At 60.6% G+C, this 63647-nt stretch overlaps 2 protein-coding genes across 2 annotated transcripts in view; both read left to right on the forward strand.

The window, feature by feature from the left end:
* Nucleotides 1-5628, forward strand: part of PTPN11 (protein tyrosine phosphatase non-receptor type 11) — a 24384-nt gene extending 18756 nt beyond the window's left edge. Inside the window, exon 16 of the mRNA XM_044440680.1 lies at nucleotides 1-5628. This exon is cut by the window's left edge and continues 120 nt beyond it. The gene's annotated coding sequence lies outside the window, so the exon portion shown is untranslated.
* A 24291-nt stretch (nucleotides 5629-29919) lies between these two features.
* RPH3A (rabphilin 3A) lies at nucleotides 29920-57660 on the forward strand. Its single transcript, XM_044440717.1, has 18 exons — nucleotides 29920-29996; nucleotides 37827-37973; nucleotides 41834-41963; nucleotides 42204-42290; nucleotides 43293-43506; nucleotides 46897-47046; nucleotides 49167-49259; nucleotides 49668-49727; nucleotides 50204-50431; nucleotides 51492-51571; nucleotides 51992-52066; nucleotides 53638-53747; nucleotides 54914-55040; nucleotides 55683-55739; nucleotides 55890-56041; nucleotides 56287-56368; nucleotides 56835-56931; nucleotides 57530-57660. Exons 1-18 carry the CDS (start codon nucleotides 29920-29922, stop codon nucleotides 57658-57660), a joined length of 2097 nt encoding a protein of 698 aa, XP_044296652.1.
* Nucleotides 57661-63647: the final 5987 nt, after the last annotated feature.

Consider the following 63647-nt stretch of genomic DNA (forward strand, 5'->3'; position numbering starts at 1 on the left):
CTTCAGTAATAAGCAGAACTTTAAAGACCATCTTTCACAGAAACCCTTCACGCCTTTCCTTCAAAGTCTCTGATTTCTATCATGGCTGATTTGATTTTAGTTTTGTTTCCATGCTTGAACACAGAAGGTTCTTTTGCCACCAGCACAGACCAATACTCTGTTGTACTTGAAAATCCACTCTCCTCTGGATTTTAGAAGTTTTTAAGCTGGATCAATTTGAAACAAAAACACTGCTTGCCCTTTAAGACAAAAGCGAGGTCAGGTCAGAAAGCGAAGAAATCAGCTAAGCTCGTCAGGAGCTTGGTCCCCAGGGCCTGTTGATCAGCCCACTTGATCAACCATCCCATCCTTCTTGTGTTCCGTGTTTGTTCTGGAAACGAAGATGCTTTTCTACAACTTCCCGTGATACTTTTTTCTCCAGGTTCAGCTGGTTTGTTCCCTTGGGCAGCTGCTGGGTGCTGTTGTCCGAAGGTATGTGCAGGTGATGGGGAGGAGGGGGAGTTCCGTGGACTCGGCGGTGGCGTGGCTTGGACACTCGTGTCGGTGGCGTCTCGGGCCCTCGCCCAGCTCTCTCTGCCTGTTTGCCCTCGTGGTCTACAGAGCGTCTTCTCTGTTCATGGCCTTCTTGTGAGCATCCGCTCGGGCGTCCAGCTGGCTGCTGTGGAGGTGAAGCCTGCCCTCCATTTAAATGGGAAAATCGGGTGCGGCATGCTCTTCTGGCGGGCCTCACCCTCCACCCTCTGACCAGCCTCCTTAAAAACGGGTGGGCGGTTGGGTTTTGTGGCCGCATTGCATGGCAGGAGCATTCCGAGGCGTCACAAGCTCTTCTTGTCCGCGCGTTCCGTTAGCTGTGACATTCTGTAATGCTCTGCCTTCTTCCTCCAAGTGCCTTGTCCCCCGTCCACCGGCAGACTCGATGTCATCCTCGCCGGGTTGCTTGTCTTCCCTCCCTCCCTGAGCTGCTCCCACTGCGAAAGGCGGCGCTAAACTGCTCTGGCCAGACCCCGTCTCTGGGTGGGAAGCGTTGGCCGTGCTTCCGGGCCTGCAGGAGCGTGCAGACCTGCCTTGGCTTGCCAGCTGCACGTGAGCCATGTCGCAACGGGTTCCTGCCGCCTTCCTGCCCATGGTGGGTGGTGGTGAGGACGGGTTCTGAAGGGCTGCCGCGTCCTCTGAGCCCGTGCGGGCGAGAGAGCCTGTCCGGGGGAAGCTTGGTGGGGGAGCTGTCGGGCTGGGTTAGTGAGGTCTCTCCTGGGAGAGTCGGAAACCTAATGCTCAGGTGGTGCCGCGACATTTGGCCTTCGCGGGCCGGGCTGCTTGCATATCACGCCTGAATGACAGAAATGAAAGCTCTGCATGCGGAGAAGGTGCGTTCGGGGCTCTGAGTCGTGCGAACTGGCGCAGTCTCTCTTTCTTTGAATGGCTGTTTCTGCAGTTTTGCTCCCTTCCGTGGTTATTTCTGGCTCCGCGCATCCTTGGAAGGGCGAAGGGGCTGATGCCAGAGATCGTATCCATCCATCCCTCCCTGCCTGCTTTCAAGCCGTTTCACAGCCTTGTGATCTCAAAGCTTGTCCCTTTTGGGTTATTTTCGGAGAGTCGGTTTCTCGGGAAACTGAGTTCTGGCCCTACCCCGCATCGCTCCAAATGGCATCGCACGGGCAGCCCTGCTTGCCGCGGGTCCCAGAGCCAAGCGGACGAGGGTGTCCCGAGCCCCCTGCTGCTCCAGCTGGGTAGCCTTTTTCATCGTGCACCTTGCTTCCAGACTCGGGAACGCCCGTCCCGCACTTTGCCCGATGTCTTTCGCCTCGCCTCGAAGCGGCCTGCCCGCGGGCTGCGTGCCCCACACCGGCTTTTCCCGCTTGCCCTCGCGGCTGCCCTCCCTCATCCCCAGCACCGCAGGGGGTCCCCTGTCCGGCTCAGCGGTGGCAGCGGCCAAGAGGCCGGGCCCGGCCGAACGAGTGCCGATGGAACGGGGGGTGGGGTGGGAAAGCTCTGGGCGAGCCCCATCGGTTTGCCCTGCCCAGCGGAGTGAAGGCTGGCCGTGCTGTCCGTTTGCCCGCAGGGAGGTAGCGGGAGCGCTCGGAGAGACCCTCTGCCCCACGGCTGGCGGAAGTGCGACCACCGGCTTCCTCCGCCCGCAGCCCCTTTGCTGCAGTGGCCTTGCCCTGCAGTGCGGTTCCTGGAGCGCAGCCTGCCCTGGAAAACACTCCTGCGAGTACACGGTGGCCGCCAGAAATGCTCTCCCCCAGCCACGGGAGGGACAGACCCCAGGCCGAGGGCACTGCCCCACTGGAGCGCTTGCTGCTTCTGGCAGGAGCCGTGCGGGCAAGACTGCGGCCGCACCGAGGACGCTGTGCTCGGCGGCAGGTGGCTCAGTTCTGGGGGAGGGCGCCCCCCACGTGTCCTCGGATTTGCTGGCGTTGCGCTGGCGACCTGCGTTTGTAAAGTCCCATGTGGTGCCTTTCTGGGGGGCTGCTGGGAAGAGACAAGTGTGAAGCCCGGGGTCCTCACCTGGGCACTTCAGCCCCAGTTTGGAGAGGGTGCCCCCGGGGGAGGCGCAGAAACGCTGTTCTCTTTTACTGGTCGTGCCAGGACCTTCGGCGTGCGAGTCCCAGCGAGTCCCCAGAGCGGCCTCTCGCCACCCAGGTGTTCTGGCCGGCAACCCCTGCGGCCCCTGGCCATCGGGGACGGCTGCTCTGGAATGCCCGCGTCTCGTCCTGCGATGCCTTTTTCGGAAGAAAGCCGTCCTGAGCTAGGGAGAGCACAGGGGTGGTTGCCGGGTTGGGTCTCCCTCTTCTGGTGGCCCCTCCCGTTGGGTCACCCACAGAAGGAGTGCTCAGGCTGAAGGGCGCCCCACACCTGCCCCCTCGAGTTGATGAACCTGGTGCATTTTTTAAAACAAACCAGCCTCTACCAAAAACAAGCGTATTAGAGGCATGGAACTCCGCTGTGAGCAGGACTGAATACAGGGAAAGGGGATGCGGCCCTGTCCCCAGCAAACTGGCCGGTCTGAGTTTCAGTTCGTGGCTGTCCAGGATGCAGGGATGGGGCACTCGCTTCTCCCCCTGCCCCCGGCCGCCTCTCCACAACCCAGTTGTTGCTGCTGGAGCTGGAGCGAAAAGGCGCCAACGCAAAAAGGAGCGCCCACGGCCTTTGCTGGGTTGTGGTTTGGGGCAGGGGGAAATGTTTGCCCCGCGCGGAACTGGCAAAGCCTCTTCTCCTTGCCTTGCTTGTTTTCTGCAAGCTCCGTGAGGAATCTCCAAAATGGGATCCTCCACACATGGCCCCCAGCCCGTGTCTGGATGGTACAGCCCAGATCGGCCTTGTGGTGCAGTCCTTTCAAATGTTTGTTTCAAGTGGCCCCCTTTTCTGTAGGAACAATGGTTTTGGGAATGTGTGGAATGTTTGAAGGGCACGTGAATGTCTGTTTCTCAAACTTGAAGAACCGTCTTGAAGATTGTGCGAGGAAAAGAACTTGAATAAGAGCATTGGGCCTTGCTGAAAACCAAAAGGAAATGTATGTGGTGATGCGTCGTTGTCGTTGTTTAAAAAGCGGTCTCCTTAACATGCAGAATCCCAGAGGGAGTGCTTTCTGCATAAGCCGTGCTGCAACGAAGCGTTGCAGCATGCGATGTCCCCAGCCCCATGCGCCCCTGCCTGTGCTGAGAATCAACCGTGGTAGTTCTGTGTTCCATTTAGTGTCTTAAAGTTTTGAATGAGTTTTCTCTTCGTAAGATGGAATCGTGAACTTAAAATGGGAAAGGCAAGGGAACAGAATGAATCCTGCATTTATTTACCAGGTTCAGGTGACCCGTCCCCCACCCCAGAGTTGAAAAAGCAGGCTGGAGTGAAACCTGCTCCCCCACCCCCTGGTGGCCTCCTGGACTACAACTCCCATAATCCCCATCCAGTATAGCCATTGGCTGAAAGGGATCCTTTGCCTCCTTTTTCCATGCCAGAACCGCATTGGGAAGGTAGCCTTCTATTCTGGAACCGTGTTTTTATAGAAGTGTTTTAGCTTTGGGATTTCTTTTTCTTGTCAGCTTTTCTGCTCCAATGGAAAGTTGCAGGATCTGAAATGCAGAATTGGTTGGCTATGTTCTCCATTACCAGAAAATCACGTTTCCCTGCTGAGAGTGTGCATTCACAGAGCCCCTTCCTTCCGTTTTTGGGAGAGCGCTTCCTCTCCATGGCCAGTTTTCCTGATCTTGACTGTGTAGGGCTGAAATATCACGAGTCCCTACCAGGCGGCGATTCCCAGGTCCTGTGGGAACTGTGGGGGAGCAGCTAGCCCACCCCCCGGGGGCCGATGCCCTCCGTGTCCACAGTCTCCGGTCCGTGCGGCAGCAGAACTGCCAGCTCTAGGACGAGGCTGCCCGTCACATCTCTGCATGAGTCCAGGGGCTCCCATAGCAGTGACTCACACAGGGAGTCGCAGAAGCAGGGCTCCTCTGAAGGCAAGCGATGGCTTGCTTTTGCGCACACACGTAAGCTTTAGAGAGCGAGCATCTCAACAGCCGTTGAGAAGAAAGGAGTCAGCAGGTATTTGGGAAACCCAGACCAAGGGGGCATGACACCTACCACTGTGCCGCTGCATATTGAATGTTCAATAAAAACTTTGTTTTTTAAAACTGATTTTCTTTCTTTAAGCCTCCGATTAATTTCGACCAAATCTTATCTCTCCTCCCCCAAGTCGTGTGTTTAAAAAATGACCATTGATTATCTTCTAGTGATAAGCAATAGCTTCTGTTAAAAGGTATTTTCTGGGGAGAAAATATGAAAGAACTTATTGCTATTAGGGCTGGAAAACTTGATGACTAGGAACTTGATGCATGCAACGAGCAATTTGAAATGCTTCCCAGCCCCAGATGTTCAGATGGGGATGGTTGATATCATTTTGTCTTGTTTCTTTCGTTCTTTCTCTGAATTTTAATTCTTATTTCCATGTAATTTCAAGCCTGTTTTTCTTTTATTTATGAACACTCTTGAGACTTTAAAACAATAATGCTATAATGGGTCAATGAGAGAAGATCTTTGTTATATTCATCTAGGTTGAAATAGCTGCCTCTCCGCTCCATTCTTCCCTTTCCTAGCAACGTATGAAGAATTGTACCAGAGTATTAAATGAAATGTAATATTTTATTGAGAAAAAAGAAACTCAACCTTTTCCTTTAAAAGGAATACGTATAAAATGTCATTGCTTTTTACGTGAATAATGTCTGTGCCCCCAGTGTGCTCCCCCCCACATTTAGCAAGAGCCGGAGTCGGAGCCCCCCCGTGCCAGTAAATGCCTAGCAAAGCCGGAGGGCTCGCACACCGCAGAAGGGCTTCGTCGGACTGCCCACGGTGTTTCAAAGCAACTCATCTGCTGCCTTTTTTTACCCTCACATTCTGTAGGCCATTTTTGCCAGTGTCAACATGTGACATTCAAAGGGCAAACAATAGATCATGTATAGAAAAATTCGTGATTGTCTTTTCCCGCCTGTATTTATGGGTGTTGAGTCTGGCTGCATTGCTGGCTATGCTGTGTGTTGTTGTTTTTTTAATTGCTCCAAGGCTTATTATCAGAGTAAAAGCATTATTTGTAAAACATCTGAACTTAAAAAAGGAATAAAAAACCCATTTTCTTAATGCCCGTTTCCTGAATGCTTTCATAAAGCTGAGACAGCTGGAATGTAACAGAGTGGAACTGGTGTGAGTGTGTATGCGGGTTAGAATTCTTTGCGAAATGCCAAACTGGTACAGAGATACTGCAGTTGCTGTAAATTATGCAACACTGGTGCATTTGCATGAATTCTTAAGCAATCTTCTCTCGCAAATCGGCTTTGCAGAGTTTGGTATATTTGGACTGGGGACAGAGGAATGGGGGATGTAGTTGGACTTGAGGGAAGTTGTGTATAACAATGACATGATGGGTAAAGAACGGGACCTTCCAGCCTGTTGCCGAACCAGCTTTCCAGTCACGAGGACTAGAAATTTGAGGGGGACCCCCCTTGAAATAAGGCAATAACTGGTACTTGGCTTATGTGAATCTCCCTTTCCTTCTGTGGCGCTTTGGCCAAAGAAACTTAAGAGGTGGGCATCTTTCTGGCTTCTGGTCATTATTTATGGTATGTGGGTTGGGGTGGATTTTTAAAATTTAAATAATGCAAACATTTATTTGCTTCTGGTTATCCAGCAGATGGGAGTCGCTAAGCCAGAGCTGCATAACTTCTGTGCGTCAGGAGGAACGAGTGTACTAGGGAGGCTGTGTAGAATTTCCCACCACTGCAACAACAGAAGAAATTGGCCAAAGCATGTGAATAGGGGTAGATCCCAAACTCAGAATATGGCTTACTTCGACGATTTGTATTTTGTATGCGTTTACATCGTGCTTGCTGCTCTCACTGGTTTTATTATTTCCCAGAAATGAGAAAAGGCCCATTTGGCACAAGAAACCAATCTTTCCTCTAGCAATTGCATTGGAAACTTGGCAAACTTCTTTTTAATGGGGTGTACCAAAGGAGACAGATTTATCTCTCGTTCCTTGGTTAGATGCAGCAGCAAGAAAACGGTGGTAATCACATTGTCCGTGCAGTTTTAGAGGCTCGGGCCTCCTTTTTTCCTCCTGATTTGTGACAAGAACTAGGCCACAAGACACTGGTTGCTTCTGCCATTTGTTTGGAGTGCTGAAATGGCTTGCCAAGTCGCTTGGGCATTGCCTGGAAAGACAAATCCATTTTTTCTAAATTTCTGGCATCACTATTAGAAATTGCATGGAATGAAGCTGGGAGCTGGACCAATACTGTAATAGCTTTAGGGTTTATTTTACTTAAGAGCCTTCACTTTTACGATACTTCTCTAAGCTCGGCCATGAGGACGAGCAGCTTGCTTTTTCAAATAAGGCGGGAAGGTCTAGATCTAGGACACTGTCGTTTGTTGGATTTTTCATCTTAAAAAGGTTATTGTGGAGGCAGAAAAGAAGAGAAAAGGCCAACCAAAACAAGCAAGAGGCAAGGAACCTTGCCCTGAATACTAGCAGAAGCAGGTAGGAACAGAGAGAGAGGGAAATATATACATGCGATCTAGCGAGTCCCTTCATGTGGCTTTTGTGCCTGATGCAGCTGTTTGTTCTCCCTCCAAGCTCAGCAGTTTGAAACAAGCATCCCCCCATGTTGATTCCCTCATCCAACATTCATGAGTACCAATGGCAGATGTGGAGTCCGTCAGTTGCCATGGTGATTTTGATCTTTCTCTCCCCCTCCCGGCCCCCCCTCCATCCGCCGGTCTGATGCGGCCTCTGTAACCTGGAACTGACACTTCCATTTATTCAGAAGATGGGAAGGACATTTCAACGCCTGTCAACCGCACAGCAGGTCTCCTGGCATTTTTCAAGAGGTAGAGAGCCTGGGATGGGGCTGGCGGCTTTGTGGGGACGCAAGGAGGGGTGGGCGCGGGCGGGCGCGGGCCGTGTGTCTCAGGCACGCCGGCCTTGCTCCACCACGGTTTCCTTTGCGCTAAAGGTGTTTCTGTGGCAGCAGAGGGGCCGGGTTACCCCTCTGCAGCGCTTTCTCCAGGCCACAGGTGTTGATTGTGATTGCAAGCTCCTTGGGGCAGGGAATGGTCTCTCCTACTTTCGTAGATGCTTTCTGAACACGGGCTAGATGACTTGAATAAGAATAGTTAAGTGGCTTTGAACTGGACGATGCTGGTGGGGGTTTTGTGGCCGGAAGAGGCAGCAGGAGCAGCTGCAGAGATGCTTCTGGGGACCAGGAAAGCTTCTGCCCTCCCTTTCCCTGTACCACCACCCCCCCTCCACTGCACACGCCCCACGGGTGGGAATAGAGCCCTTGGGAAAAGGAATGAGTTCGCAATCCACCAAAGGACCAAAAAGCAGTGAGAGCCAGTCTGTGTGCGAGAGAGGAGGACCGCTGCTCCCTCCCGTCCCGGTTGCTGGACAGACTTCTCAACTGCTGCCTTGGCCAACCTGACGCCCTCCAGATGCGTTGACCTGTAGCTCCCGGACGGGCCAGTTGCGGGATGCCAGCAGCACCCTGGAGGGCTCCAGAGCTCGAGACGCAGGCTGGACATGATGGCCCTCCTCCGTGGAAGAGACACGCCTGCCGCACTCCCTGTGGCGTCCACGATCCTTCGTCAGCCCTGCTGCTGGTCGAGTGAGGTCTGGACGCATGCCAGGAAGCTGCTTCGGGGCTGCACGTGGCCTGCAGTCTGACTCGCTGACGCTTCGGCCAGCAGTGAGCTCCGCTCTCGCACCTGGAACACGGACCTGGCACTTGGGAACGGCATGCGTCATGCGCTTCTCTCCCCCGCTGCCCCCATCGTTCCTGACAGCTACAAATCCCCCTCCCCAGTGTCACCCTGGCCTATTTAAAAACCAGAGACCTGGAAAAATAATCCCCAGCCAGGCCACTGGAGAGGGCCCTTCAGGGACCCATGCGTGTGCCCATGGATGCCAGACCTGGGCGCCGGCAGCACTGGCATGGCCCACGGGCGATTCTACAGGGACCGCTCTTGTGGGAAGCCAGGGTGCGAGTGCAAAGGAGAGACGAGGGGCTTCGTTCGTGCCAGCGGTAAGTGCATGGTGCATCCTGGCCAGCATCTCTCGCCTCTGCCTGCAAGTCTCCGGGTGGAGCTGCCGCCGCCGCCACTGAAGCCGAAGCCGGTTTCCTTGTACATTATCTCCCGGCAGGCGGGCTGGAAGAGGCAATTAGAAAAGCCAATTAAATTGCTCGGCAATTTCCTGCAAGCGTGCAAGCCTGCAGCCAGCCCGCACTCTTCTCTCCACCTCTCAGCCCCTGGCCACGCTTCGCTGCGAGGCCGGGCCAGACCGAGGCGCTACGGCGGTGTTTTATTAGCACGGTTAGCGAGCAGAAAACCCAAACGGGCGCCTTGGGAGGAGGCACGACGCTCTCCTCCTGGGTCAGTGCAGCTCTTTTACGACGGCTTGAGAAGGCACGTGGGCGGGCAGGGTGGGGCGGGCCCGGAGTCCGTGCCGCTCCGGGGGTCCGGCTCTAACAGCTGTCGGCCAGAGGTCCCTGGTGAGCTGGCTGTCAGTTCCGGAAGGTGGTGGCGAGCATTTGACCGGCTGCCTGGTTCTCGGAGCGAGACTGCCTGCAAACCGAGCCGCTCTGCTGAGGTTGCGTAGCGCAGGGTGGCCGGTCAAAGCATCCACGCAGAATGGGCCCGATCCTTTTCGGAAGCATCTCAAGGGCTGGCTCACCCTGGCATCTTGGGGCAGTGAGCCCTGGAGGTATACAGTGATTAAAGGAATATCTTCTCTGCTCAGTCTTGAATGAGCCGCACGCTCCAGGAGGGCAATTCGGTTGGAGTGCAATTCCCGCCCATGCAGTATACGTCGGGGGTCGACCAGCTAGGGAAAGGGCTCCGTGTTCCTAGGGAGAGGCCCAATTCTGTATCCAATTCCAGCCAACTTTGCCATGAAAAAGGTCGGGCTTTAATTTCCGTGCAGATCGTCCCTTCTCGATCTGTATGTTGGTGCCCGACTGAGGCTGTGGAGAGCCCCTAAGTGGCGGCAGCCAGTGGCTGGGGGCGCATTTTTTGGGGCATCTAGAGTTAGAGGACTGGCCAAGTGACGTGCGCAAGGTTCTTGGGAAGCTGGGGTCTTCTGGGGTGCTGGCGGGACACCCCACATCATCGCATCCGTGGGGCTACCCCCAAGCTGCTGTGCAAGGGGCCACGCTTCGTATAACTCCCGTGTCCCATGCTGTTGGAAATGATGGGAGCCGGAGTCCAACTTCTTTGGGGAGGTCAGGTCGGGAAGGCTGCTTGACTCCTGGGCCCTTCTGTTGCCCCATTGCGGTGGAGGGAGGGAGGTGGGGGGGCAGGCCTCTGAGCTGTCGGCACACCTGGAAGGCAGCCTGACTGGCCGGCCGCAAGGCAGCCGCCCCACGGTGGTGTTTCCTGGCCCGGGCTGAAGGCAGCCGGAAGGCCGTGCAATCCAGAGAGCCTTCCTCCGGCTGGCTCTGCCTGGCCTGACGCGAGCAGTCGGGCTGCAGGGAGAGAGCGCCGTGGCCGCCCTCCTCATCCCCTCACGCGAGGCTTCTAATGGCAGCAAGCACAGCTTCCTCTCAATTGCAGCAGGCGGGATGCCCGGCTTTCTGGGTTAATCGCGATCGCTTTGCTTGACGTGTCTCGGCGGCCCCGAGGGAATCCTCGCCACCGCAGCGAGGACCGCCAGCCGGGGAAGTGTGAGCCATGGGACGCCGCAGGCCCCTGTGGCGGACGCCGGCCGCTTCCTCTCCCTCGCAGTCCTGTGGCCAGAGGCCAAGGGCGAGATGGTGCCCCTGTCCCCTTCCCGGAGCAGAACCTGCGCTCGGCACGGGCTGTGCCAAAGCCTCTCCCGTGGCCCAGAGCCGAAGCGTGGCGTTCCCTGGGCGGCCACCGCTGCGATGGCCCCGAACGTGGATGGGGCCTCTCCGTGCCGGAGAAGGGCACCTGTGGCTCCAGGCCACAATATCCCCCTCCTGCATCGGAGCCTGTGCCTGTGCAGGGGCTGTTGCGCTGGGGAACATGGGTGGAAGGGTGCTGGTGTGCCTGCTTCCTGCTGCGGGTTTCCACAGGCAGCGGGTCGGCCACCCTGGGAAGGGACGGCTGCGCTGGATGCCGCCGGCTTACCTGCGTCGTGTGCGCATTCTCCGAGGCGCTCGCCTGGGTCCCCCCCACGCTCCCGAATCTGGAGGCAGGCCGGGATCTGCAGCCGATGCGCCGTTGCGCTCCTCGTGGCATTGCTCGCTGCACATCAGGCCAGCTTTGGCAGGGATCTCCATGGCAACCATTTTAGGGCATGGTTTGGTGAACTGGAGCAGGCGGGAGAGAGGACTTCAGCCACCGGCTTTGCCGCTGGAAAAGGCTCCGCATTTCCGAGGGAAGCGAACGCCGCCTCTCCGGTGATGCACGCAGGCAGCACTTCCAGATGTGGCCGGCGCTCTTGCCCCATTCCTTTCTCCAAAGGGTCTCGTGGCAAAGCAGTTGTGGCTCTCGTGGCAAGCACCCTTTCCCTGGGGAGCCATCTCTACCGTCGGGGACGTGGGGAAAACACGGTGGGCAGCTGGTGGTTCCCTGAAATTTGGGCTGGGCATACTGGGAGCCGCAGGGCCCCCGGGGGCAGGCAGGAGCTTGGACGAGGCCAGCGAGGGTGAGGGGAGCCTCGGGTGCAGGTCTGCCAGCCAGACCTGGAGTGTCAGCCTCACCTGTCTGAGGCTGACCGACCAAACGGGTTTTAGCGCCCCCCCCCCGAACCAGGTGCGTGCGTCGTTGTGTGTGCATCCCTGCTGATCAGTCCAGGAAGCTTCGTCCTGCCTGCGTATCGACAGTCCCACACCGGGGGGGGGGGGGGAGCCATTGTGTGCAGGCTGCAAACGGCCCCTGGCACCTCCAGACAAAGCTCCTGACCCCCCCACGCCCACAGACCCTTTCCTCTTCTGCGCGCACCGCAGGTTCCCCTTCACAGCTCTGCTGGGCTCGTGCTTTCAGCAACTCTTCACCTTCTGGCCGCTCTGGCAGTTCTAAAATGCCCATGAGCATCGAATGCGTCTTTCTGTGCATGCACAGGAGCATCAGAAGAGCATCCCTGGAGCGGGGCCCATCCTAGCCCACCTTCTGGGGTGTGGCCAGCCAGGTCCACCGGGGGCACGACAGGCGTGGAACAGCACTCCCTGCCCATGCTCCCCAGCAACTGGGGTGCTTCGAGCTGGACGGCTTGAAGTGCTACAGATCAGAACGGCTCGGGAGCGACGGCTTCTTTTCTCGCTTAATGGATCATCAGCAGTGAGAGAGAGGCCAGAAGGAGCTGGGGGAGAAAGTGGGGGGGGCGGTCTGGACAGCGGAGGGCCCACCTGAGTGGAAAATCCATGTGAGGGGAGGGGCAGAGACCCCGCAGAGGCGCACCTGGACGCCGCTTCCCACGCTCGCTTCCCAGGATGGACACCCTGGAGCTGGGATGATGCGATTATAGCGCTGTTAAATTCTGAAAGGTGCCATGGGAATTTCACGGAAAGGTGAGGCATAAATCCCTCCAATATATCTAAGGAGATATATATCCATCCTGAGATTAAATTTCTAATGCAACCTTGAGGCTGTAACCTGGCGCTGAAGTCTTGAGAAATCACTGATGGCTTCACCCTTCATTTAATTCTGGTCTTTTTCTTCCTCAGACGTGGCAGGCCCGCGGATGAGGCTGAGAATGGGGGTGCCCACGCCTCGTTGTGCCACTTTTGAAATCACTCTCGTGAGGCTTGAGGGCGAGGAAAACGGGGTGTGCGCAGGGCAGATCGGCTGCCAGCCGTGCGCTCCCAAATCCACCTCCGCCAAGCAGTTTTTCAGCTAGGAGAAGAGTGTGGGGTGTCTTGATTGTGGTGTCTTTAAAAAAGTGAGAAATGGACAGTCCGTGGAATATACTGGCGAAGGGAGCTTTGCAGTCTCTTCGAAGAGGCAGGCATCGCGGGGAAGGCACCTGGCAGACGGCTGGATCAGGGCCGCATTTGTTTATATTTCTCCCGTCTCAAATGTTTTGCAAAGGCAGAGGGACACTCGGGTTAAACCAGGGGAGGAGAAGCAGCACCCCAAAACGGAGGGGGATGGCGGCCCCTCCTGTGTTCCTTCGCGAATGTGTGGCAGATGGAAGCAGATGCCATCCTATTTGTCTCCGGCTCTTCCTTCTAGCCGTCTGCAGGTGCATAAACTCCTGCCTTTAACTCCTGCGGTGGTTGGGATTCTGAAGGCAGACAAAGCAAATGATTCATTTATTATTTTTTCTGCAGAAAGGAGAATCAAAACCAGCCTTTCCCAGCCTGGTGCCTTGAAGATGTGCTGGACTGCCACTCCCATGATCCCCAGCTGCACTTGCTGGGACAAGGGGAGCTGCACTCCTGTGTGGCCGCCAGGACGGGGACCAGCAATTTAGACGTCAGTGAAGATCAGGCCTGGGGAGGCTGCAGGTGGCACGTCTCGTGGTTTTGCCGATGGCCCAACACGAGCGTGCATTCGGCGAGCCCCGCGGCTCCTCCGCAGCTCTGGCCCCGAGGGGAGGGGTGCCTGAGCCCCCGGCAAGCGGCCCTCGGCTGGCTCCTCCGCTTTGCTCGGGCAGCCTGTGGGTCCCTCGGGCCCAGGGCTGGCGGAAGGCAGTGCGGGGAGGGCAGGCCCAGCCTCGCCTCCCTCGGTTCCTCGCTGGTGGAGGATGGGAAAGAGGGTGGGAGTGAGGGCAGCGGAAGCAGTGGCGGGGGCTGGGAGCCCCGCGGGGCCGGTGGACGCAGAGCCGTAGCCGGAGATGGTGGGGCAGTGGGCAGAGCCCACCGGTCACCGCAATCCAGCCCTGCTGACCGCCGCCTTCCCTCCGCCCGGACGCCAGCTGGATTCAGCCCAGCTCAGGCAGCCTTCACCCTTTCCTCATTTCGTTAAAATCTTGGCCTCCGTCTTCCTTTTGCCTGCTTCCTCACAGTGACTGGCTTCCAACCGTTAAGTGCCTGTTGGTTTATGGCTCTCCATCCCCCCCTCCATGGCTTTACTTAACATTCATTGGGGATTATTAATGACCTTCCTGGGGGGCAGAAATGGCATCTGCGCCAGGAGGTCCTGCCATTTTAATTTGCCCCAAAGAGGGGTGCAATGCTTGCTCAGCATTAATGCCGCAGGGATGCTGAGCCACCCGATCCGAGCGGTGATTACGGTTGCTACAAGCGTGCCCTGGTCCTGCTGGAGATCGGGCCCCCAAGGACAGAAGGCGAGTGGGGGGCGGGGGGAGCAGTGCCGGAACCGGCCAGGCAATGCCGTGAGTGACGGCCCGCCTCCTTCCTGCCGGGTTGCACCAAATCGGAATTTCACCACTTGTAGCAGAAAACGTGATTTAGTGGGGATCTGGAAATGCAGGTGGCTGGCCCGAGCTTTCACGTGGCCGTAGAAGCAGCAGACACTGGCAGGGTCTTCGCAGGGAGAGCCCTGCGAGGTAGGAAAGGCCCACCGGAGAGAGGGAGCAGGTGGCGCCAACCCCCGCCTTGGTCCTTGGGCTGAGGGTCTTTGCCCTCCCTCCTGCTGAAGGTACCTGGGATTCCTCGGGCTCTTCTCGCCCCCCCACCCCGCAGCTCCTAGGATTTAGGAGGTGCCTGTGCAATCCGTAGCATGTCGGCTCGTGCTTCGTGCTGGTGCAAGAGAGTCCGAGCGAGCAGCGCCCCAGCGCGATGCCGGGCGCATTTGGAAGCCCTGTGGCTGAGGAACGTCTGTCAACTCATCTTTGTCTCTTTGCTTATTACTGGCATCCACATTCCACAGTGACATTCAACAAACTGAATGGCGTCTTTCACACCAGTTGGTTTTGCGTCTCCCTGATTAGCCCTGAACCGAAACTGAGCTGGACTGGACTGGGCCAGAGCCCCGCCGTCATCGGGTTGAGGGGCCTGTCGGTTGGGGTGCGTTGTTTTGAATCTGACGGGTGTCTCTTGGCTAAGTGTCTTTAGAAGAAACCGAAGATGAAAGGGGCATGGTGTAGAAAGGGAGGGGGCGAAGAAGCCAGAAAGGAGGGCAGTTTCCTTAAAGGAACGGTGGCTTGGCATTTTAAATAAGGATTAACGCATTTCAAAGCATCCAGCTGGAAGCCCTGAAGATGCTTGAGATTCAAAGACATTTTAATTAAGACGTTCAGCGTGAGATGAAATAAACTGACCACTTCTTCCTCCTTGCTGTTACCTGGACACTTTAAAACGGGGACATTTATTCAGTGACAATGACCGATGCCCTTTAAGACCCAGCAACACACGTGTGTGTACACACACACACACACACCCTTGCATAATAAGGTCCGAGTTCTACTTCCCACCCAGGCCTGGGACTCCCTGGGTGCCCTCAGGCCGGCCACGGACTCTCGGCCTGGCCTACCGCACAGGGCTGTTGTGAAGATGGAGGGGAGGGCAAGAGACGCGTGGCCCACGGAGAGGGCCTCCAGCTGGTCTGCACTGGCCGGTGGGGGCAAGCGCTCTGCCTGCGGTGTGCCCCCTCCCTGCCGAAAGGGAGGCAGGATCTTTTTCTAGGTTAAGCTGCACCCCGACTGACATCAAGAGAAGCAGCTCTTGTGTGTGGAAAGCAGCGCTGCCGAGGCACCGGAGGAGGACGGGCGCGCGCTTCCTTTCGAAACGACACTTCAAAGGGAAGACGGATGTCACACGTGCGCCGCGCTTGCCGGGACAGCCTCCTGCCGACTCGCGCTGATCTCATGCCGCCCGCGTTCTGGATGCCTGGGGATGGCGGACGCATGACCAGAACTCCGGGTGTGTCGTGGTTTTGCACAAATGCGCGGTGTGGCCCTGAGCTCAGCGTGCTGCTCCTTGGAAATCTCTCTCTCCCCCTCTCCCTCTCCCTCTCCCTCTCCCCAAATATCTAATCCGTTTGAATGCAGCGAGGAACCTGAGCTCTGTCCGCAGAGCCCTGTCCAGTCAGAGGGATTCCTGCTTTAAAATTCCTTGCCTTTCCTCGGGTTGGGCGAGCAGAAAAGGCCCGGCTGCCTTGCAGCCCCTTGTGATGCACCCGACAAGGCAGTGCCTGCACACTCTCATTCCCACAGAATCGAGGGAGGCACTGGCTGAGTTGGGCTGCGGAAAAGGCGATTCCCGGTCCCAGAATTCGGCAGGGTGCTGGCATCCCTTTCCCATCTGCCCCCTTTCATCGAGGGCAGCTCCTGGGCGGGGTCTGGGCAGCGTGGCAGCTTTTGCCCTCGCACTCTGTGAGGGCCCAGAGGATGCCGTTTCTCTGCCTTTGGACCTTGGATGCAGCCACCAAGGGGGGCTTCAGTTGGTTCGGCATCAGAACTTGGCTGCTTCGCCACTCCGGACGGGCGTGTGTTTTGGCCAGAACCCAAGAACGATGTTTTTGATGGTGCTTGAAAAAGCTGATCGCTGGGGGTGGAGGTTGGGGTGGGGAAGGGACACACTTTTCCACGCTTCCGTCCATGGGCAGGAGCATGCCTTGGGTGCCCAGTTCAAAGCATGCTTTTCCCATTGGGAAAAAGAAACCGAACGAGGCGCGTGGTGTGGAAACGAACTGAGCTCCCAGGAGGAGACGTGGGGAGGTCAGCCTGGGCGGATCCTCTGCCCCAGCTGAGCGGCACGGCAAGTCGGCCCTTGGCCTGCTCCAGCAGTGAACATCCCCGTACATTTGGTCTAGTCGGCGAGAGAGAAAAGCCGCAGAGAATGTGCATTCCATGCAGGTTCCCCTGGCACGCCCTTGTCTTTCTCAGCCCCATTAATGCAGAATCCCGGGCAGAGAGCAGCACTGCCGGAGAGCCATCGGTACGCGGGGTGCCGGCCAAGGCCTCGCAGACACCTCGTTCTTCGCGAGGAGAGAGCAGAAGAACGTTTCGGGCACTGACTGAATGTTAATGCGGAGAGAGGAGCGGAAGCAGCAGCGAGTCCTTTGGGATGTCCAGTGCTTGGGAATATCCCGGGGGGGGCAGCTCTTTGAAGGGGGCGATGGGACGGAGCTCTGGGTTCATGTCCCGCAGTGTGCACTGAACAGCCCTGGGCCCCCGAAGCAGGTGCGGGGGGGGGGGCAGGACATGCCTTCCCCATGCACGCGTGTGCCCTGGCTGACGGTCACGCTGCCAGGAGGCAGGCCAGGCCCGGCGTCCGACCAGACGGTGAACCCCTGCAAGGCCCCCCCGCCTCGAGCACGTGGACTCGCTGCCCCTAGCAGGGCATCCTTCCCGGCCTGTGGGCACCCCCGGGGCCTGCCCAGGCCTTCCCCCTGCCCTGCAGCTTGGAGGAAAGGAGCAGCCGCGTTGGGTCTGCTCTGCGGGTTGACGGACTCACACACCCGGGTCCCAAACGCAGGGCTTCCCGCGGAGCACCGTGGTGCGGCATCTTTTGGCCCGAGAGCAAACTCTGCTCTGGCAACACTCTCGGGGGACACGTGCCAGGGCTTGGCAGGGCTGAAGGTGAGAGGATGGGGCAGCTGGACCCCCTCCCCCTCCCCCCACGGCCTTGGTAGTGTGAGAAAAGGAGTGGGGCAGAAGAAGGGAATCTGGCCAGCAGGGCTGCGGTTGGACACCCACGGCCAGGGGCCCTGGGGCCACACGGGAGGCCTGCAGCCCTTCCCAGGTCAGCCTTCCTCAACCTCATGCCTTTCACCTGCTGGATCACAGCTCCCATCAGCCCCGTGCCAAGATTAGAGTGGGCGCCAGCTGCTGGCGCGCTCAGCTGGACTGCGCCACCAGGCCGGGGTTGCACCCTCCTGCGGGGCAGCGTTGCCGTGCCTTCACTCCTTGCCCTTGCTGTGCTGGAAGGGGGCGAGGGAAACAGGCCAGCCGGCCCCGTTGCCTGGCCTCTCGCCTTCCTAGGCCTGAGCAGGTGCTTTCCTCAGCAGCCAGCAGGTGTGCAGAGGGCCAGCCAGATCAAAGCAGGGAAGGCCGCAGGTGCGGTGGTGCTTTCGCAACATGCCCCTTTGCCTTTCCTGGCTCTCCTTCCGAACAGGAGAGGAAGGTCTCCCAGCCCGACACGGCCGGCTTTCCACCTGCTCGAGCCACACAAAGGCTTCTGCAAAGGCAGATTCCCCTTGGGGTCCAGGGTGGGCTCGACTTCCGCTCCCGTCAGCCTGAGGAGCAGGATCGGGGCTGCCTGTGTTGACAGGCCGGGAGGTTGCAAAGGACCCAGCTCAGCCCTCTGGCCCAGACGGGGCTCCCCCTGGGCACTGCCCGGGCTCGGCACGCTTCCCCCACAGCTGCTCTGCAAGGTGCCCTCCGTGGCGGGGGGCCGGGACCGGTCCCAGCCGCTCTGGGCTGCCAAAGAGCTCCGGCTCCGCACTCGCCTTGCCCAGGCTGACAAATGGGAAGAGACTTCGCCAGGAGAGGTGTGAGGTTCCGGCGGGAACTGTGACAAGGCAGCGGACCCAGGTGATGGGGCAAATGCCAGGATTCAGGCCTGGCCAGGTGTCCAGGGCACAGTCCTCTTTCTGATGGGCTGCCTGGTCCAAGCCCGGCGGAAGGATGAGCACCCTTGGGCGGGGGGGGGCAAAAGGGGGCATGGCGGGGCCCGCCCGCAGGTGGCAGCCCCGGGGCCGGTGGGGAGCCCGCTCGATGGCGCCCTGCCGGCCTCGGCTACGCTTCGTGAGCCCGGGCGGTCTCCCCGCCTGACCTCGTCCCGGCGCGAGGAGGCGGCGCGGGCAGCGCAGATGGCGCGGCGCCCGCAGCCCGCAGCGGGAGCGCCATCCCGGGGCAGCGCCCGCGCCCGCAGCCTCCGGCAGGCCGGTGAGGCGCCGCGGGGCCCCGCGCCCCCCCGCGCCCGGAACCCTTCGCGGTCCGGCCGCTGCTCCCGGCTCCCGCCCCGCCCCGCCCCGGCGAGGGGCTGTTCCCGTTCCCGTGCACCCCGCCCCCTCCGCTCGCCCCCGGCAGCCTCCCGCCGCACCCGCGCCCTCCCTCCCCCCCGCTCCCCCCGCCGCTCGCTCGCTCGCTCGCTCGCTCGGCGAGGCTGTGCGCAGTGGAGCAGCGCCTGCCAGGCACGGACGCGCCGCGCTCGGTCCGCCGCCGCGCCGGGACGGGAGCCCTGCGCATGCCGGGCGCGGGCGGGGGGGCGCTCGCCCCGCAGCAGCACTGAGCGCGCAGGCAGCGGCGGGCGCGCCGCCCGTTCCTTGCGCGGCAAGCGGGGTAGAGAGGCCCGCCCGGGGCGCCCCCCCCGCCGCCTCCTGCGCCGCCGGCGTGGCCGCGCAGAGCAGAGCAGGGCAGAGCAGAGCAGGGCAGGACGCGCGCCTCCTCGGCGCAGCCCACGGAGCCTCCCGCTGCGGGTCCCGCCGGCTCGAGGTAAGCGGCCCCCGCGCCCCCCGCTGCCAGCGCCCCCCTGCGCGTGCGGACCGGCGCCCCCCGCTGCTCCCGCCGCCTCGGGCTGGGCAGGCGCCCCGGGCTGCGCCGCCGTCCCAGGCTAGCAAATGCGGGCAGGGCAGCCCGGGGTGGCCGTGGTGGGGGGCGCCCACTCTGCATGCAGGGGACCCCGCGCTCTCCCCTCCCACGGCCCCCCGGCAGCTCTCAGCCTCCCCAAATCCAGTGCCCGCCACGGGGCTTGTCCTGCGATCCCATGCTCCCCGGGCAGCGCCGGCAGGGCTCGTGGGCGCCTCCCCGTCCCCGAGGCGCTCCGCAGCTGCGGAGGGTCTGGGCGAGGCGGCAGGCCGGCCGGCGGCGGGCAGTCCGGAGACTTGTGTAGCCCCGGAAGACGGCGCCTCCTCTGGCGGAGGGCTTCTCTCGGCCAGCCTCGGCCGCGCCGGGGGTCTGCGCGTGGCTGGGACTGCCCCCGCCCCCCATGATCGCGGCCAGGACGGTGGGATGGGGGTCGCCCCCGAGCCGTTTGGAGCACGGCCTGCCCGGGGAGCCTTGTCGGCGCCGCAGGGAAGGCTCTTCCGTGGAGTTCGGCGGAGGCTGAGACTTGGGGCCGCGGGAGCGGCGCGCAGGTGCGGCCTGGTCTCCTGCCCGTTCCTGGGGGCCTGGTTCGCGTCTCTCGGCAGGAGCCGGCTGGCCTGCGCCGGGTCCTCCCGACTCCTCCGGGGGCCCCGGCTTGCCTCTCCGCTCCCCCAGCCCGGAGGAGGGAGCCGCGTCGGCTGCAGGGCTGTGGCAGAGCCCCGCGGAGGAAGGCGCCCCCTGGGCGAGTCCCGCAGAGGCGAGGTGGGGCGGGGGAGGCTCTTCCAGAGGCGAGGAGGAGGCTGGGCGCGACCCCAGAGCGTTGCGAGCAGTCCTGGTGTGCGTGGGGCTTGGGGGCAAAGTTTCTAGCACAGCCTGCTGGCCTGGCGCCCTGCAGATGTTTCGGGGGGGGGGCTCCCACCCTGCCAGCGGCACATCTGGGTGGCGCTAGGGGGGGAGGGTTGGCCTGGGCGTGTGGGGTGGGGTGGACGCTTGTGCTGGCCCGGCGTTTCCCGTAATGCCAGGACCGGAGGGTGAGCGGGGCGGGTTGGCTCCCTGCCTGCCTCTTCCCGGAGGCCGTTCGCTCGCTGCTGCTGGCCCACGAAGCTGGGCAGCGAGCCCTCTGGGCCGGGCCGGACCGGACTGGGCCAGGCTGGCCAGGCGGTTCTTGTAGAAGGGAATAGGCAGGGGTTTTGCGGGGGGGGGGGGGAGCCACAGGCACTAGCCGAGGATTTATCACTGAAACAAGTTGCCAGAGGCCAAAGTGACCACAGCTCCCTGTGATGCTTGGCCATTGCCGGGATGACTGGGGCTGATGGGAACTGAGGTCCAAGCCTTCCAGAGGTCAGGGACAGCGGCTGATGGCCAACGACCCTCCCAGGCAGTGTGTGTGCTTAGCAAGGGGGGGGTGCAGGGCCTGTGCTGGACCAGGAGGGGGGTGCCAGGGCTCTCCCAGGAAAAGCCCCCCCCCGGCAGTGTGGCTGCTGCCGCAAAGGGAGGGCGCCCGCGGCACCCACTCTCCCCTCTGAGCAGCCGGCCCTCTGCCCGCGCCTTGCCTTCCTGCCGCCGGGCCGGGTGCTGCGGGGCCCCCTGGGCTGCAGGCGTCTCTGCTGGGGCCACGTGGCTGAGCGGAGGAGGGCGGGCGCCTGTCCCAGGGGCCAGTCTTCCTGCAGAATCATCTTACACCGAGATGAGCAGGAGAGCAGCAACCTCGCTTTCCGCAGGGGGAACGGAAGGCCAGGAGGGCAGGAATGCCCCAAAGCGCCCCCCCCACGCCATCTCTCCGAGGGGACCCACAGCCTGCTCTTGGTCCTGGATGGGGGCTGGGGGAGAGAGGTGTTGCGGGTGCCCAAGGTCCGTTTGCAGAAAGTGTGACGCCGGCGGGGCAGCTGGCCACGGTGAAGCCAAAGTTAAAGCAAAACTCAGTGCAAACAAGAATAAACGCAAGCGTTAAAATACAGCAGTGCAAGGAAAAGCGGGAGGAACAGTCGCTGTTAGCTTTGCTTCACGTGCTAAAGATTTCTCAGGTGTAGTACCTGGCTGTGCAGGTCGCACAGCACGAAGCTTGCACAAAGGCGGGGGCATGTGACCGCCACACCTGTGAGCGTTCTGTGGCGTCCCAGGTGAGCTGCATCCTCTGGGAGGCCAGACGTGGTTGCGATTTGGCGTGTGCCTCGTGGCGTGTGAGGGTGTGCTTCGTGGCAGGTGTCTGGTTGGCTTCTGTTTTGCACGAGGGCAACGTGGTATAGTTGGAAGACGGTCTCGGCCTTGGGGCCTGCTTGGGATTCCAGGGGCTGCTCCTGGCATATACTGTGCACCTCTGGGCATGCGTAGAGTACTTTTCCCCTTTCACCCATGGGGTAACCACAACTCTGCCTCGTGCATCTGTGCCCCTCCAGCCAGGGCGGAGTCTGAAGGGAGGCAGGTAGAAAGGGGGTTAATACAGAAGCAATCAATATAAGATTAGAAAGAAGGCTTTCCGTGTCAAAAGCACAGATTTAAAAATGACAGAAGGGAAAGTGAGTCTGGCAGAGGAGGAGGCTGTGGATGATTTATCTTTCGGCCTTTCCAACCCAACATGTTCTGCAGATCTGGCAGAGAAGGGCCCTTGTCCCCAGAGCCACGGTTTGTCAGCTCTGGTTGGCTGGAGAAAGGTGGTACCATAAATATAATTCATCTTCTACAGCATTTTCAAAAGTTCGAAGGTCTCCGAGGAGGCCTTCTCTAGCCGGCCTCCAGCCAACCGCCCTGGAAGGAAAGCCAGAATTATTTTCTTCTCCAAGGTGCAGATGGGAGGCTGGAGCTGGGAGGAACACCTGGCCCAGCACCACCCAGCGAGTGCTGAGCAGTGGCGAGAGGCGACCCAGGCGCATCTCGGCGCCCTGGTCCAGCTCTCGCTCCATCGGCTGCCCTCACATCAGAACAGGGCACGGGTGTGACTGTAGCTCCTTGCCCGGGACCTCCAAAGCTTGCTCTGGCCCCGCCTGACCTGCGGCTGTTCTTTCTAGGCTTCTCCAGAGCTGGCTCTGGGGCTCCTCCGGCCATGTTCTCCCCTGCTCAGAGAGTCCTGCCGTCTTAGCCAGAAAGGCGCAGCACCGGTCCTCCGTCTTTTGCCAGAGGCACGCGGAACGGTGACTTGCGCTCACCGGTCACCTGGAGGTTTCCTTTGCCATGGAAATGGAGCTCCCCTCCCATCCCGAGATGCCTCCCCCCTAAACTGGCCCATTAGAGGCTGCGGAGCGCTTTGCCGGAGGATGCTGTGCCGGGAGCAGGCTGGGGCCCCCTCCCCAGGCACTTGGGCTGAAGTGGACTGTTCGTTTGTGGGGGTCTTGGATGCAGATCCCTCGGGGGCAACGGCACGGGGGCCCCTGCACTCGCGCTCGCCTTCAGCAGCGCTGCGTCGAGCCTTGATCCCGTTCTGTAATCAATGCTTCTGTGGCTAAAAATGGCCCGTCTCCGCGATCTCTGCGGAAGTGCTCGCTGGAGGCAGGAAAATAGATTGCTCCCGCCATCTGTGCTGACGGCGGACGCGTGAAGCCCATCACTGCGGCTCCTGTGGATCGCGGGGGGGGGGGGGGGGTGCTGAGGGAAAGCCGCACCGTCGAGCCAGGTTGGGGCGGGTGGGCAGAGGAACGGAGGGCTTGGCTTACGGCTCGTGGCGCGGGGGGCTCTCCTGCCTCACGCTGGGGGTAGGAAGGCTGAGGCCAAAGGGGGACCCCGACGTATCCAGACCAGCACCCCCTTTTGACTCCCTGCAGTAAAGAAGCCAAGGGAGAGGCGTTTGGACCCTTAGGAGAAAGCCATGAGACGCCGGGCTGCCCCTAAATGGCTGCGGGGGGGGGGAGGGAAGGGGCGTGGCCTTGTGGGGACTACAACTCCCATTGGACTGGAATGGGTGCGGGATGCAATCCAAGAGCAGCTAAATGGCCACATACAGTGCACCCCGTCCTAAAGAGGTGGTTAACGATTGACCCTGAAACCAGGCAGGAGATTGGAAGTAGTGGGATCACCTTGGTATTCCCCTGAGGAAATCTTCTGGGCATATAATTGCATCGAACCCTTGAACAACAGCCCTGCGAGGTAGGTTGCGCGAGAGACAGCGCTTGGTGCCAGGCGCTCACAGCGGAAGGGGCTGTGCGTTGCCGCCTCTGATGGTGGAACGGCTAATGCCTGAGGCCGGAAATACGGGTTCCTGCAGCCCACTCACTGCCTGATGGGGTCAGAGGGGTCAAGAGGCAGGGCCCGCCTTGCAGTGGCACCCAGAATTTGGCCAGGGATGATGGAACATGCAGTCCAAACCACAAGGTTTACAGATATGTCTTCCGATTGTTTTGCTGGCTTTCATAACGCTGCTCTTTGCTGCCCTGAGTCTCCTGGCGGTGTTGTATGTTTGAGATAAAGAAACCGAACTGGAGTGACAGTGGCAGGGGGACCGCTTTTGATTCAGGAAGCCACATTGTATGAATGGGATACCTTGAGCAAGGCATAGATTAACTTGCTTTAGTTGGCATTTTAAAAATAGTTTTGCTTCCTCTCAGTCCAACCCTTTGCTTTCTGCTTTCTGGCTTACTTTTGCAACCATGAGAGCTAGAAACTTTTTTTTTTAAGTGAATGCCAAAGCAGAGGTGGCCTGTGTTTCAGGGACGGCTAAGGCTGCCATGCTGGGAAGACCGAGGGAAGCCACGGGGCCTGACTAAGAAGACAGAAACGGATCTTCCCATGCCGCAGAGTAGCTTTGAATCTGTGCCGTGCCTGAGCAGGATGAAACCTCTGGCCTGCGGTTGCCGCACCAGCGCTTAATGTGTTGGAAAAAAGACGGGGTGGAGGGGCTGCAGAGCCCTTCCCTTGCCAGTTAGCGGCAAACTAATTAACCAGTTAATGACGGAATTTCCCTCCCCCACAAACGAGAGGTGTGTGTGGGAAGGGTCTAATTAAAAGCTGGAGTTCCCAGATGGAGGCTATTTCTGGCATCTTTCGCTCCTCCTTTCCTTCCTTCTCCCCTTCCGTCTTTTGTTCTGCTGCTGGGGAAGCCAAAATATCCTCCAGCAGCAGGAACCCCTGGACGGGGAGAGGGGCTTCGGGGCTCCGGCAGTGGGCAGGTGCGCCTTCCGGGCTGCGTCCTGAGAGACCCGGGTGGGCTGGGCGCTGCCCCTTCCGCCAGCCCCTCTGGGGCGCTCGCCCTTGCGCTGCGGCCTCTGCCTGGCTTGCTTCTCTTCCTGGAGGGGCAGCAGCCGTTGCCATGGAGCGGCGGCTGGGGGGTGCTCCAGCGGGGGGAGGGCAAAGGTGCGCATGGGCAGGCGTGACCCGGCACGACAGGCCCGGACGCCACGGCTTTCCCAGCCCTCAAGCCCGGCTCGGCGGGCTGATGCGGCACCGGGACGGCGGGGTGGGCTTGCCTCGAGACAGGCCTGGCCTGGCCTGGAGCAGGGGGGCAGAGGGGCTCGAGCGGACAGGCCCCGAGTGCGGATTGTGCCGCTGCCGCGTCCCGGTGGGCATGGCTGGCGGAGGTTGGCCTCTGTTCCTGCGGAAGGCGCTCCCGGCTCGGTGTGGGGCCCGGCTTGGCTCAGGAGGCAAGTGGATAGAGGCGGGCTGCCCCCCCCCAGGCAAAGGCCCAGCCCCCCTCCCCTTGGCTAGTGGCCAAGCAGGCTGGCCTGTGGATCTTGATTCAGCAGGGGAGGGGGCAGCTCCTCAGCCGGGGGCTGTCCAGCCCCTGCTCCTGGCTGCTGCCGGCCGAGGCTGGCCCTGATCCGAGGCGGCCTGGAAAGAGGCTGCTGCCGCAGGCCTGCCGAAAGGTGCAAGGGTCCCCTCCTGCCCCCTTTCCTCGCGAGTCGTGTCTGGCTAGCTAGCATGGCTGAGTCGGGCAGGGTATGGAGAGGCGTATTCTCAAACATGTGCGGAAAGGGGACGGACTCAAGGCACTATTGGGACAACGAGAAACTGTGGGCGCCCACAATGAAAAGACGTGTCCCCCTCTATCACACCCCGCAGGGAAAGGCCAGCGTGGCCTCACGCCCACTGCTCGCCAGCAGTTTCCAAACACAGAGGTAGACTGCGCCTGAACTGGGAGGCTCGGCCCGGCCACCCCCTGCCTGAGAGAGACAAAGCTCTCGCCTTGCACCCTCCGCAAGGTAGCTGAATAGCTGAACCCCTGCTCTTGGACTCCAGTTTGGAGACGGTCTTGGGGGCTGCCTGCCGGGGGCGGGCATGGGGCGGAGCCAAAGGCCGCAAAGGCGGGGCCTAAACTGCCAGCATCTCGCAGTGCTTCCTGCCACTCCCCCAGCCTTCGGAGTGGCCTTTCAGCACCAAAGTGGGGAGACGCCCCCCCCGGCCGGGGGAAAGCAGGCTTGGCCCTCTCTTGGGGGGGGGCAGGTTGCCCAGAGACCTCAGGTCCAGCGGCTGCGGCAAGCAAGCAGGAGGTGGCCAGGTGAGCAGGCGGTGAGGGCCAGGGGTGGAGCAGCTCGCAGTGCACCCTCTTCCTTCCGCCGGGCCTCCCCTCAGCTCAGGGAGGGCTCCCCAAGTGGGCCGTAAGCCCCCCACTTTGCCACGTGGGAAGGACCCAGTGCAGAGCGAGAATCGGGGCGCTGCCTCCCCTCGCCGCCCGAGGAACCTCCGTTCCTGCAAAGGGATCCCTCTCCGCTCCCACCGGCCTCCACGGCTCAACAAGAGCATTTCCCGTTTATCCGCAGTGGCGATCGAGAGGAGAACGGATGAAAATCGGGTCTGATGGCTTGGGGCATGTGTGTTCTGTGGCAGAAGCACCAGTGCGAGACGGGTTTTGTTTGGCGTGTTGCTGTGGATGATGGACTTGGTGAGCGCTCATCTTGCCGCTGGGCCCCCAGTGTCCCTTTCAGGGATGTGCTCCGCATCCAGAGGCAGATCTGCGTCTGGATGTGGGGCCGGGGGGGCGGGGAAGGGTTGAGCCTCGTGCATCCCACACCCCCAGCGGTTGAATGGGCCATGGAGTTCAGCGGCAGACACTATTCCCCCTCACACCCGAGTCCTCAAACGGAAAAGCTTCTCGGAGGAGAACGGCCGGCGCTGTCGGCCCCCCCTGGCCCAGGCGGGGGCTCCTTCTGCACAGCCAGTCTGCCCTGTGCTGCAACGGGTTGTGCGCATCTGCCGGCACGGAGCTTCTTCGCCTTCTGCTTGCGGGGCCAACAGTGCCCAGGCCCCGCAGGGCTGCTGATAACGGAGACGTGCTGATGATTGCCGCTGCAGTTCAGGGCCTTTCTCTTGTTTTTGAGGTCAGACCCGTATTCGGAGCGGGTGCTGAGACGTCTCCTGCCGTGTCGGAACTGCTTCTGAGCTGATGAGCACCCATTTTGGTGGAGAGCTAGGGCACAGAATTAAAAACAGGCAGACGAACAAGTGAGCTCCCCGGTGCTGTCCTATGCTGGCTTAGTGGGGGAAAGTCCTACCGTTCCCAGCATTCCCCAGCCAGTGAAAGGCGGTGCGGTGTAGTAGTCACTGTGTCTGAGACCCAAATTCAAATCCTCTCTCAATTGAGACGCTCACCTGGGCGGCTCACCTTTTAGCCCGTTGACTTCATAGGCTGCAGGTGAGATAAAAAGGGCAGGCCTGGCTGAACCACGCTCTGTTTCGTGGGGGAGGACGAGGGGAAAAAACCTGCAAATAAGCTTTGCTTACATGTTCTGGTATCATAAAGGATCGCCGGCTTCTCTCCATTGTTCAGGCAGGTAGGAATTCTCAGGATGCTGAATCCATCCCTAGCTCAGACGGACATGGCCGGGGAATGCATCGCCCCCGCTCTCTGCTCGGCGCGTGTGTGTCCCCCCCCCCACCTGCAGGGAGTGGAGTCCAGAGGAGCTTTGTAGCAGTGCGGTCCCTGCATGTCGGAGCAGCGTCCGACCCCCACCCACGAGCCCCAGGGGGCTACAGCCCCACATCCAGGGGGATAAGCAGGCGTGCACCAGAATCTTGCCGGCGTGGGTGGAAAGATGGGTGCAGACCTCCCCCGGCCCTCCACGCGCCCCCTTCCTCCCTTTTCGTCTTTCCCCTCCTTCTCTCTTTCTTGGCGTATCTGCCTGTCTTCCCTCCCGGCCCTCCTCTGCCTCTCCCCCATCTTTCTCGGTATCCGTTTATCTGCACAGGTACCTCCGCGGCTGTTCTGTTTTCGCAGCAATTAACGCTCGCGGCCGCTCGTAATGATGTTTGCTTGGGAGACGCCAGCGCCGTCACTGCGTCGCTGGAGCCTCGTGGCCACTGCGGTGTGCCACTTTTATCCGGGGGGGGGGGGGGGTGGGGCCCCCTTTGTTGGGGGAAAAATTTGGGAAGACCCGAATTTTTAAAGAAGTTGGGGGGAGGGGGGGGGATGGTTTGGGCGCCCCCAAATGCAGCGGGAAGGTGGACGCAGGATGGCCAGGCCTTTGGAAGGAGGGGGGTGCTAGCGCTGGCCCGGTCTTGCAGAACGAGACCTGGGGGCCTGGCCTCCGGCCAAGGGGGCTGAATGTGGGTCCAGCGCTGGGGGGGGGGCGAGCTTTGCAGCATGGCCACCTTCTCCAAAAGCAGCCAGTGCTGGGGCGGGCCGGGGCGGGGCAGGGGGCCCTTGCCTTGGGAGGGGCATGTGCACCGTGGGAGAGAGCCCCCCCACGGCCAGCAAGGCAGGTGGGAGAAGGCTCAGGAGGGAGCTGGGTTCCGGGGAGCTGGAAGAGCCGGTGCTTCTGCAGGACGTTCTGGGGGAGAGGGCGGCTGGCAGGAGGGGCCGCGTCCTTGCCGGAGGTGGGCCTGGGGCCGGATGGCTGTTGGGCGTCCCGGCCTTGGGCTCGTGCGCTTGGTGCGGATGGTGATGGGCTTGGGTGTGCCCTTGTGTGACAGCGTGTGCCGAAAACAGGGAGTGATTTTCCTCCTGCCGGTGAGCCCGGCCCTGATTCCTTCTGCACCGGAGGTGGCGGCAGGGTGGGCCGTATTTTGGCGGGGGAAGGGGATGCCGTGGGGCGAAGGCGCTTCCCGCAATCCTGCAGAGGTGGCCGAAAGCGAAGGGAAGCAGGCTGGCGCTCAGCTCGCTCCAGGATGACCTGGGACACGGGCGAGCCTCTTTCCCAGTACTTGGAAACCGTGTGAACCGGGAAGGTATTTTGGGGGTGTTGGGTGGTTGGAGAAGGGGGGCTGTGTTCCACTGAGCTGCTGGGCCATTGGTTTTCCAAGCCTCTTTCTCCCCTCTGCAAGGCACCCCGCCTTAGAGAAGCACCCTCTTCAAGAGGAAGAACATGCTGGGACGCATTCCTAGAGGAGGAGAAGGATTAGGAAAGGCAGTGTTGTGGAGTGGTTAGACTGAGTGTTGGCCTGGGGCGGGGAGGCCGTAAGGGCGCCTCGGAGCATGCACGGAGTGTCTTCCCATCCCCAGTGAGTCATCAAAGCCCACTTCCACCTATCCGGGAGCTTCTGGGGGCTTTCAGAACGGGGGATGCTGACCCTGCAGAAGGCTTGCAAGCATCGCTAAGCAGGGCTGCCCTCGCTTTGCTGCCGCTGTGCAAGGCTCGTCTGGCCACCTGGGGCCTGCCCAGCCTCCCGCTCGCTGGCTTGCCCACTCCGCGAGCCTCTTTCCTCTCCCAAAGGAGCCCCGCGGAAAGCCGACTCCCGCCCCGCGGCCAGAAATTCCTGCTGCAGCGCGCTCGACAGACCTCCCCGCCCTCCATTTCTCTTCGTTCCCTCCTTCTCTTGCAGCTTCCCCTCCGCTTTGGCCCCCCGCAGGCACCCTGCTCTTCCTCGGTGGAGATTAACCACGTTTCAGCTCCGTCCAAGTAAGACGCGGACGAAGACGAGGGAGAGCGAGGGAGAACGCCCACCCCGTGTCCCCGCTGCTGGCATGAGCCGCTGGAGTGGAATCAGCCGGCCCGTTCAATATTTCAGAGCGCTGCATTGCAGATCTGGGGAAGCAAAGAAGCCTCGGCTGGTTCGAGCTCTGGGAGGGCCTCCCTGGAAGGCCGAGTCGGCTCGCGGCCCCCTCCCCCTGCCCTGCCCTGCCCTCCCAGCCGGGCTCAGCTGCCCCAGGGGAGGGCCGAGGGCGTCTTGCACGGAGCCGAGGCAGAGCGGAAGGCGGCCCTCGCTGCCCCGCCTGGCTCTCTGTGCCCAGGGATGCGAGTGCCGGCGCGTCGGAGCGGGCGGCCGGCTGGCCTGTGGCGCCTGGGCCAGCGTCTGGCGGTCTGCGCAGCCCTCCCCGGCCTCGGACCCCTGCGTCGGCTGGCTCAGCACTCCTGTCGGTAGCCGAGCCAGCTGGCGCTCTGGGCTTGGAGTCCTCTGCATGGTCGGAGCCCCAGAAGTGCCCGATGACAGTTGTCTAGCGACAGCCCCCCCCCCCCCGGCCGTGCACGTGGGGAGAGGGCAGCTATGCCCCACACAGCGGGAGGGTGCCGGGTGGGCCGGCCTTCTGCAGGGGAAAGGGACGGAGCTGAGGCCGTGCGTGGAGCCCGCGGCCTGGATCGGGGCCTTGCTCAGGCCGGCGTTGCCCGCACTCCCCGCCGGGGCTCGGGTGACATGTGAAGGAAGGCAGCGTCTGACTCCGTCCCCGCAGCTGGCAGGACCCTTCCGGGCCCCCAGAGGGCCACAGCCCCGCGGGAGAGTGTGTGGTCCGCACTCGGAGCCTGTGGGTTGAGAGCAACGGGCAGCCCCCCGCTGGGCCAGGCCGGGGGGCCGCGTCCTCCATCGTTCTGTTTGCACACAGGCCACCCGGACGCCCCGAGGGGCCCACGACCAGGGCAGCACCCAGCCGCTCCGCTTCCCCAGCGCACTGCTGTGGGTGTGGGAGGGAACCGGCAGCCCGCCGGATGCACGGCCATTCGAAACGCTCTCTTTCGCCGTCCTCGCCGTAGCTCACGGCAGGAGAAGTCAGTGCGGAGCTTTTGCTGTGCGGAGAAGCCCTTCCTGTGATCCCGCCAGGACCTCCCCTCAACCCGCCTCTTGGGGCCACCCTGCTGGTCCCAAAATTGCCCGAGCGGGGACAGATGTCTCCTTGCCGCTTGTCCCGTGGCCGGCCCGGCCTTATCTGCCCCTTGTTGTCTTTCAGGTAGCCTCACCATCTGGCCATGACGGACACCGTGGTGGGCGGCAGCAGCGGTCAGTGGGTGTACCAGAATGACAGACAGATGGCCCTTCGCGGCAGGTAAGGGACCGGGGCCTTGATCTTTCCCCTTTTCTCTGCCCAGGCCCACGTTTATGTTGTATCCGTGGCTCTGCCTATATGCTGTGCGATTCCACAGCATGCAGAAACCTTGAAGAGCATGGCTGCAGATTTGGCTTGCTTTCATTAAGACAAAACACGTTTCTAGTCCTTAAGGTTGCAAATATGTCTTTGAAAGCCTGCAGTCTCAGAAGCCAGATGTGGTGGGAGAAGGACAGCCACATGGGCTGGAGGGAGGCAGGAAGAGGGCCGTCTCTGCCCGCTGGTGTGTCCTTGCCCCATAATGGAAAAACAAGCCCAGATTAAGGGTGCAGTAAGAGGAAGCGGGCAGTTTGGCTTGGGACGGGTTGCAGAACGAAGCCCGCTCTGGTGCAGCCGTGTGGAGACTGTTAGGCCCAGCAGGTTCCTTGGAATTGCAGGCCTTTTTGGCCCACCCGACACAAAGGAACCATGGCTGCAGTTGCTTCTTCGCTTGGAAGTCTTTAAGCAGGGTGTGTGCAGGGGAGAAATTCAGAATTCGCTGAGCCGAGGGGAGGGGAGGCATCCCTCCAGCTCGTGCTTGGATGTGCGTGCACCGAATTTGCACGGCACTTTGAAGCAGGCACTTGAATGCAGGTCAGCCTTGGCATCTCCACTTTTCTGAAGTTTGCAATCCATGCTTGCACACGAAACGGGTGTACAAAGCTGTGCACGGCGCAGAGGGGTGTACGCAGGGCTGTGTGTATTACAGAGAAGTGTGTACAAGAGTGCCTCCGCTGAGGGGAAAACACAGAAGGGCACATACATAGAGAAATGTGGCAGCAAAGGAAAAAATGAGCCCACTGGATTGGCAGATGCTTCCCTTCCTCGTGGCAGGACCCCGCTCCCCTCCACGGCCACCGAACCCGCAACCCCTTGGAAGCGCAGCCCTGCTGGATCAGACCAAACGGCCCTCCTTGGAGCCAGCCCAGAAGGCCTGGAGAGTGCGGGCAGGGAGGCGAGCGGCGGCCCTGTTCCGTGGCTCCTCCCCAGGGCTGGCATGCCAAGGTAGACTGCTCCTCGGAGTGGAAGTCCCGTTCTAGCTGAGTGCCCAGCTCCCCTCCGTCCTGTGAGCTGGGGCTGCCTGAGGTGGGTGCTGCCCCCCAAGGCCCGGCATCCCTGGGGGACTGGAACCGCAGGCCGGTGGATCCGGCTGGGAAAGCGAGGCCATGCCTGGAATCCTCTTGGGCAGGGAGCTGCGAGGCCCCAGAAGCGACTGGCCGGGGGAAGCTCTCGTGCGCCGGGCAAGCGCCTGCCAAGGGCCAGTGGCGTCGGCACGGGTGCAGAGAAGGCGTGCGTGGGCGGCCCGGGGGGAACTCTGCCCCCCAACCCTGCTGGGCCCCTGGCGGTGACGCTGCTCGGCCCCCTCGATCCAGACACGGCCGGTCCTTGTCCCGCACACCTGCGCGACCGGCCATGGCCGGCTCGATTGACTTTTGCCTGTTAGTTCTAACCCTTAAGCCGCCGTCTATCTCCCGTCAACCATCCAATTTAGCAGCGGAATTAAATTCAAATAATTTAAATAATGTATGCATCTATTTCCCCGCAAGAAGTGTTTGCTCCTTATCAAATGCCTGGATGCCGGGAGCTGCTAATGGCTTGGCGAGAGAGTCCATTAGATATTAAATTGTTTGTAGATCGCTGTTGGAGAGTGCAGAGCAGAGGAGACGATGCTCCTCTGATTGTGTATTGATGTTGCTGGTTGACCGTAGATAAACGCCGGGCGGACAGCAGCCCCACAGGGGTCCCAGAGAAGATGGTCGGCCGAGGAGGGGGCAGCGCTGCCCCACGGGGCTCACCCCCTCCAGTGCTTCTGGGCCCCAAGGTCTCTCCGAGCTGCAGCTCCCCAGCCCCAAAGCCCGAAGGTCCTGGCCGTGGGGCGACCGTGCTGGGTTGCGCCCAGGGAGAGCCGGGCTTGCTTGTCCATGGGTCCCCCTGGGTGGCTTTGGGTCAGTCCCAGCGCCCTGCCGGGGTCACCTCCCCTAGCCGCTCAAAGATAAACTGGGGAAGGGGCTGGTCGTGTGCCCCTTGGAGGAAAAGGTGGCCGGGACGGAGGGAGGAGAGGGTGGCGGGAGGCTCTTGCTCTGGCGGTCTTCCTGGTACGGGGAAAAACGGTTCGTCTAAACAGCAGTGGCAAGGACGGTGGCCCCTTAAAGAAGGGAGCACCCCTTGGAAGAGGCATTCCCTCTTCTGGAGCGAGGAGTGAGCATCTCTGTGGCCACCCTGCCATGCCACGCCACCCGCCTCCGCCACTGGGCAGCCCAGCATGCGGCCAGGGGCCGGCTCAGCAGAGCCCCACACTCTCCTGGGTGGCCACCTCTGTTTTATCTATTTGTGTATGTTTCATTTTTCTGGGAGGCTCGGTGGGAGCCCCCCAGCCCCTGCGCCACACAGGCGGCCCGCAGGATGTGATCCGTGCGGCTGCAGGAGCCCGGGAGCCCCTCCTGCTATTCCCCACAGCAGAAGTGCGCAGCCCCGAGGTGGGGCTGCAGCGAGAGGGAGGGGGGGCGTGCGTGCGTGTGTGCGCGTGCAAGCTTTGCACTTGCCTGCTCACGGTATCCCTGCAGGGAGATGCGCAGTTTCTCTGCAGCGAAGACGCACCCCTCGCCTGGCCTTGTGGGGGGAGGGCTGCACGCCGCTCCCCATCCACAAGCTTCATTAGGATTGTTGGGGGAGGGGGTGGAGAGGGGGAGAGGTGCTTAAAGCATCCTTGTGTGTGCGTTTGAGGGGGGGGGTCCTGCCGTGGCCTGACCCACCAGGAGCCCATGCACAGTCGTGGCCCAGACGGGAAGCTTTGGGGGCCGGGGGCTTCAGCAGCAGCGGTTCTGAGCAGGCCCGACCCCTTCCCAGTCCGCCTGAACCGGGCCCTTTGGCCCTGCGTCCTGCCTGTGTAGCCCCTGGGAGTCGCTGCGCCCGCTCACGCCGCTGCGGAGTCCGCCAACGGCGCCCCATTGCTCCCCCTCCCCGAGGCCTCGGTGGCCCTTGGCCTTTGCTAGCCCAAGGGGGCGGCAGGCGCGGGTGGGGGGGACTTGGGCTGGCCAGCAATCGGGCGCAGGAAGCCCACGCCAGGGGCGGCTCCCAGGCAGGTTGCTCTCCGTGGTCCTGAAACCTGGCCCTGAGCTCCCCCCTCCCCCCGGTCGCATCCTGCGCTGGAGCCCTGCCTACTCGGCCCCTCCAAAGACTCCATAAGCCCCCCCCCCCGAACAGTGGCCCTCCTCTTGTTTCCCAGGTGGCCCATGCCTTTCCTGGCTGGGCTCTGCTTCCCCCTCACTGGCCGAGGGGGCCCCTTCCCCCCCCCCCCCCGACCCCTTTTCCGCCCCCTCTAAATTTCCCCAACAACCCGCGGGGCCGGGGGGGAGGGGAGGTGGATGTCCAGGGCCCGCTTGACTCCCCCCACCCGCTTCTATCTATTGTGATGGCCTGTGCCTGATGCAGCCAGAGCCCCCGCTGACTTTCTCTTCTCCTTTTGCACGCCGCTCCGAAGTGGAAAAGAACAGTAAGTTCTCTTTTGGCCTGTTGTGTTTTCCTCTTGAACGGAGACGTTAAGCATTTCCCATGGGACAGAAAGCATGGCTTGTAGTGCCTTCTGCAGTGTGGTGCCGCTGATGGCGTGTGCGATTAATTCAACGTAGCTGCCTTTGCAGAGGGGTCTCTCCTCCTCCTCCTCCTCCTCGCCTCTGTCCATCCTTCCCTTCGCTGCAAGTCCTGCCCCCCACCCCTCCGTGGCGAGGCTGCTGTCTCGTTGCTCAGAGCAGCTAGCCGATGACCAGCCGATGAAGGGCCGTGGGTGCTGGTAATGGCAAGCGGCAAATCTGGCAAATCCAGGCTTACCCCGAACGAGCCGAACGCCCGAGGCAAACATGACTCTAATTAGTCCCCTCATCCCCGCCCTAACCCGGATTTGTATTCGATTTGTACTCCACGAGGAAGGCTGCGTGCTTCCTCATTCCAGGGAACTGCTCCGGCCTCCTCCTGGGATGGGCCACGGCCCTGCTGGAAGCGGGACCGACCTCGGCCCTCGTTGGTCTAAGCAGGCTGCAGCGCACAGACCTCGGTGGTTTGTGCCCTCCGTGGGGCAGGCAGGAAGCCCCGGGCTGGCTTTTCCAGGCGGTTTGCACCGAAAGCCTCGAGCTCAGCCGATCTGGAGGTTTGATCCTCGCCCCGAAATCCTTCGTGGGTTCCGATATTGACAAGAGGGCCTACGACAGAACGTGACACTCGCTTTGGCGCTGATTCTCGCCAGCCGCCTCCCCTACCACAAACTCCATTCCTCTCTCCTCCCTTCTCTGGTTCTCTCTCTCTCCTTTCCCACCTTTAGTCACCATTTTATGAGCGCTTGCGGTTCCTCCCTCTTGGATTTCTTCCTCTGAAGTTCGTTGACTCCTTCTGGTACCCCGGAGAACTTCAGTCGAGCCTATTGCTACCTGCGTCTTCAAGGGCGGATGGCTCTTCAGCCCAGGCTCCAACAATGGGGCGTGTTATTCCTCCGTCTTGTCTTCACTGTCTTTGTTCCTTACAAAAACCCCCCAAAAGAGGAGACTTGGCTCAGCAGAACGTCTCTTCTGCCTTGCCCACTGTCCCTCTGGCACCGCTCTTGCGATTTCCTTGTGAAGTACCCAACACGTTTTCCCGATAATGAAGGCAGGTGCTGAGAGCGGGGAGCTTTTCAAAGCACCCCCTTCGCTCTCAGGAGAGCTTGTCTTCCTGGCCTCCGACTCCTGCTGAGACACGGTCTCTGCCTCAATGCCTCCCAAGAGGCCCCGCTCGGCAGGGGAAAGGACGGGAGGCGAGATCGTTGGAAAGCCCCCCACAATCCGATGCTTTGAGCAATGGGGAGAGTGACTGGTGCTATTTTTATGCCACCCTATTTAGCTCCCCGCCACCAGCTTTGTTCCTGGATCCAGCTGCAAATTTCTCCTTGTTCTCGGCAGAATAGGATCATGCCTAGCAATTGCAGCTCTCCGAGCCCCTCTGTCCGCAGACAATCCGCTCCGTCGGGTGGGCGTGATCTGCGGGGCGGCTGGTGTCGTGTCACGGCCCTGATCTCCCTCGTGCCGAGTGCCACAAAGCCCTCCTGGCGGAGCTTCTCCCAGCTGCAGGAAGAAAGCTCTGGCATCGCACTGGAGGCTTTGCATCGCAAGCCACATCCCAAGCACCCCCAGGCCGTTGAGAAGCCATGCAGCGATGATAGTAGCCTTGGGCGCACGCTGGAGTTCTGTCGGATCGGATCGTGTTAGAGGCTTCGTGACATTTGCATGAAAATTCCCATGGCCCTTTGTGTGCACGGACTTGGCTGGTGGCACGGGGATCCGTGGCTAAGCCTTCGAGAGTTAACCATTCACAGTCCTGGGCCTGGATGGCCACATCTCCTCCAGTCCGACTTTTGGAATCTCAGATTCTTTCTGTTCCTCATCTAAAGCAGCTTGCCAATGGAGGCAAAGACTTAAAAAGCAATAAACTGAAGCCACATTCTTCCGTGTCCCTAGCTATAGGTTACCCATCAGGGCTTCAGACCCAGAGGGTTCCTCACACCAGAGCTAAGAAAGCAAGGGTTCATGCCGTGGCTACATAGACGACTCCATAGCCCAGAATACCCGAGAGTTCGTCGCTTGACTCTGAAATGCAACCAGGCCCTGTCGGCTCGCTGTGGCCTGGCCTTGATGCGCTGCAGAGGGAAGGATGTTTCTGGCGGGTGAGCCCTGCTGCCGTCCTCGGCCTCGTTGCCAGCGGGAGCTGTGGCCAGGCCTCAGGCCACGGCGCATTGATTATCCGCGCAGGAGAGCTAATACAGCAAGGGGCCCAAACAAAGCTGCCTTATCGATCAGCAGGAGGGAGGCGGACCAGGTGGAATTCGGCGACGCTGCAAACATCACACCGGAGCGGCTGTTGTTTCAGTCGTGTAAGCAGAAGCCACCGCAATAGACTGGAAGAGAGTGATTAAAGGCGTCATAATATGTGGCATCTAATCAGCCCATTGATCTGCCGCCAAAGGTTTGGCTTGCCATTTCAAATCGATACGTGAAATTCAGCCTCTCGCCGCCTCCATCCCTTTTTGCTCCTTTGCTCTTCACACCTGTCCTTACATGCTCCTTACGCCAGGCCTTCCTGCCCGGCATCCTCCAGATGGCCTGCTGGGAGTGATGGGACTTGTAGTCCTGCACACCTGGAGGGCATCAGGTTGGGGTTAGGCTAAGCCTGAGCTCCCGGAGCCGTTTCTTAGAAGGCAGCCAGACAGTGGTCTGTCCGGCGCAGTTGTGCTTCTAATGGGGCGCCCGGGTGCGACTTGGCACGGGTTCCAGTCCTGTGGCCCCTCTTAGCCTGATCGGCCCTGGGGACGCTCTGCGGGGCCTGCCGGGCCTCCGGAATGGCACCCCGGCAGCCGCTCCCCCGGCAGGCGCTTCTCTCCGCTCGCTCGCGCGCGCGCGCCTCTCCTCCGCTGGCGGAAGGCTGTGCTTGCTCATTTCACGGTCACAGTCAGAGCAGATTGTAGAGAAAATTGCCGCGTCGAAACCCTCCCTGGACAAAAGGCCCGGCAGCTTAGTGATGGGAACGAGGCGGCGCTCGCCTCTCTCCAACGAGCCGCGGGGACGCGGGCGCATCTGGGTCCTCGCGTCCCGGACCGTGAGGGCTTCAGCAGCGCCTGCGTGCGGACAGCTCCTCGGGGGCCGGACGGGGCCGTGGCAGCCCTCCCGGATTGCCTAGCGTGGCGGCCAGGAGGCCGGGCGGGCTCGGGGGAGGCGGCTCAAGACCCCCCTGAGGCTGGGCTCGGCACCCACTGGCTGGCTTTGGTCTCGGCCCCACCACCTCACCGGCCTGCGAGGAGGATAAGAGCGAGCGGGGAGGAGGTGGGGAGTTATGCATGCTGCTTCAGCTTGCTCCCGGGAAAACAGACGGAGAGAAAGGTGATAAATCAGAGGATGCAGCAGCGGATCTGTAGCAGTGTCAGTCTTCCAGCCCTTCTCCATGAACACAAACCCCACGGGGGTACTTTCCAGCTCTCCCGCAAGACGGGGGCGGCTCTCAGCCCGTTGCCCCGGAGCTGGGGTGCATCTGCGTGCTCCTCCGCCCGCATCCGGACTGTGGACTCACCCCTGGTTGTGTCCTGCGCATGACCCTTGGGCCATGGGCCTGGCACTCAGCAAACCTTCACAGTGAGGTCCCTCGGCTCCCGTTCGTATCTCTTCCTGCGCCTTAATGCCACAGCCTGTGCGTCAGCGGCAACACGGAGTCCCGCTTAAGAAAAGCTTCGCTAAACCTGAGCTTCAAGACCGTGGCAGTCCAGGTCTGTGCACGGGACTGTACCGCTTGTATCGCACGGTGGGTGCGATTCTTTTCTAAAGACCTACTTGTATGTGTCACAGACGTGAAGCATCTTTCGTCAGCCCAGAACTTTGTGGTCCCGCTGCCCCGTTTCCCCACTTCCCTTCCCTCGCTTTATTCGCTGTATTTCCTAGAGATAAGGGAGGGTGGGTTGCACACTGAATTCTGGATATATTTAGCAAAATATAGGCTGCCAGGCTAAGGAAAACAAGCAGACAGATTCCCACGACAAACTGCCCAGAAAGCTCTTGCTCATTATTCCAGCAGGGCAAACGGATTATTAAAAGGAGTTGTACTGGCAGCAATAACAATAATTTTGCACTTTACCATTTTGGGAGGTTTTCTCCCCCCTCCGCTCCCAACTTTTGAATGGGGAGAGGCCAGCCTGAGTGACGGGGCTTGTCTTCCCAGGCCTGGTGCCCTCCATACAGTTTAGGCTCGGCAGCTGCCAAACTCGCTTTGTGCTTCTTCCAGAGCCCCCGGGGGTGGCTGGCCGGCCCACGGGAACCAGCCGGAGCGGGCGTGGAAAAATGAAGAGCTGACGGACGAGGAGAAGGAGATCATCAACCGCGTCATCGCGAGGGCTGAGAAAATGGAGGAGATGGAGCAGGAGCGCATTGGGTACGGGGCCCAGTTGGCCGGGCAGGGTGGGCGTCCCCCCGAGGCCTCTGCTTCAGCAGCAGCTGAGTGGGGCTCGCATCCCAGTCCAGTGAGGCACCGGGGCAGCTGGGCCGTGGCACTGCCTCTCTGTGGAGGGGACTCTCTCTCGGAAATGGGGCAAGCCACCCCCTGCACTGGATCCTGGGCAGCGGGGAAGCGGGTGGAAGTCGTGCCGGGGGTGAGCGGGATTCTTCGTGAGGGCCAGGGCGGCCTGTGCGGCTCTCCGGTGGTGCTGTCCAAAGAGCCAACGGTCAGGAAGCCAGGTAGGATCTGGGCCCAGGAGGTCAAGGAGAGGGCAGGCCTGCCCCCTGGGGAGCTGGGCTGGCTGGGCAGCTCCCAGCTGCAGGAGGAGCTCCGTGGGTCCAGCCCGCCTCGGGAGGGCCAGCTGCAGTACCACCCCCGGCCACCCCTCCAGCGGTGGCGAGCAGGAGCGCCCTCCTCTGGTGATGCGCTGTCCCGCCAGAGGGAGCCGCCTGTGTTCCCTGGTCGGACCCTCTGCACCAAGACCGTGGGGCCTTCTGGGCTCCCTCGGGCCCATTGTGCCCTCCGATTCGGGCCCAGGGCAGGGACAACATGCCCCACCCCCAGCCAAGGGGCAGAAAATCTGAGCGACCGCAAGGCTGTGCAGCCTGCCCACCTCCACCCTGGACTGGGGAGGGCACCTGAGCGATCTCCCCGAAACGGAGAGGGCGGCTCCGTTCTCCTGCTTGTGGCCAGGAGCCCCAGACCGGGGCACGTGTGGGGCGGAGGCTTGAGGAGCGCCGCAGGGTTGTGTCCGAAGGGCAGTCTGTGTGCGCCATTCTGCAAAGGCCCCTTCTGTGGTCCCTGCTCGTCCTCCGCGCTCACCAGCCTGGTCAGACGGGCGCAAGTGGCTGGCTTGACCCCCCGCACTGCACCATTTCCCTCCAGCAAAAGCAGCACGGGGGAAATGGCACCTTGTGGGCGAGCCGCTTCCTGCCTTTCTGTGTTAGGACAGTTGTGTTCCCCCGCTTGCAATTGAACAGAAAACAAGCATGAAGCTATGTTGTGAGTGTGTTGCAAACATTAATAACGGCCCTCGTGGGGTTTTAGCATTTCCAGCCGTCCAGAACAGAATTGGCAGCCCTGTCTTTGAAACCGCATGCAGTTTGAAATGCAGCTCACTGGCATTCCTTTCCGCCACCTGCGCTCAGCCTCCACCTCCCACCTGCTCCTGGCTGTGAGGTGTCCTAGGCCCTGAGGAGCGTTTCTAAAAAGGCATTGGGACTGCTCCCAAGCCAGCCTCCACCAAGCCAGCCCCCTCGAAATGCGTTGGACTACCATTCCTACCAGCCACATGCTGGCTGAGGGACGGGGATTGCAGTCCAGTGCATCTGGAGGGTGCCAGGTTGCAAAGGGCTGTGCTGAATTCTCTTGCCTGGCCTTTTCCACACGCCCCGCTCTTCACGGACAGAGCAAATCAAGTTCGGTCTTCTGCAGTCGCAGCCCTGCTCTTTCCTAAAATGCATATTTAATACGATGCATACTACTGGCCTGACACCATAAAGCTGGCATTTTGCAGCAGCTTTATAAACCCGATGCAGGCTAGAAACTTGACTCTGTGTTTAAAGCGAGACTGCTGCCTCCAGTAGCCGGCCCTCGGTGCTGGCCCCACACCGTGCTTGCAGGCCATCGCTGACACGGAGCTTCCCCAGAGCGCGCAGAGACCGAGCGGGCAGGGGGCAGAAGGAGCTGCTGCAGTGCCGCTCCCGCCTCCCGCATCCCGTCCGGCTTGGCTGCCGCCGGCACCTGAGTTGTTCGCCGAGCCAAACTTCTCGTCAGCGAACGACTCGACCCAGAAGGCAGCCTGTTTGTGAAAGCGGGTCAGCCGCGTGGTCCCGTCTTTCCCAGATGGATGGAGCAACTCAGGGAGGTTCGATCGAAAGCAAACCGGGCTGGCAAATTGCCAGCTTTCCCGCTGTGGCTCAAATGGTGCAGGCTGTGCGGCTGAATCGCCGCATTTAAGCTCCAGTCTGTTCTCGTGGCCCAAATGCCGATGAAACGGGAGCTGGGGCTGCGTCCCCTCCCCTCTCCGAGTGTTGACTCGCTGCAGGAATCTGTCGAGATTTCTCATGTGGAAGGAGGAGAGGCAGACGCCAAGGCTGGATGCAATTAAAGTGGGGAGGGGGAGCCATCTGTCCGGGGGGCTTGTTTGTGGGGAGCTGAAAACTGACAGCAGGATGCAGAAACCTCCTTTCCTTCAGCAGAGCATTTTCCTGCCAGCAAATGAGGACGGCAACGAGGTTCCCGGAGAAATTGTCTGCCTGTGCAGTCGGCACGTGGCAGGGAATGGGGTTCTCCAAACCGCAGGCTCCTGAACCCGCTGCCGGTCCCTCGGCCGTGTTTCCCTGCCCCACCGTTTTGGCTTTTGCAAAAGTGCCGCTTTCTCCTTCACTGCACATTGCAGTGGGGGGGGGGGGCGGCCCCGGTTGGTCCCTTCTTGGCCACGCCAGGGAAGGAGGGCTGCCCGGCTCTGCTGTGCTGCTGGCACGGCCGCGGGTGGCGCTGGTGTCCCGGGAAGCTCCTGCCTTGGGGCAGACCCAGAGCAGGCCGGGCCAGGACTGGGCCAGGACCGGGACCCCGGCACGTCCTCTTCCTCGCGGCTGTCGTGGCGCAGGGGCTTTGGTGGCCGCACGCAGCCACAGACCCCTCCCCCGTGCACCTCCTGCCGGGCTGACCCTGTGTGTGACACGAGCTGCCCCATGTGCTCCGCACCCCCACACGCCTGGGCCGTGGGCACGGCCGCCGCTCCTGCTGCAGACCTGGCACCGAGGCAGGCGAGCGCATGACGCCTCCTCGCACACCGGGAGCCGCTTTAATGGGTTTGTCAGATTTGGGTCACGCCGCGACGGGAGGGTGAGCCGCTTCCGGTGGGACTCATGCGCAGGCTGGGGGTGCGCCGCCCTCGGAAGAGAATAGATAATGCGTCCTCCTTGCAGGCACTATTTCTGTCTCTTTGGGGGTTTTGCGAAGTGCCTTCCCACCAGCCGAACAGCCTCGGAGCGTTTTTCTTCTGCTTCGTAGAGGCAGCCCGGTGGGGGCGTTCAGGGCAGGCCGGAGACACTCCTGCCCCCTCTCCGGCAGATGCAGGCTGATGGGTGATGTCACCCGTGCAGTTGGGAGAGCCGGGGGGCCCTGGCAGTGCTGCATCTGGGCTGGGCGAGCCTCGCAACCCTGCACCATCACAGTGGTGTGAGAGGGGCATTTTGCACATGCTCCAAAGCGCGCTCTTCCTCGTGACCTGTGCAACAGTAGTCTGCACATAATTGTATTTAAGCTCCTCTTCCAGGGTCGGAGAGCATCGCTGTGTTCTGGGACCTGGTCCCGTGTTTTGCATTTTATAAAGACACTCCTGCGCAGAAAAGGAGCTGTATCAGGCTCCAGGAGCTGGGCTGTGAAGCGCAAGCCATTGCTTCCGTAACCGTACGCCTGCCCCCAGTGGCTCCGCGCGTCCCACCTGGGCCAGGCGAGGCAGGTGCCAGGAGCATCCGACCTCCCCTCTGTGCCACAGTGGAAGGGACAGCCACCGTGTTTTCCCTTGGGCTGCATGTGCTGTCGCCTTATGCCACCCCGTAGCCAAAGCGCTCCGGACAGTGTGCAGAGGTGCACAATCCGGCATTGTGTGTCACACAAGCAGCTGCCGTCCAAGCTTGGAAGCAGACGATGCGCCCGCCCGCCTGCCCGCACGCACGCACCCGCACGCACCCGCAGCATTCTGCACTCCTCCCAGGAGCGGCTTCCGGGCACCGAGTCCGGCCCACCTGCCCCCGGGCGCCTGGTGTGACCCGTTGTGCCCCCCACAGGCGCCTCATGACCCGCCTGGAGGACATGCGCCGCAACGTGGCCGGCGACGGGGTGGGCCGCTGCATCCTGTGCGGGGAGCAGCTGGGCTGTGCGGGCGCCAAGGGCATGGTCTGCGAGGACTGCAAGAAGGTGAGCCCCAGGCGCTCGCTCGCCGCGGCGGCGCACGGCCCTCGGGGGGCGGGGGGAGGGGGCTCCCCGGCCGTGGCTGGCTCCCCACCGTCCCGCCGGGCCGGGAGGGAAGGGGCGCTGCTGCCCCGGGCTCCGCGGGGAGGCCGGAAGTGGGCCTGGGCAGGGCTTGCGTGCCGGGCGGGCCGAGCCCCCGCTGCCCTCGCTCGCCCCGTGCTCCCGCGGCCCTTCTCTCCCCCGCAGAGCGTCTGTACCAAGTGCGGCACCCAGGCCACCAACAGCCGCCCGCACCCCGTCTGGCTGTGCAAGATCTGCCTCGAGCAGAGGGAGGTGAGTCCGCCCCGGCACGAGACGGGGGGCAGCGAGGCGCCTCCCCTGCAGCCGGTTGGCACCGCGGGGCTTGGGGGTGCGGCGGGCCCCGGGCAGCCTGGAGCGCAGCAGCCTCCGGGGAGCTTCCCTGGCGGGAGCCGGCCCTCACACGGGGGCTGCCCGCATCCCCGGTCCAGGGCCTGGCGCGAGGGCCGGAGGGCCGGGAGCCACGGGGACAATCCGTGGCACATCGCAGGGTCGCTGTGAGGGTACGGCTGGAGGGGATCTGCAGGAGCGCCTGGGGCTCCGTGCAGGAGGAACAGAGGGGCGACTGGCCTCGTGGGCCCCGTTCTCTCTCAGCCTGCCCAGGGCTGGGCCTCGTCACAGGAGAGTGGTCCCTGCCTCCGGATGACCCTCCAGCTGGGCTGAGAAGGGCCCTGACCTTTGGAAAGGCCCGGTCTGCCTTTGGACCCAGGACTGGGTTTGATGCAAAACCTAAAGATGCATCCGGGGGGACGGTGGAGCTACCCCGGACTGAGAAAAGCTTGCCTTTGGAAAGGAGGAGCAGCCGTGCCTGCCGCGGGTGACCGTTCCCACCCTCGCCCACGCAGGAGAGGAGTAATCCAAGGCTGCCCCTCAGCCGCTCGGCTATTGTGTTGTTGCGTGAGTCCCCTCGACAACAGTTGTGGTTTGCGGCTGAAATGCAGTGCCAAACCACAACAGGTTTTGCTCCTGCTCCTCCCGCATCTGCCCGCTTCACTGCCCCCAGTGAGGGTGCCTGCTGCCCTTCGAGGCAGAGCCTTCCACTGGGACGGTTATTCTGCCAGGTCGACTCATATTATATCGTTTTATACTGTCCTTATTTATTTATTGTTGTAAGCCGCCCCAAGGCTTCGGCGAATGGGGTGGCATAGAAGCCTTCTAAATAAATAAAATAAAATAAAATAAAATAAAAGGGCACCGGGCGCTTTCCTGCACCCGCGCCAGTGCGCCCCCTCACGGTCTCTCCTCCGGCCTCTGCAGGTGTGGAAGCGCTCCGGCGCCTGGTTCTTCAAGGGCCTGCCCAGGCAGATGCTGCCGCAGCCGATGCCCATCAGCAAGGCGAAGCCGCAGCCCCCGCCGGGCGAGCCGGCCCCGTCCGCCCAAGAGGCGAAGCCGTACCCTCGCCCGCAGAGCCACGGTAGGCAAGCTGAACGCACGGACCCTCCGGGGCGCTCAGGCCTGGGGGCAAATCCCCAGGCCCCCACCCCAGCCCCGGCCGACCCCCCGGTAGCAAGATGCAGGAGCCACCACGGGGGGGGGGGCGGTATCTTCACCCCATGTTGCCTTTGGCATCGCCCTGCCCCGGGGGCGCAGCTCTGCAAGAGGGGGGGTCTGGCTGCCGAGCTGGGGGAGCGCCGGCCCCTCGGCTGGACGGAGAAGCGGTGCAGCCTTGCGTGCGGGGCCGGGCCCTAGTCGCCACGCGGCCACGCCGACGCTCGCTGGGTGACCCTGGGCCAGCCACGGATCGGCGGCCCCTTTTCACCACCGCGTAGCCAAAGCGCCCGGGAGGCCGGAGCTCTGCAAGTCACTCCCCAGGGGCTCCTGCACCCAGTGCGGGCCAGGCTGGGTTGGGGGCCCCTTTTGCCGCCGCTTGCCACAGTGGGCAGCAAAATGCCCCTGGGAAGCCCGCGTGGGTCAAATCGGGCTTGACAAAGGGGTCCGTCAGTGGAGGAGGTAGGGTGCAGGCCGCCCTGGGAAAGGGAGTGCTGGGGAGCCACGTGGCTCTCCGGGGCGAGTGGGGGACGCAGGGCTGGCGTCAAGGGCCACCCACGTCCCCAGCACGCTCGTCCCCTCTTCCTGCACCCAGGCGGCGACGCTGCCATTCAGGGGACCCCTGGGCCGGGGCTTTGAATGCAGGCCCCCAAATCCCTCCCGGCTCAGCCTGGCCCGTATTGCTCGCCTTTTTCTTGGAGTTTTCCGGCGTTCTGTTTCCCTCTTGTGTTTTGATCAAGTCATGGTTTTCGTCTTCGTTTTCTCCTTCTTGGTGGTTGTATTGTTTTGGGAAAACGATGAGGTAGTAAATATGTGAGTGGCAATATATTATGAATTCCTGTTATCAATCATGATCAATCGTAGGATAATGATGAGTGATAACAACAACAGGAATGGAGGTGCCATTATGTGGCAGCGCAGCCCTGAGCGCTGCGGACGGAGGGCCGCTCCAGTGCGCAGAATTCCACCCAAACGGAGGAGCTCGATGTCTGTTGCATCCATTCCCACGGACGCCCCCGCCCCTGCCGGAACGGAGCCTCGTTCGGGAAAGTTTTGCAGGGAGAATGCGGTAGCTTTTCTGGAACGGCACCAAAGAGAGCTCTGCTTTACATGCCCGGTCTCCCCGCGCCATCCTGCTCTTCCTGCCAAGCAAAACTTCAGAGAGATGTAGATGAGCTGGCACTGGAATGCTTATTCGGCTGCCGAAACATCAAGAGCGTGGCTTTTTTTAGCAGCGAAGGTCCAAGAGTTGCTTCCGTGATGAAAGGGCCGCACTGGCTGTCTCAACGCGCCCACCAGGGACGAGACCCCCGGTTTCCTCAGTGGGGGGGGCACCAGCTTTGCCGGCAGGTCCCGGCATCCCCTGGCAGGGCGGGAAAAGCTCATTCCTCGAACACCGGGGAGTTGCGGCTGCCAGTCCGTGCCAGCAACACTGGGCTAGGAGGAGGAAGCTGCCCCAGCCACTGTTCCACGTTCCTTTTAAGCCAGACCCACATGTAGGATCATGAAGACCAGAACATTGGGTTGGTTTTTATGGAAATGCTGTAGCTCAGAAGCAGGGGGAGCGAGCTGACTGTGGTGCTGAATCCCTGCCTGGCTGTTCAGCCCCACAGACGACCCTTTAACGGTTCAGACTGCGATCCAGAGGGGCTACCCAGCCCCGGCTGTCCCTCGGGCTGAGCTGCCTGCGTCATTTTGTTGCTATCGGGGCTGGGGGGCGGGGTGGCTGGCTCCAAACCGGATCGTCTGCCATCATTCCGCACGGCTGTCAGCTGCTCATCAGGAGCTGCTAATATTGAGTGATTGCCCCATTATTAAAATCTGGATCACTCTGTAAATCTCGCAGAATTGCTGCGTGCCCACAGGGACCCCAGGCGGTGGCTTGGTGATGGATGCTGTCAGAACAGTCATTAACTTGCTCGTTAGAGCAGCAGATGAGCCAGGCAGACTCTGTGAAGCCTCCTTGGCACCCGGGCTTTGAGCTGTCAGGGGAAGGAAGCGCTGTGCCTCCAGCCCCTGCAGCAAGAAGCCCACCCACCCGTCCAGGCAGCAGCCGCTCCCCTGCTCCCCTGCGGTGAACAGAATTGCTCCCAGGTGACCCAGAAGTGGAATCTCTCGCAAACGCTGCCCCCCTCCCTCTTTCTCTCGATGTTCCCCGAGTGGCTGTGCTGACCAAGGGGTTGCTGAGCTGGTAACACTTTCTCTGAAAGCCAGTTCCAGGCATGCTTAAATAGAACAAAGGGATGACACAGATTAATATGAATTTAGGGTTTCTCAGGCAAGAGCCTGGGAATCTGTTTTCGGCCTGGGCTTGCCAAAGATTTTCTTCCCCCTCCCCACCGCAAACATTCCCCGGAAGGTGGCCCAGGCTTGCTGCACACAATAATTATAAGCAGTATTGCTTTATGATCCCGTACGACATTTGCATGTTCCATTTAGACAGTTCTTTCAGGCAAGCAATTCACGAATCACGTTAATTAATAAATCAATATAGCAAAGGTGCCAAGCCCAGTTTCCCCCCTTCTCCTCCTGGATCCTTTGCCCACCGACTGCGACCACCAACCCTCTCAGCTCCTAGGCCTGAAATGCATTTCTGCCCACCATGTCCAATGCCCAGTTTCCCAGCCAAGCCCACGGTTGCCGTGCTCATCCTTGGCCTTCCGCACAGAAGGCTTTCCCCATCCTTAATGGGAACGTCTGTGAACTTTCCCTGGTGTCCCTGCCTGTGACATCACAGCAGCGTAGCCAGCGAGCTTTCCGACGGCCAGCGATTCCACCCCCAACAATCAACCCCTTAGCTATTCGCTTGGTCTGGACGCTAGTCTTACAAATGCTCACCTACCACTCCAAATATTAAACCCAATATTCGTTTACATGCAACAGTATCAACATCACAGCTTCAAATGCACCGTCACAGCTTGAAGCTCACGAGGAGTCACAGCCTGAAATGCACCACAGGGAACAGTTCTAGCTACAATCGCGTGGAAGGCGACGGAGAAACAGCAAGATGGCGCAGTGGCGCAACCGGTTCTGATTAGTCGCAAGCCAGATGACGATTAATCTGGACACATGGATGCTGGGGGGGGGGGGGGTGTCTGCAACATGGCCACATTTTCTGCCCCCTGAGCCACACTGGGAGATGTTCTGGGGGAAGGCAGGACGGCCCACTGCCAAGATGTTCCTCTGCGCGGCTCCGGCGCTTAGGAACGACCTGTGCGCTCTCCTCAAAGGATCCCGAAGGCCTTCGGAAAAATTAAGCTTTGTGTGCCGGCGTGACGTCGGCTTTGTTTACATTTGCTGTCACAACAGGGAGGTGACTTTTGCCGCTGTTGGTTTTGCTTCCCAGGCGCCGAGCCAGCTGCACGAACCGCGGCTGCGGTCGCCTCCCGTCCAGGCACGCACCCGCAGCCTCACCGCAAGCCTCCCGAGGCCAGGATGCCGCCGAGCGGCAGCGAACGTGCTAGCGAGGGTGCCGAGAGCCGGGATGCCGTCGCCGAGAGCGGAGCCCATCAAAGCCCTGGAGGTGAGGAGGATGCTCTGCCCATCTTTCCCCCCCCCCCCCCCCGCCCCGATTTATATCCTGCCTTTTCCTACAAAGGGCTCAAGGCAGCTTACATCATTCTCCTCCTCCATCTGATCCCCACCACAACAACCCTGTGAGGTAGGTTGGGCTGAGTGTCTGACTGGCCCAGAGTCACCCAGTGGGCTGCATGGCCGAGCGGGGACTCGAACTCGGATCGCCTGAGTCCCAGTCCCGTGCTCTTCACCACTGCACCACACTGGCTCTCTTGCTTCTGTGCAGCTTGGTAACCCCCAAACTGGGGCCTTTGAAGCAGCAGGCCCCAGATCATGGTGACGGAGCTGGTGGGGTTGATTTTGCTATGGAAAACGAGCACTGCGGTGGCCTTTGCGTCTCCAGTTGGGAGGCACGGAAGGAACCTGGAACGTTGCTTCCTTTCCCCACTGAGTCAGGACTGCCTCTTTGCGGTGCTAGCAGCTCTTTGAAGGCCTCTGTTGTCACCCATTCCTTGACTCTTTTAAACTGGGTATGTGAACCAGCAGAACTCAATGTCGCCAACGTTTCCTGAACTCCGTCACAAAGCTTGCTCCAACTTGAGTCCATTTGTTTATTTCTTGTCACATGCAAATAAGTGCACACTTCATGCATATTTTTCCAGATTTATGCATCTGCTGTGCACGTCTTTGAAATGTGCACCTCCTTCTCCCGGTCCTACAGAGCGGAGGACCTCTGCCGTGCAAAGGTCCCTTTTCATCTTCCCGTTATTTTCATGTCGAATTGGTTTTAATTGAGATTTCAGTGTGAATTGTCGGGTGCTGTGCGATTTTTCCCTGTGCTTGTTGTCACCCGCCCTGAGATGCGAGCAGTGGGACCGTCTATAAAAGCGTTAAAGAAATGCACGAGTGAGAGAAAGCCAGAAGGAAAGCCGAATGAAGGAGTGGCAGCCGCTCCGTGGCAGCTGTGTGCTGCAAGGCCCATGTGCCTGCCTCTCCAGCAATGCCGGCCCAGCGGAGAGAAGGCTGTCTGCCCGACAGACGGCTCAGCGGCACCTGCCTTCTCGCAAAGGCCTCTCGAGCGGGAACGGGCAGGTGCCAGCCAAGTTGACGTGACAAAACCGGAGGCCACCGTTCCTGCCGGGCCCGGCCTCCCGGGGTGCGAGCCGCAGCGAACGGAGGCCTTTGCTGGGAGAGCTAATTCGGAGCCGTCTGGTTGGCAAACAAAGGGCGACGTGGCAGGAATCCCAAAGACTCCTTGCCTGCGCAGGGCATGTTTAAACAGCACATTGCGGGAGAAATATCTCGATTGCGTCCTCCTCTGACCTCTGCCGTATGGAGCGCTGGCTCTCCGCTCGGCTGAGTGGCACAGAGGTGCGGTGCCCCCTTCGTCTCCTGAAAGTGGCTCGTGGGAACCGGAGCCCCCACATCGGCCGGGCTGCCCTGGGCACGCAGCTGTCCGCGGAGCGAAGGCCGGCGGCTTCTGTGGGGCTGTCCGTGGTGCTGAAGCCGGCTCGGTCCAGCGCGAGGATTGCTCCTCTCCGGGGCCACCGACTCCCTTCCTCTGATGCTGCCGGACCGGAAGTTCTTCTTCCTCTTGGGTCAACCCAGCGGGATCCCGGCCACGCAGCAACTGCCCTGGGCGTTTATAAGCTGTTTAATATGCTCGGATACTGGGGTCTCTGGAGAGGCTGAAATTTCAACAGTTACTTAGGGCAGAAAAATGTCGCGGCTGGAGGGGCACGTGGGGAGAGGGGCCTTTTCAGGCCAAACCCGCGTAGGACTGTGGCCTTGAGGGTGTGGGGCGCACACCCCGTGCACCGCGCTTCCACTGCTGCAGAGGGAAGGGCATTGGCGCTGCTCTCGGGCTTCCTTGGCCACGGGGCCCCAAGCCTCGGCGGGAGGGCAGCCCACCCAAAGGGGCTTTTCTGGATCCCCCTGCGTGGACTGGCAAGGGAATCGGAGAGCAGTCAGTGGAGGTAACTCGAGGGAGCAGCGGAAGGGAAGAGAAGCGAGGCCATGCTTTCGATCCAGCGCCTTGCGCCCCTGCTTCCCGGCGCAGAGCCGAGAGGCCCCTTTGGGCTGGGTCCCTTCCCCCACCCTAATCCGCTTTGGCATCTCCCCCTGCAGGCCTTAAGCGGGCCAGTCCTGCCCATGGCGCTGGGGCCAGGCCGTCTCCTCCGGCACCCGAGCAGAGCCCACCGGCGCCGCCGGCCGAGCCAGGTATGCTGGGGTTCAAACCACAGGGCCTGGACCAGCCAAAGTGCTTCCCTTCGAATCTGCAGACACTCGGGAAGAAACGGAACCTCTGTGCCGGAGAGGTTCACCTGGTGCCGTCACTTTATTCTCTCTGGTGCCAGGCTAAGAACTTTATATTTTCCCAATGTTTTAAGGCTTGATTGTTTTAATAGAGGTTTTATTGCTGTTTGGAAATTTTATTAGGATGCTGTGTTTCATTTTACTTTGTCTTATTGTTAAAGCGTCCCGAGAGCATGGTAAGGGACAGTCTAGGAAAGTTTTAAATTAATAAAATAACTAAATAGATGGGGTGTTGAAGATGGCAGAGAGGGAGAGAATGAGAAATAGGACTTCCTCGTTCAAGCGACCTCGTGTGCCTCTCCCCCACTTTAGGACCTGCTGGAGGGGCCAGGCAAGTGATGGGTCCTGCCGGCCGTTTCCCGGAAAGACAAGGTAAAGTTCTCATCTCCATTTGTAACATGGGGGTGGCAGGGCTGGCTTTTCATCACTCTCTGCTCTGGAAATCTTTCTTCTGCATCCCAGACGGACTCAGAGGAAATTTTTTCAGGCAGCTCCCGTTATTCCTTTGGAGGCTCTGCCACTCGGGGTCCGTCAAAGTGCATCTGCAGTGCTGGTGGGGAGCTCCGGGCCCCCCCCGGCTGCCTGACCGTCGTGGCGCCCTTGGCCGAGCCCTTGGGGACTGGCTTGCAGGGAAGCTGCCCGGAGAGACAGCGGCTCCGTGGCTACCGACCTGCCCTGGGAAGGCGTGCCGGGAGGGGAGGGCTGGCCGGCCCAGTGACGCAGGGGCTCCTCTCGTGCCCCAGAGGCGGCACCCTTCCTGCTCGGGGAGAGAGAGGCGCTGCGCCCCACCTGGGCTCCGCTTGGACTCGGCCGGCTGCCCGTGACCAGTTGCTTCCCTGCTCCCACAGGAAGCCTCTCGATGGCTGCGCCCCCAGCCGACACCGGCTACCCCACGCTGGGCCCGTCCCAGGAGGAAAGGACGGGCGCCGGGTTCTCCTCGCCCGCAGACGAGAGGCCCGTGCGACCGGTGGCCCCCTATGGCCAAGCTGCTGCTCCGCCAGCCGCACCCGCACGGCAGCCTCCTCGAGAGGAAGACGACGAGGACGAGGCCAACAGCTACGACTCGGACGAAACGAGTGGGTAGAACCGGGACCTTCCGGGTGGGAACCGGAGGAGTTTGGCCAGACCAGCCAGCGGGCCGGTGAATCCCGTGTGGTGGCCGACCGTGAGAACCTGCAAGCCGGGAGGAACATGACGGCGCCTCCTGCCTTGCTCGCCGGCCTAGCCCCCTGGGTCTGGAGGGAGCCTGCAGCCCTCTGGGCCAGTAGCCGCGGCCGCCTTCTTCTCCACGAGCGTGTCGAGTCCCCCTCCAGATGGGAGGCTGGTGGGCCAATCCAGGGAGGAGGGGTGGCCATCCGTGGCGGGATCCACGACAGCATGCCTGCACTCTGGGTGCTGGGGAGCTTGGGCTTGGGGGCTGTTGCCCTCATCTCCCGCGTGTGGGATTCCTGTTCAGCCACTGTGGAAATGGAGCACAGGACTAGGCAGATGCTGGGCCTGATCCAGTTCAGCTGCTCTCATCTCTTGGCCACGGTGGCGGCTAGAGAAGGACGATGGCGCATCCCCTCCATGCACGCTGCATACGGGCCCCCTCGCCGTTTCCACCCCTCCCGCCTCCAAGGCTTCAGCAGGTGCCCCCACAGCAGGCGCCGTTCCTTAAGGAGGGGAAGCTCGCCGCCTGGACTCGGAAGCTTGCTCCCGGTCCGGCACCCGCTCGGTGCCTGGCACGGAAGGGCCTTGCTTTCGTGAGGTCGTGCCAGGCCTCGCTTCTCTCCCACCCCGCCCTTTGGCCAGCGCTTGTACGGGGGGCGACCTGGCTGGTGTTCTGAAGGGTGTTCTGAGCGGCCCGGGCCTGGGTGTGGGGCGTGACCGTGGCTGCCCTCCACGGAGACCCACGAGGTCTTCACGGGGCTTCCCTAAGCGCTTTCCATGGCTGCTAATAAGCCATGGGGGTGATGGAGTGAGCCGTGCTCTCTCGGAAGACAGAGCCCCTTCTGACCCGCTCTGCTTCTCTGTTTCTACAAATTTAGTAACTAGCTAGCTAACTCAATACACGCTGGCCTTGTAAGCCCCCGACTGCGGCAAGCAGAGGGCCAGAGGCTTTCCCTCAGTCCGTTGCTCCCCCTCTCTCACCAGCCACCCTCGGGGCCCTGGAGTTCAGCCTCTTGTACGACCAGGAGAACAGCGCCCTGCAGTGCACCCTCCTCCGGGCGAAGGTGAGCACCACCCTTCCGATCCAGCCCCGCTCTGCACGGGCCTCGGTCCGGGCGCTGACGCGTCCTCTGGTCGGAGCACGTCTGTCCTCACCTGGGGAAGACCTTGCTGCCCTCCTGTCCAAGGCTCTCCGCTTCTCTCCCCGGGGGGGTGCGATTTGGGTTCTTCCCCCGGCAGCAGGAGGAGCCGGGCTCACTGCGCATGTGTGGCCACCCGAGGGGGCACCTGGAATCCCTGGCCACGTGAAGCAGCGGCTGGCGGAGCCTCCAGTCCCCGGAGGCCCGCCTTGTGGAGAACCCCTTGCTGCGGCTCCCCACCCTCCTTGGCGCCCCGTTTCTGGACCCGCCTGGCCAGCTTCGGGCGGCCGCTCGCTTCCTCCTGCTCAGAGGCACCCCTGACCCCAGCGCCCTTTCTCCCCCCAGGGCTTGAAGCCGATGGACTCCAACGGGCTGGCGGATCCGTACGTGAAGCTGCACCTCCTGCCCGGGGCCAGCAAGGTAACGCGAGGGGTCCTTCGTCTAGCCAAGCGCTCTCCGGGTCTTCCTGGACTTCCTTCCCTCTCTGAGAGGAAACCGCATCCTTCGTGAGCCAAGTGGCGTTTAGGGGGGCCGCATGTCCCGCCTTGGGAGGAGGACGGACCGGAGGCGGTTTGCTGGATGCTGCCGGACGGTCCTCTCCTGCTTCCCACGGGCCCTGTGCGGGCAGCGCCGGCCCTGGGGGCTGGTCCAGCCTGGCCCTTCCGTTCTTTGGACAGGTGAGAAGGACCCTCTTTCCACCCTTCACAGCCTGGAGAGCCAAAGGCTTGCCTACCCCAGCCCCCTGTTTCCGGGGCACACGCTGCCCTGTTCCCCAGGGCCCGTCACTCAGCGGCTCTGCCGCTTTTGCTCCTGTACGGAAGCTGCAGCGGCTCAGGCGCATCGGGGACACACGCACTGAGCCGGAGCTGTTCGTGGAGGAAAAGTGGCACGCCGTGCTGGATAGGCGCGACCCACGCCCCTCCGGGGGGTGAACCTGCCTGGGGGGTGGCCTTCAAGACCAGGGATAATGCCTGTAAACCCCAAATAAATCCTGCAGGGGGCTCAGAGCCCCACGGGCATAGGGGTCACCAACCTGCCCTTCCCTGGCAGCATCGTGGGGTCTGTGTGTTCTCTCGCATTGTCAAAGCTTGTAGGCTGCAATACAGGGGGGAAAACACCGTAATAAGCGTGGAGTCACTTTCCAAAGGTGACCTTCTTAATGTGGCGTGAGCCGTGGGCTAGGAAATCTAATTATTGCCAGAGCTTTACAAGATCAGTTCAAAACCTTTGAAGGTTTTTGCCAGTCCCAGTTGTTAGCATGGAAAAAAGGAGGCGACTCGGTTCCTCTGACAGATTTTGGCCTTCCTCTCCGTGTCAAAGGACAGCTCAGCAAATGTGCGTTCTGCAGGGCAATTACGTTCTGTGTAATAAACTTCCGGGAGGGAGAGAGCTGGATCAGACCCAAGCTAAACCCCGAAGGCGGTTTGCTTTGCGCAAGGAATGTAAACCCTTCGGTCCTGCCGTGGCTGAAAGTCACAACACAACTGTGTGCCAGTCCTCAAATCCAGGCAGGGCACGAATGCATTACAAAATGCACCTGAATTTTCAAGCAAATGCTCTTTTTTCAATCACAAAGTTTGGGTTAAATGGAATTGATTGTTGGGAGACAAAGAAACTGTAGTCGACAAATGGGTCTCTCTCTGATTTGGAAGAATTCCTCAGGAAAATTATTCAACCAGGAGGGGGGTGGGGAATCCGTGGCATGGCCGAGTAAGCTTGCGAAGGCTGTTCTGAAATCCCCCCCTCAATGCCTTATTAAGGATCCCCCATAAAACCAACACAATAACATGCGCACTGACACGCAGCACGCGACTGCACACTGAAACAAATTTGGTTGAGTCCAGAGGGGCTCAACCCAGTCCATTAAACGTGGTGGTTGCGTTGCTGGAAAGCGTTGCCTGCTTGGCCCGGTCAGAGCCGAACGAAGCCTGCCTTGATGGGGGAACGTGCCCATTTTGGTGACGCCTTGTTCTCCCCTTGTTCCTTGGCAGTCAAACAAATTGAGGACCAAGACGTTGAGAAACACCCGGAACCCCGCATGGAACGAGACGCTGGTTTATCATGGCATTACAGAGGAGGACATGCAGAGGAAAACCTTGAGGCAAGCCACGGGCTGGGCGCGGGGGCCTGGCCAGGGCAGCCTGTGTCGGGTTTCACGCTCTCAGTCTAGGGGTGGGCTCCTCTCTCCAAAGCACCAGCTCCTCTGGCTGGTATTCTGTGCTGGGACCCCTTCACGGCTGGCATGCGGTGGCAGTCAGATGAAGGCAGAAAGAAAACGGGGTCTTGGACAGGGCCCAGTGGGTCCCGCTGCTCTGACCTTTTCACTGCGACAGCCACGGGAGGGTGTTGTCTCAGCAGGGAGCTAAAGCCAGCGGAAGGACGGTGGGGGTTGGCAGGATTTGCCCCATGCTCTGCTCTGCTCTGCTCCTGAGGAGCCGGCTAGTCTGCTACAGACCCTCTCCTGGTTTCGTGGCCTGCTGGGGACTCTTCCTCTAAGCCGGAGGACAGTGGCAGAGCTGTCCCCTGGCTTGCGGGCTCTGAATTAGTCCCTGACCGTCCTAGCCCGTAGCGTCGATGCTGCTCCGAATCTTCTGCTGCGCAGTGGAAGGTCTAGAGGTCTGGGCGTCCTGAAATTGGCCTCTTGCGGAGCAGCTGCAAAGAGCGTGCTGAGAGGCGGTGGCAGCAAATGCACAGGGGCCCCGAGGACCATGAGGGGCCCCACTGAGGGCCACTAGGCTAGCAAGAAGCTTGGAGCCGCCGCCACGGTTGGTGGGAGGGGAGGAACATCAAGAAGAGGCAGCGACAGCCTTGGCAACGGAGCGAGGTGGCAGAGGACGCACCTGCAGGCCACTTGCAGAGAAGCGTGAGCTCGGCACGACCCTCTTCTCAAAACTGCTTTAAAAAAATCCAGCTGCCAGAGGAGGGTTCAGTGGTGCCCAGCTGATGCTTTTGAATGGAAAGGATCCGTGATCCCTGCCCGCCTTGGCTAGTGGGACTTGTCGCCCAAGGGGCACTGGGTTGTCCCCCCAGGGCTGGGCATGTAGCCTCCCGGATGCCAGCACAGAAAACCACGCGGGCCCCCAAAGCGAGAGGCAGTGTTGCGCCGGCTTGTCAAGGCCCGCAGAAGCTCCGCGGGGGCCTGGTGCTCATGGGCAGAGGGTCCCGAGGTGACCGGTGGCTTTGGCCGGCAGGCTTCCCAGCGGCAGGACTGGGCAAGGCCGTGGGCACGTCTGGATGCGTCCCTGAGGTGCCTCCCACTCCTTTCAGGATCTCCGTGTGCGACGAGGACAAATTCGGGCACAACGAGTTCATCGGGGAGACGAGGGTGGCTCTGAAGAAGCTGAAGGCCAACCAGAAGAAGAACTTCAACATCTGCCTGGAAAGGGTCATCCCGGTCAGTTTCGGGCCCCCTTGGTGGTGTGCTGAGGGGGGGCTGCTTGCACGCCCCCGCTGCCTCGGTGTGCTGGCGCTGCCACGTGGAGCCCCGGAGGGAGGCCGACTGCCCAGCTGCAGGGGCTTGGCAGGCGCTCCGGGCCCGGCAAAGGGGGCGATGACGCTCCGGAGGGGAGTGAGCACGTGGGGGGAGCACACCTCGCTTGGGGGGCTGGCAGGCGGGTGATGGAGGGACGGCACTGGGGACCTTCCGCATGCGGAGCCCCTGCTGATCATCTCGGCCCGCTTGCCGGATCGTTCGCTCCTACAGGCCTCGCACGCCCGCTCTGACTGGCAGCATCGCCAGGAAGGGGGGTTCCCTCCCCGGCTCTTGTCTCTGGTTGCTCAGAGATGCCCCTGATGGAACGTGGAGTGCGCATGCGCCATGCTGCTCACTCTTTCCGCCTGAGGCCGAAACTCCGCCCTGGAGATGCGCTCTGGGGCACGTCTGAGCTGTTGTGGGTGCAGCTGGAGGCGAGAGGGGCTGGGCCGGGGACCCCAGACCCGCCTCTTGCAGCTGAAATCTCCTTCCGCCAGTGGCTTGGACCTGCTGGGGGGCATTCACTCCCCCCCCCCCCCGTCTTCATCCGATGCTTCTCCACAGATGAAGCGGACCGGCACGACCGGATCCTCCCGCGGGATGGCCCTGTACGAGGACGAGGTAAGGCGCCACTCCTCACCGCCGCCCGGCCTCGTTCGACTCCCCGCCAAGGAGGCCCTCATCGGAGGACCCTTGGCCCTGTGGCAGCCCGCTTCCATGGAGGGGCGGGCTGGGTGTGCAGCCCCCCCACCGCCGCCTTGCTCTCCACAGATGGGCCAGGCCGGCGACGTGGAGGAGCGGGGGAAGATTCTGGTGTCCCTGACGTACAGCACCCAGAAGGGCGGCCTCGTGGTGGGCATCGTGCGCTGCGTCCACCTGGCAGCCATGGACGCCAACGGCTACTCGGACCCCTTCGTGAAAATGTGCGCCCGGTGCCTCGCTCTTTCCGCGGCGAGCCCGTCGCCGCACGGCCTCCGCGGGGCCCTGGGCTGGAAAGGTCCCGGACGAGGCGGGATGCTGGGCGGGCCGGTCCTGCCCAGGTGCTCCCTGCCATCCCCCGGATGCTCCTCGCTCGGGCGGCGAGCCCAGCTTTGCACCCGGCCCGTGCCCCGGCCATGCCTCGCGCCCCCTCGGCGGGGCTGAAGCCTCTGCGTTTCCCCCCTTTCAGATGCTTGAAGCCGGACATGGGCAAGAAGGCCAAGCACAAGACGCAGATCAAGAAGAAGACGCTGAACCCGGAGTTTAACGAGGTGAGGATGCGCGGTCTCCTCTCTCCTTGGCGCACTCCTGCGTCTGGGAGGTTTTTGCAGGGCCCGGAGTCTGGATAAAGGCAGGACAGTGACGTATTGATGCTGCCCCCCCCCCCCATTTAAAAGAAAAACCCTTTGGTGGCTTGAGGGTGGAGAAGCTCTACGGGGGCTTCTTGACCTGTGTCGCCCCTGTGTCCTTGGCGCTCCCCCCAGATGCCCTGACCCCAGAATGCCCCTGAGCTGTGCCATGCTCGCAAGGTGTGCAGACTTCACTTGTGAAACGCTCCAGGCGCAGGATGAGCCAGGCACGCCTGGAGAAATTCTCCCAGCACGAGACAAAGAGCGCCTCAGCTTGCGGCCTGTGGGGCCGGCTGCCCTCGCGCTCGCCACCGGCAGCTCCTCTCCTCCGAGGAAGGCGGGCAGCTTGGCCGCCTGACAGTCGGCGCCGACCCGTTCTTTCCGACAGGAATTTTTCTACGACATCAAACATGGCGACCTTGCCAAGAAATCGCTGGACATATCGGTTTGGGATTACGACATTGGCAAGTCCAACGATTACATAGGTGAGCGCTTCCTATCCCCGAGGCAGGAGGGCTAGTGGGCGGCCTGGGCCGGGTGCGGGGCTTGCGGGGCTGGGGGCAAAGCACTCCCTGTGGTCCCTCCTTCACGGAGCCGGCCGCCCCCCCACCATGGCCGGCCGCCCCCCCGGCTCCTCGGCCGCCCCCCCGGCTGCCCCTCGCCTGCCTGGAGCAGGAGCCGGCAGTAGCTGAGGCTGCGCAGTCGCAGGAGGAGCACGACGGAAGCAGCGAGCGGGGTGTTGCCCGGAGGGGAGAATGGCGCGTCCGCCTGGCTGCACCCGGCCAGGTTCTTCAAAGAGCGTAAAAAGTTCTGGGGGCAGAGCAGGAGAAGGGCGGGGCTTTCTGAGATGGGGGACGCGTCTGGGAGGGCGTGGGTGATGCTCGGACCGGATCAACCCACTGCACGGGATAGTGGAAAACGTTAAGGTTCCACTTGATCGGATGCTGAAGTCCCGGCTTTACAGACAGACAGCGGGGCACTGATTTGGGCTGGCCGGGGGGACAGCGCCCCCTCTCTGTGGGGTGCCTCCGTGCCCAGCCTCGTGCCGTTAAGGGGCCTCCTTTCCACTCCTCTCCCGCACAGGAGGGTGCCAGCTGGGCATCACTGCCAAAGGCGAGCGCCTGAAGCACTGGTACGAGTGCCTGAAAAACAAGGACAAGAAGATCGAGCGCTGGCACGCCCTGCAGAACGAGAACCACGTGGCCAGTGACTAGGAGGCCCCGCCAGCCCCCCGCCCCCCTCTTGTACATTGCCCAGCAGCCCGTCTCCCAACACATTTGTATTCCGTTTGCCCGGGAAAATATTCCTCCCAGTGTCTCCTGCCCCTTCACAAGAACGGCCTCCTCCTCCTCCTCCCCCCGTCCTTTCTCCCCGCCTCGTTCTCTCCTCCCTTCCGCATCCTCACACCCAGGACAAAGCCGGTTCTCCTCTCCATTTTGTATCGTGACCGTTCCGACCCACGTTGTGGCCATCTCCCCCCACGGTGCTTTGATGTACAGGTTTTTTTCAGCAATAGCCCCCACTTAACCCCCCCCCAGGTTTGCCCCTGCTTTCACAGGTGCCCTCTGCCCCCTCGCCTCAACGCCGCCGTCGCGCTGTCCTCTGCTGAAGGCCTTTGCTCTTCGAGTGCCCTCCGGCCCCCTGCCCCTGTTCCCGTCTCTGCATGTGGAAGGTCCCCTGCCCCGTTGCGACTCTCCCCTCTTCTCTTCGTGGAACTGAAATACTTTTAGCACCGCTAACGGAAAATGCACAGCTACAGTCCTCTGATCCGGCTGCTTTGAGCATGGGGCAGCTGATCGAAACGAGAATGAAAACAAAGCTGGCCAGAGCGTGGGAGTCTTTCGAAGCCAATTCCTTCGCTAGAACGAGCAGGCGAACAGTGCCACTCGCGTCCCCGAAGCCTTCGCCTCGCTTGGCGCCGGCTCTTTCCTTCTGGAACGTCCCTCTGCCGCCACGGACGCGGTTCTGAGCAGGTCCGGTCTCATTCCTGAGGGGCTCGCCGGAGCGGTCCACAGCGCACCGCCGCGACACTCGAAGCACGGAGGGACGGGGCTTCCGGCAGCCGCCCCAGCTGGAGGGCCAGGCCAAGGCCGGTCTCGCGCCCCCGCCCCTCTCGCCCCTGCTCGCGTCTGGGAGATGGCTTCCCATGGATCTCTTCTCCCCCTTCCCAACGTGCAACTGGTCCGGCCCGCTTGGCTCTCCCAGTGGAATTCTGGGAAATGCTCCTGACCTGTCATGGCACCAGGAGAGGGAAGTGACCCTCGGCACCACTGGCCCAGACGCGGCTCCCCGGGAGGGCCACCCCTTCCTTGCGGCGGCCACCTCTTATTCCCAAAGGGCCCGGAATCGGTTCTGCGTGCTCCCTGAAGGCTGACGAGACCATGTAGCTTATGGTCCGGGGTGCGGGCCCCGGCCCAGGGGCCAAATCTGGCCTGCCAAGCACCCCGTCCATCCTTTGGGACCCGCCCTGCCCCCTTCCCCAGCCCCACCTCCTCCCTTTCCCGGCTCCGTGGCGCTTGTCCGGCTTTCGCCCGGCATCTCCCATGCTCTGAAGGGCTGAAACGCGTCTCCGTTGCTGTGCTGACGGGCTTGCAGCCCGGATGCTCGGCCCCGTCCCTGCGGCCACGCCGCTGCTGGAGGTGGCCCTGAGCGCTTCTCGGGGACTGGATGCGGCCTCCGGATGAGGGAGCCCCACACGCCAGGTCCAGGCTCAGAGAAGAGGCAGGTGCTTCCCAAGCGGAGTCCGTGCCCTCTGGGGTCAGCAACTCTCTTCCGCTCCGTCATGCGTGGAGGCGCCTCCTCCGTGGGGCAGAAGCCTCCGTCTGCGGCGCTGTTCTGCAAGCCCCGCGTGGAAGTTTTCATCTCAAGTGCCGAGCCCAAGCCTCCAGACCTCTCCTCCCCACGTTGACAAGATGGTGACCCCCTTCCTAACAGTGGGTGACTGTTCGAACGACGACTTCCCTTTGTCTTTCTTCGTAAATAAAGCATGCACGTACGGATCGGGAATGTTGTGACCCCGTCTCCCCACCCCACGGCAAATGCCCCACCCCAGCCTCCTCCTCTTGACAATTGCATTCTGTTAAGCATGCAATAACTTCACGACAATATAATAAACCGTTTACAACTATTTAACAGCCAATGTTCCACCAAGACTAGAAAAGCAACCTGGATTTCCGTCGCATGCTGGTGTTCACCCCTCTCCCCTCTTCATGTCACACCTTAATAAAGTGAGAACAACGGGGGGATCTCATTCCGCCTTGTGTTTTGTCATAATTCGCCGGTATTTCCCGTGCACAAATGCACAATCGGAAGCATTGGAGGAACCTGCAGCAGGTTGAAATGAGTTTGGATGTCTGTGACTCTGACCTACAGATTCTGCAGCTTTTCTGGACCTGCTTTTCCGGAGTTGCACGATCTGCACACCTGAAACCGTTCTTTCCTTTCCAGAATGCATGCAGATTTAGTTGCAGAAAAATAGGAACTATTTTTTAAAAATCAAACTGTGCATCCCCCTCCCACGCAAGGCTAAAATGTGAAAAAGGTACTGGGGGTGTTAACCATTTTTGGAAGCACAAGTTTGTGCAAGTGTGAATTTTCATCAATGCATGAAGATGCAAGTTCAGGAAAATGGGAAAACCCTTTGGAAAAATAAAATGCACCATGAGCACAAAGTGATGCATTCATGCATCAGCGTGAAATGCAGCCCCAAATATACTTTGTAAGTTTTAGAATGACACAGAATGCCTACAGAGCATCTGGCCTGGAGAAGAAGTCGTGCCACCGAAAAGCATTTGGAAAGAATTTTGGATAGGGCTGTTTTCGCAGGGCTGCAAAAAGCGAACTGAAGGAAAGCGGAAACCCTGATGCAATTCTTGAAGTGTGCAGCAGGTGCCAGTAGAACACCGCAGGTGATGCCAGTCTCTCTCTCTCTCTCTCTCTCTCTCTCTCTCTCTGTGTGGGGGGGGCCAAGTTGCAGCTTGGAATTCCCCCCCCCCCCAGAAAGCACTGGGTGCAAGGGATGCTTCTGGTAGGGCGGCCTTCATTTCCCCTCCCTGGACTGCTTCTGTCGCACATGAGCTGCAAGAGCAAGATTTTGCTGCACCCCTTCTCCCCAGAGCTCATCCCTGGCCTCTTCTTTCAGTTGCAGGGATCAGCCAAGGAACATGTTTTTAAAACGTTCCAGGAAGCAGTGTGTTTGAGCATACACAGAGTGCCTGTCCCCTCCTGGCTCAGTCATCAAAGCCTGCTTGCTCAGTGCTGGAAGCTGGGATCGGGGTTTCCAGCCAGATGTGCGAGTCTCTGTGCCACACACACACACACACACACACACACAGCACTTGACTTGCAGCTTGGCGGCTTCTTTGCACGCTGATGAGGTTCGGCCCTTTGGCCCAGTCGATGGCTTCTCATCTTGGAACCAGCCAAGCCGGTCGTCACAGCCCATAATTCCCAGCGCCGGTCCCTCCACATGGATGCGGCTTTGTGCTTTGCCGGGCGGGTGCACAGGGCGGGTGTGTGGCAGCAGCTGCGAGGCAGCGTGGGCAAGAAAACAGACTCCCGGTTGGCCCGGGGCAGAGGGGAAGGGCCACTGGCGGCCCCAGAAGCGAGGGCCACCGCCTCGGGCTCAGTCTGGCCCGGAGGTTGCCGCGTCCCTCCGCCCACAGAAGCCCCCCCATGCAAAGACTGTAGAAAGACCCTGTGCCAGTCCGGGCCAAGCCCAGATGCCCTGTGGCCCTCCAGATATCCTGGCCTGCATATCCCATGAGGCTGCAGCACACAGCCACGAGCACGCCACACTCCTGGGCGGGCTAGATCTGGAGGGATGTGAGGTTCCCACTGCTGACCGAGGGAGGGCCTTCCCCCCGCCCCCCCCCCACAACCTCTGCCCTTGTTGACTCAGGAAGGAAACCCACTGGCAAAGTACCGGCAAGGGGGCACCCTTATTTTTTTTAGAAAATGGCACACAGACTTCGCAAGACGAGCAGACTCTGATCACATCTTCGGATAACTTTTCCCAGACTGAGCTGCAGCCAGGAAAATTCTGCATGGCCTCTTGGGTTTGTTGTGTTGTTTGCAAATGTTTAACAGCCAGGTGAGGATGCCTGCATTTTTCTTGCCCCCGCAAGAATTACTATCCAAAGCAGGGGGATGGTGGTGCCAGCGGTTCAATGGCTCAAAGGACGATTCGTCTGCGGCACAAAGGGGAAAAGAAGCCATCACTGTCAGTCCGGGCAGCTTGCAGTTGTTCCGGTAAATCGAGGGATCCGAGGGACTCCACATGCATGGAGAAGCGGAGCTGCGAAATGGGAAGGTGAGCAGCAGATGTGCCTGGGCGAGGGAAGAGCGGCCAGAAGAATCCTTTGATTAGCCATCTTCTGGATATTAATAGAGCCACAGGTTGTATTTTTTTCTTGGCGTTGTGTTCAGAAGAGCTGGAGCGTCCATCTCTGGTTTACAAAGGGAGAGTAAAAGCCCGCTGTGAGACAGGGGTGTTTGAAAAAGTTGTGGCGAGGGAGAGAGCGTGTGGTTAATTGATGACGACGAGACTTTATTTCTGAGGAACTCTTTGCAAGGCTGTGACAGGAAATTAAACAGAAGTTCTAATAGCTGGAAAGCGAAGGCAGAGTTGCCCTCTTGAGTTCGGTGTTTTCCAGAAACCAAACAGGAGGAGGAAAACATGAGTCATGTCCAGCCAAGAAGAGCTGTTCTTTTGCCTTATATGCATGTTTTTTCTTTGCTCTAACCTTCAGTTGTTCAGTGGATGAGGAAGGCTGGTTTTGAGTTAATGGGGCTCTGTACTTGCTCCAGGAAAATTTTCTCATTACTTTCTCATTGCAAAATGCTTTCTCATTGCAAAATGAAATTAAGGAAAAGCAAAAGACACAGTCAATAAATAAATACACCAAACATTTTAAGATTAGCACAGAATACCACTTCTGAGGCTTGGCTCCAGTTGCTTTTCCAGATGCCCTGGAGTTGTGATAGCAAACATGGAACCTGCTGATACAAGACCAGAGCGTAGGTGGACATTGTAAATTGAGTCGTGAATCGCCACCTCTTTAAAGTAGTCTAGTGAATTTAAGTGAAAGGTATTGGATAATGTCACAACTCAAACTGAGCCCTAAAAGGAAAGAGCTTGTTGGTTTTGTAAGCAAGGAGATTCAAAAATTCTGCTGGCAGGTTCTCTGTTTCTCCAAATGTATGGGATGCCTCAAGGCCAATGCATGCAGTAAAAATGCCCACAACTTCCAGTATGTGTCAGCCAGAAATTAACCAGGTGTTCAATGTGCAATTTTAGTGGCAAAGTGGGAAGCAAGGAGCTGGAAGAAATTTGCATAAAATATCCCTCCCTTCTCTAGATATTAGCATCAACAGACTTTTCATTAACAAAGGAAGACGAAGGTGAAGACGAAGAAAAAGCTGAGCATCTAAGAAAGGACAGGGCAGGATAAAATGAAATTATTTAGGTCTGGGTCATCAGAAAGAGAAGAAGAAAATGGCAGGAGACACAATTCTCTTGCCTTCAGCGGTATTAAAGTTGCAGGGGGCTGGTGTCCTCTTTGCATCTGGCTCATCTGGGAGGCAGAGCGGAAAGTTGTAACTCATTGCTAGGCAACGGCCAATCCGAGGCCTTCTCCCTCTGCTTCCAGATTCGGGGCGGAGGGAGATGCGGTTCTCCTCCATGGCCATCTAATACCTGCCGGGCGATTCCAGGGCTTTCCACCCCAGCTGGGTTCAACTGCCAAGCAAGGCGGCTGGGGCTGGGGCTGGGGCTGGGGCTGGGGCTGTGGTGGGGCTGGGGCTGGGGCTGTGGTGGGGCTGGGACCCCCCCCCCGAGAAAAGGGGCTGAATGTCTTTCTTTCCCTGCCGCCTTTCCCCTCTCTTTTGTCCTCTAAATAATTCAGCTCCAGAGCCTTCCCACTCCGAGGGGGCAGTCGGGCCAGAGTCAATTTAGATATTAATTTTTAACAGAAAAAAAATCATGCCATAAAAGGCAGAGTCAGAAAAATATTTTCTCCTTAGCCAGGTTTAGGAAGGTGCTAAATGTTTTATTATTTCAAATTTTAAGGGCTGCCTGTGTTGATATTTATTAGTGCTGCAGCCCCGTATCCACCTTAACTGGGAGGAAGCGCTGCTGATTCTGGTGGGCTTACTTCTGAACAGACATGTAGAGGCAACCGCTGCCAGGGGGTTGCTGGAT

The sequence above is a fragment of the Varanus komodoensis genome, unplaced genomic scaffold, assembly GCF_004798865.1.
Source record: "Varanus komodoensis strain SLA01 unplaced genomic scaffold, ASM479886v1 scaffold38, whole genome shotgun sequence".
NCBI classification, from domain to species: Eukaryota; Metazoa; Chordata; class Lepidosauria; order Squamata; family Varanidae; genus Varanus; species Varanus komodoensis.

Excerpts from the sequence above, each read along its gene's own strand:
- RPH3A (XM_044440717.1), top strand. The coding sequence starts at position 29,920 with ATGACGGACACCGTGGTGGGCGGCAGCAGCGGTCAGTGGGTGTACCAG. Across the intron at positions 42,291-43,292 it reads TCTGCCTCGAGCAGAGGGAG|GTGTGGAAGCGCTCCGGCGC; the intron begins GTGAGTCCGCCC and ends CGGCCTCTGCAG. Across the intron at positions 51,572-51,991 it reads GCACCCTCCTCCGGGCGAAG|GGCTTGAAGCCGATGGACTC; the intron begins GTGAGCACCACC and ends TTCTCCCCCCAG.